General features: G+C 35.9%; 1 protein-coding gene across 1 annotated transcript; it reads right to left on the reverse strand.

The window, feature by feature from the left end:
* Nucleotides 1–31,709: 31,709 nt before the first annotated feature.
* On the reverse strand, nucleotides 31,710–50,076 carry LOC139892064 (thioredoxin O2, mitochondrial-like). The gene is made up of 6 exons (XM_071875096.1): nucleotides 49,738–50,076; nucleotides 33,108–33,173; nucleotides 32,958–33,008; nucleotides 32,745–32,824; nucleotides 32,442–32,486; nucleotides 31,710–32,050 (listed from the first exon to the last, which is right to left on the reverse strand). The coding sequence occupies exons 1-6, from the start codon at nucleotides 49,970–49,972 to the stop codon at nucleotides 31,952–31,954; spliced, it is 576 nt and encodes a 191-aa protein (XP_071731197.1). The 5' UTR covers nucleotides 49,973–50,076; the 3' UTR covers nucleotides 31,710–31,951.
* Between the last annotated feature and the right edge of the window lie 10,872 nt (nucleotides 50,077–60,948).

Below are 60,948 nucleotides of genomic sequence, written 5' to 3' on the forward strand. Positions count from 1 at the left end.
GAATTGGTCCACATATATCACCTTGAATTCTTTCAAGAAACATTGGTGATTCTTTCTCAACCTTAAGTGGTGAGGGTCTAGTTATCAATTTTCCAAGAGAGCAAGATGTACATGGAACCATTGTATCATGATGGATTTTTCTATCCTTTAGTGGATGTCCATGAGTACATTCAATAATCCTTTTCATCATTGTTGATCCTGGATGGCCTAATCTGTTATGCCATAAACTGAATACACCAGGATCAATATATTTTTCGTTAACTGCCATATGTATTTCTGGTACATTTATATGTGTATAATGTAATCCAGAACTAAGTCTTGGCAGTTTTTCAACCACATGACTCTTGTCAGTGATACTTAAATATTTCTCATTTTCTGTTGTCACTGACTGATAATCATACCCGTTAAGGTATATGTCGGAGAAACTCAATAAATTTCTGCTTGACTTGGGAGAAAATAAGGCATCATTTATTAAAAATTTTGTACCATTTGGTAGTATGAAATTTGCCTTTCCTATCCCTTTTATCAAGTTAGCAGGTCCTGATATTGTATGTATAGTTCCTTCCGTTGGTTTTAGATCAATAAAATATTTCTCGAATTTAAGTATAGTGTGTGTAGTTCCACTGTCTGCTATACAGAGATCTCCACCACTTGATTGATGTTGTATTCCAGCAAAATTCATATTGAACTTCATATATAAGAAATAAATAGTGAGTACATTAATATTACACAATATTTTAAACGCAAATAGATAGTACTGAAACATTTAGCAAACATAATGACAAAGACAGACGATATTAAATCGTTTATTTTTCAAAAGACACACAACTTAAACATTCAAGAAATCTTCATATAAATCAGATGGTTTCTCAGTGACTGTTGGATCAATATTATCCACAAAATTTACTTCCTTTTCTTTACCTTTCAGCGAATCCTGATACATCTTAACAAGATGTTTAGATGTTCGGCAAGTATTAGCCCAGTGGCCCATTCTACCACATCTGTAGCAAGATTCTTCAGAATTTTTAGAAGAATTTTCTTCAACATCTTGTTTAATGGGCTTGTTTTGTGGTTGATATTTATATTTTCGTGGATTACTATTTCTTTGACCACCACGGCCACGACCACGACCACGTCCACGCCCATTACCATTACCATAAGGATGGTTTCTACCATAGTTATGGCTTTTGGCATGATGATGGTGATGGTTATTATAACCACGACCTTGCCCGCGTCCTTGTCCCTGTTTATAATTATTTGCAGTATTTGCTTCAGGGATTGCAAGTGTACCAGTAGGACGGGATTGCTGATTTTTCATTAATAGCTCATCATTTTGCTCTGCAACTAAGAGATATGAATTAAGTTCAGGATATGTTTTGAACTTTAGCATTCTCAAATTTCTTTGCACTGTGATGTTTGCAGCATTCATTGTGGAGAAAGTTTTCTCCATCATGTCTGCATCACTAATTTCATGTCCACAGAATTTAAGTTGTGAACATGTATTATACAAAGCTGAGCTGTATTCATTTACTTTCTTAAAGTCTTGGAACCTTAATGTTCTCCATTGTTCCATTGCAGCTGGAAGTAAAATTTCTCTTTGATTATTGAATCTGCTTTTGAGACCTTCCCATAAAACATGGGGATCTTCTACAGTCACATAATTATTTTGTAAGCATTCATCAATATGTTGATGAATAAAGCAACATGCCGTAGCTTGTTCTTTTTCAGAACAAGTGTTGTTTTCATTTATGGTTTCAAGAATGCCCATTGATTTAAGATGCATTTTTACTTTTATAACCCATGGCATGTAGTTGTTTCCAGTTGATTCTAAAGGAGTAAATTTAAGCTTTTCCAGATTCGACATTTTCTATTATCAAAAATTAAAACAAACATCATGATAAATTAGAGTCAATTTATATTCATAAGTATATAAACATTAAACATAAATTTAATATAACATAAATGATAAGTAGGTGACAGTGTCGACCATGTGTAAGCAATCATAAATAAATGTTATATAACAAAAATATAAATATTAGTAAACATAAATGAAAATTTGGCGACAGTGTCGACCATATATTTTTTCAGGTGGTATAACCGACCTATATCATTCTGGTGGTATAACCGACCATATATCATTTTGGTGGTATAACCGACCATATATCATTTTGGTGGTATAACCGACCATATATCATTTTGGTGGCAGAGCCAACCATATTTAGTATTAAGATTATCGTGCTGATAACGTGTTATAATTCAGTAGGCTTATAACTACCTTTAGTGGTTTGATTCTTGATGTTATAATTCAGTAGGCTTATAACTACCTTTAGTGGTTTGATTCTTGATGTTATAATTCAGTAGGCTTATAACTACCTTTAGTGATTTGATTCTTGATTTAGAATACTAATAATGAAGTGTAAGAACAAAGATGATAATGGAGAGAAAGAAAGAAACACTTTGTAAGTGTGAGAAATGGTGCGAGTTTAATGCTTGCATTCATGAGTATTTATAGCCTAAAATCTCAATATAAAAATACATACTTTGTGTACCAAAATTGACTATATGTATACACCAAAATTGACTATCCATATCTATATTATTATTATTATTATAACAGTTTTCATGGCATTCTGCATGTGAATAAATTAACTTTATGAAAAAATTATACCAGGGGTCTGTCCCACCAATGTCACAATTGAAATAAATTCTCTTTAAATACTCTATATGTTTTCATATGATTATACACAAACTCGTGATTCTTTTTTACCCGTAAATGGTTAACCAAATTAACCGTATTATATCCAGTGGTTAAGCAGTTTAACCGAATTAACCAAAGTCTTATAACCGAACCGAACAGCTAGAGTTTTTCATCAGCCTGACTACCTGAGTAATGGTTATAGATAGTTTTGTTTGTTTTAGCCGCTTTTTGGGTACGAGCCTCATCGCTTGCTTGTTTGTTTCTTTTAGTTGAATACGTTTTCTTTTGGAAAACTTTTTCGTTTCTAAACAAGTTGTTGGAGTATGATACAAATTCAAAGCGAGCGGAAGCATTTTTAAAACTTTACAAAATCATACTCTTCCACGGATCATTGTACAAAACTTTAGCAAACAAAACAAAATTAACGAAATTAAACAAGAGAAGATTAGAATACAACCTTTGTAGCCTTTTGAAGATCGAATCTGAAAAACCCAAAGAAGAGTTCCTCTAAAAGGTAGACACCCAAAGTTCCAACCTTGTTTCAATCTATACCTTCTACTTAACAGATCTTTTCTTTTCCTTATTTCCACCAAAACCGAACCCAATTATAGATCTCAAGTATTTTGGTTACTTGAAAAAGAGAAAGAGAAATATCATTTTGTATGTGTGTTTTTGTATCTCAAGTTTCTATATCTTTTCAATACCAAGATTTGGTATTATATAGAATTAAAATTGATACAATAATACATATAATACAAATATAAAGATTTGGAAAGATTTTGAAAGATTTGCAAAATCAAATCTTTATATAAAATAAGATTTACAACTCAAATCAAATCTTATTTATATCAAATCAAATCTTATACTCCCTCCGTCCCGCAACAAGTGTCCACATTTCTATTTTGGGATGTCCCATTTCAAGTGTCCACTTTGTATTTCAACCAATGAAAAGAGGTTATTCTGGAGAGAGAAGATTTCTGATTGGTGGAGAATGAAGTTAGTGAAATTTCCTAAAACTGTGTGCAAAAAGTAAGTGGACACTTGTGGTGGGACGGAGGTAGTATATTATATAAAATATGATTATAGTACAAATCTTTATATAAAATAAGATTTATAAATCAAATCAAATCTTATTTATATCAAATCAAATCTTATATATTATATAAAATATAATTTGCAAAAATCTAATCAAATCTCTACATATTTAGATTTGTAAGTATATGTACACACATAAAAAAAACTTACTTAATTTATTAAACCATTAACTAATGATTAATAAATTAATTTTCGATTAGAAGGTATATCAAACAATTTACGATTGGCCTTTGTGTGTGACCGAATAGGATAAATGGACTTTCATTATTTAATGTCATGGGCATATCTTCGGAATATATGTACCACGGTCAAACCACGGTCGAACCATAGCCAACCCGAGAACATATTTCCAACAGACTCCCACTTGCACTGACATTAATAATATTGGCTAGTCTTAAAGACACACCATGTGTAACAACTAGTCTGCTACGTTACACTCCTATATTTTGATTTATATCAATCATCCTTTTGTTCTAGATATCTTTATGAACGTGTGACATGGTTAAGTGTCAATCATCATCGTTCAAGATTATATTTCCCGATAGAGATTTGTGGTGATCAAATAGACTGCTATTGCATCAATTCAGTCGTAGCATGGCCATGTATTTAATGCAGCACAAATCAACGAGGGGCCCAGATATATCGCTTCAACTTGCTATGAGAAGAAGGAACAAATTGCTTCAACTGTATAGACATCCACCACATCCCATATTGTACCTGATCTGCACCCTTATGACTGGCATTTACGCACAGCGTTAAATACAGGTCAAAGTAGAATATAGTTTGTGTCAGGATTCCTCATACATATCCACTCTAGGATAAATGATATTGCCATCTTAGAGCTTACTTGTGACTTAAAACCATGAAGTAGCATCTAAGTGTGGTCATTCCAGAACCTTGAATCAACTATCAAGTTCCTCATGAATGTAGTTTCATATAAGCCTATATTACTACACTTCATAGCAGCCTTAATTCAATTCTCTCTTCCTTAGAGAATGACCAACTGTGGAAGTTTATGAAATAGTATTCATTGGAAGTTAAAACATGCAAAATGAAACATGGCAATATACAATGAAATGATCGCATCGTGCGTATAATATAATCTCAATATATTAATCATCAGATCAATTGCAACATATATTATTGCCCAATGTTTAAAGTTTCAAACTTAACATAATAAATACAATCAAACTTTATCATCAATGACACGAATGCCAATAGACATGCTATGAGCATCATGCTTAGTCTGTGGCAAAGGCTTGGTGAAAGGATCAGCCAAGTTCTTAGTCGTGTCTACTCTACTTAATAATATGTCATTTTCTGCTACAAGTTGACGGATGTAATGGTACTTTCTGAGTATATGCCGTGTGCGCTTTTGTGACCTCGGTTCTTGAGCCAAGACAACCGCACTCACATTGTCGCAGAAAATCTCAACAGGATCATGGATTGTAGGAACCACTCCTAGATCCCCGATGAATTTCTTTATCCACATGGCCTCTTTAGCAGCTTCATTTACCGCTATATACTCGGCTTCTGTCGTAGAATCAGCAATAGTACTTTGCTTGCCATTTCTCCATGTGACGGCTCCACCGTTCAACATAAATACAAATCCTGATTGTGAAGAGCAATCATCTCTATCTGATTGGAAACTAGCGTCCGAGTATCCTTTGACGCTCAGCTCGTCATTCCCACCATAGACCAAGAACATCTCTTTGGTCCTCCTAAGATACTTTAGAATGTTCTTGACTGCTATCCAATGAGCTTCACCAGGATTGGCCTGATAACGACTAGTCATGCTTAGTGCATACGACACGTCAGGCCTAGTGCATATCATCGCATACATGATCGATCCTATAGCTGAAGCATATGGAGTACGACTCATGGTAGCTGACTCCAAGTCAGAATTAGGACATTGAGACTTACTCAATATCATTCCAGGGTTCATAGGAACGCACCCTTTCTTAGAGTTATGCATACCGAATTTCTTCAGTATCTTATCTATATTTGCACTTTGGTTTAGCCCAATTAATCTCCTTGACCTATCTCGATAGATCTTTATTCCCAAAATATATGATGCATCTCCTATGTCTTTCATGGAGAAACATTTCCCTAGCCAAGCTTTGACATCTTTCAGTGTCAGGATATCGTTTCCCATGAGTAATATGTCATCGACATATAGTACAAGGAAGACTACAACACTCCCACTAGACCTAACATAGACACATGGCTCATCTTCGCCTCTAATAAAACCAAATTCTTTGATCTTCTCATTAAAGCAAAGATTCCAGGTACGAGAAGCTTGTTTAAGTCCATAAATGGATCTTTGAAGCTTGCACACACTATTAGGATACTTAGGATGTATATAACCCTCAGGTTGTGTCATAAACACATCCTCTGTTAGTTTACCATTAAGGAAAGCTGTTTTTACATCCATTTGCCATATCTCATAGTCATAAAATGCAGCTATGGCAAGAAGTATTCTAATGGATTTCAACATAGCTACTGGCGAAAAAGTTTCATCATAGTCTACACCATATTATTGCGTGTAACCCTTAGCCACCAGTCTGGCTTTGCATGTGTGTACATTTCCATCCATATCGGTCTTCTTCTTGAAGACCCACTTACACCCAATAGTTTTAATACCTGGTATATGATCAATCAAGATCCAGACTTGATTATCATGCATGGATTGGATCTCGTTGTCCATAGCCTCCTTCCATTTGGCAGACTCGGGGCCTGTCATCGCTTCCTGATAGGTAATAGGTTCATCAGAATCTATGTTTTCGTCATCACCCTCAAATATGTGTAAACTATATTTCTTTGGTGTTCGATGCACTCTATCAGATCTACGTATGGGTGGTGGCTGTAGGTCAGTTTCTCTTTCAATTGCAGGCTCGTCGACCTCTTGAGGATCCAATATCGGTTTCCATGTCGGTTGATTCTTGAATTTCTTCAAGGTCAATTTTGCTCCCACTGGTTCCTTTCGATATGAGATCCTTTTCAAGGAAGACTCCCCTTCGAGACACAAAGACTTTGTTCTCAGTAGGGTTGTAAAACAAATATCCAAAAGAATCAGTCGGGTAACCAACAAATAAACACTTTTCAGATCTGGGTTCAAGTTTATCTTGAGCTTCACGACGAACGTAAGCCTCACAACCCCAGATTCTTAGATATGAGAGAGACACAGTTTTACCATGCCATATCTCATAAGGTGTTTTGGAAACTTTCTTGGTTGGGATGAGGTTAAGGATCCTTGCGGCAGTTTATAGGGCATAACCCCAAAAGCTGATTGGAAGCATTGTACGGCTCATCATGGATCGAACCATATCAAGTAATGTTCGATTCCTCCTTTTAGCTACACCATTATGTTGTGGTGTTCTAGGAGGAGCTAATTGTGAGATTATCCCACAACCCCGTAGATGATCACGAAATTCATCATTAAGATATTCACCACCTCTATCAGATCGGAGAATCTTAATTCTTTTGTTCAGTTGATTTTCTACTTCGTTTTGGTATGCCTTGAACACTCCAAAAGTTTCAGACTTTTGTTTAATTAAATAAACATAGCCATATCTACTGAAGTCATCAGTAAATGTAATGAAGTATCGTTCCTTGTGTCTAGTAGGCGATCTGAACGGACCGCACACATCAGTGTGCACCAACCCCAACAGATCCTTTGCCCGTTCACAGCTTCATGTGAAAGGTACCTTTGTCATTTTTCCTGATAAGCAAGATTCGCATTCATCATACGATATTATATCAAATGATTCTAGAATTCCATCTGACTGGAGTTTGGCTATGCGTTTCTTGTTTATGTGGCCTAAACAACAATGCCATAGATACGTTTTATCCAAAACATCTTTGGATGAATCAACATTGTAGATTGAACTATCATTTAGCTTTGCTGTGGTTTCTAAGATGCCTTTACAAGGACTAGCCTTGAAATAAAACATCCCATTTTTGTGAACAAGTATTGATCCATTATCAAAACTAAAATTAAAACCATCATTAAATAAAGCATCAAAAGATATAATGTTTCTTGCCATTTCGGCACTGTAGCAAACATTAGATAAAACAATACATAAACCAGAATCAAAAGAAAGCTTGTATTCTCCAATCATGTCAACAGAGGCAACATTCTTATTCCCCATGATTAGATTAAGCTCCCCAGTCTTCAGCTTCCTACTTCTTGTGAGTCCCTGCACATTTGTACAAATATGAGTACCACATCCCGTGTCCAATACCCAGGAATTAGAAATAGTAGTATTGTTTAGTTCAATCATGAACAAACCTGGAGGTACGGCGACTCCCTTAGCCCGTAGTTCATTAAGTTCCTTCAAGTACTTAGTACAATTGCACCTCCAATGTCCTTTATCCCCACAATGAAAGCATATTGCTTCTTCAGGAGACTTGGTTTGCGGGATCTTTGAAGTAGAAGAGTTAGCAATGCCCTTAGGTTTAGGTTTGAAGTTGGACGTGCCAACCTTACCCTTTCCCTTGTTCTTGCCCTTTGCTTTGTTTTTCTTCTTCTTAATCCCACCTTCACGAATAGCTAGAACGGTAGTTGCGGGTTTAGCTTTGGCCATGTTAGCCTCAGCGGTTTTTAACATGCCATGGAGCTCCATGATTGTTTTCTCCATATTGTTCATATTATAGTTCATAATGAATCCTTCATATGCACTAGTCAGCGAGTTCAGGATAAAATCCGTTGCAAGCTCCTGACTTATGGAAAAACCAAGGCGCTTCAACCGGTCTATGTACCCTTTCATTTGTAGTACATGGACACTACTTCCCGTTGCCATTTTGCAAGATACGAGAGCTTTTACGGTGTCAAACCTTTCTTGCTTTGCTTGTTGTTGGAACATGTCCTTGAGTTGGTTAAGCATGTCATATGACCCTAAGCTCTCCATGCCCTTTTGGAGCTCTGGAGACATGGTCGCCAACATCAAGCATGCTACCTCATTAGACTCGGAATGCCGTTTTTCAAACTCGTCCCTAGCCGCTTGAGTAGCTCTCGATCCGGGTTCTGCCGGTAAGGGTTCCTCGATAGCCCTGATCTTTCCTTCCATCCTAAGAGCAATTCTTAGGTTGCGAAGCCAGTCCATGTAGTTCAAACCCGTAAGCTTGTCCTTTTCGAGGAGCCCTTTAAGGCAGAAATTAGTGATTGATGACGGAGTAGGATTTGTGTTTGTTGCAGACATCTGTCATATTTTTATTTTTAAAGTAAGTTGTATTAGTTAGTTTGATATGTTTAAACCTTGTTAAGATAATTACCCAAGTGTGTTTAATATTCAAACAATTATAATTAACAAGGCTAAGATCCATATTTCACTTATGTTAACGACGGGTTCGCCGATGATCGCCAACCATAAGCTATTTAGGTAGGTAACTATATTACCAATTTCATCCATTATGAAATTCTTAGGTTCTGAGGGATTTAGTGATAATCAATTATTTCACTTGGCATGTTTAATCCCTTCTACACTAATCCTTCCTCGTGGCGGGTTTGCCGCAAACCACGATTTCAGATTGTAAACCGTCCGTGATAGATACACGTGAAATCCGGCCCAAGACTCTTGGGTATCGCGAAATTCACCTCACCCTTCCCAACACCCAATTAAAGTCCGGCCCAAGACTCTCGGGTATCGCGAACTCTAACAGGTAGAAGGTTCGGATGTGTGTACTACTCATGGATAGCGTAAAGTTTACATTTAAAACGGGTTTTTGTTTTCTTTTAGCAAAAGTAGTTTACACCATTTTAAAACATTTGCTAATTATGTATTGCGTGTTGCGTTTGTTAAACTAATTTTAACCAAACCGTTTTATATGATTATTGTCCCTTTTGTTTTTTTTTAAAACATTTTCTAGCTAGCATTGCATAGACAAATAATAAAACAATAATAATCATGACACGCAATTATCGGTAGTATGCCTCGAGTCCTATGCGTTTTTCCGGTGAGCCAACACACGGAAAAACATGGTCAACTAGGGACATAACCTTGTGTGAGAATTGGCTCCCACTAAAACCGCCATCTCCATTATATGCTCGGATGGGCCGCCTTGTGAACATCGTCTTCTTGATTTCAATCTTGGTTGCATTATCTTACAAAATAACTATTCTATTTTCTATACTATTACAAATACAATATAAATAGAAAGACGACATGCAAGTCGTTTAATAAATTATTACATTCATCCCGAATAAATAATAAATTAAATCATACAACCAAACATCCACACAAGGGTCTTATTGAGGCAAATACTACCGATTTCATACAACAATCACATACATAACAAATGGAGTGCCAACCGTCCATTTTCATATAACATGTTTCGATAAGGATTGATTTAAACAACACTTAATGGTACTTATAATATTCAATCCTTGTTTACATAACATATGTATGTAAACTCACTTCATATTTTGTAAGTATGGTTTTCATGCCAAAACCATCCAAATAAACATATTAAGTGAATCAAAACATGTTGGAGATTTATTCACTTTACCAAAGCATAAAGTCTAAAATTAATAATTTTAATTTTCTCATTTCATGTAAAACATGAAAAGAATTCATGTACTTTATTTTCCTAAACATTGAATCTTTAATAGTCAACATGCAAGTTACCATTAAAATTTTCGGATTTTGGCAGATTCATACATGTAACTTTAAATGGTCATATCTTACTCATTTCTAATCCGTTTTCGATGATTTTTTTTTTCAAATTTAAGTTCTTTCAGTTAGCTTTCAAATGCAATTGGTCTCATACAATAATATTGAGTTTAAAGCCCCGAAACAGTCCATCAAATACAGACCGTCCAGGCTGAAAAAAATTTCTTAAATGAAAAAAAAATGAATTTAACCCATTTTACATTTTGCCAAAATCCAAGATTCAAATTAGTATTTAGGAAACATAAAACATAAATCATGATACTTGTTTTGCATGTTTGTTATGCATGATCATCTCCAAGAATCATGCACAACGCATCCATCAAAACTAAATATCATAAGAAAAGTTTGCTAAAACTTGTACAAGATGGCTCTGATACCACTGTTGGAGTATGATACAAATTCAAAGCGAGCGGAAGCATTTTTAAAACTTTACAAAATCATACTCTTCCACGGATCATTGTACAAAACTTTAGCAAACAAAACAAAATTAACGAAATTAAACAAGAGAAGATTAGAATACAACCTTTGTAGCCTTTTGAAGATCGAATCTGAAAAACCCAAAGAAGAGTTCCTCTAAACGGTAGACACCCAAAGTTCCAACATTGTTTCAATCTATACCTTCTACTTAATGGATCTTTTCTTTTCCTTATTTTCACCAAAACCGAACCCAATTATAGATCTCAAGTATTTTGGTTACTTGAAAAAGAGAAAGAGAAATATCATTTTGTATGTGTGTTTTTGTATCTCAAGTTTCTATATCTTTTCAATACCAAGATTTGGTATTATATAGAATTAAAGTTGATACAATAATACATATAATACAAATATAAAGATTTTGAAAGATTTGCAAAATCAAATCTTTATATAAAATAAGATTTACAACTCAAATCAAATCTTATTTATATCAAATCAAATCTTATATATTATATAAAATATGATTATAGTACAAATTTTTATATAAAATAAGATTTATAAATCAAATCAAATCTTATTTATATCAAATCAAATCTTATATATTATATAAAATATGATTTGCAAAATCTAATCAAATCTCTACATATTTAGATTTGTAAGTATATGTACACATAAAAAAAACTTACTTAATTTATTAAACCATTAACTAATGATTAATAAATTAATTTCCGATTAGAAGGTATATCAAACAATTTACGATTGGCCTTTGTGTGTGACCGAATAGGATAAATGGACTTTTATTATTTGTAACGACCCGGAAATTTCCGACCAAATTTGAACCTTAACCTTTATAGGTTTCCGACACGATAAGCAAAAACCCTAATGTTGAGTCTAGAAAGTCTGAAATCTATATCTGGATAATTAGTTACCCTTTGACTGTTCTCGACGATTCACAAACCACTAAATGTAAATAGATATATATATATATATATATATATATATATATATATATATATATATATATATATATATATATATATATATATATATATATACATATTCAACTAGATATAGTAATTTAAAATATTAGTTGAAGTGATATATATAAAATTATTATAGTATTAATATTACTAGTATTATTATAATTATAATAATTATTATTATTAATATCAGTAATATTAAAAACTATTATTTGTATTTTCGATGTATATAAAGATGAAATTTGAGGTATATAATTTGTTATATTTTGTATGATCAGTAGTAATATTATTATTTTTTTTTTACTATCATTCCTATTATTATCTTTAAATGAAATTATAAATTCTTTATACATTTATATTGTTATTAGTATTATTATTTATGATTATCAATATTATTATTATTAATAAAAATTATGATTATTAATATATTTATATTACTAATTAGATTATGGTAAACAGATTAATTAAAAGAATAAAAAAAACGGGTAATATCACTATCAATCCTTTTTCACCTTTTGTCTCATACCTCTAATTTTATTAGGGGAATCGAATTTAATCACAGTTCCATCCAAAAACAGATACAAATCAACATCAACTTTTATGTATATTTTTCCTAATTTTTATTTAATCCCGTCTGATTCAAGGACTATATATTCGATCACTTGTACTATCAAGCAAATGGGAATTTTGTCACTTCAACTGAAATAGATCGATTAGTTTCTGTTTAGTACCTTGAAATGCAATTCGATGAGAAAAAGCAAAAACCAAATTTAGTTTTCTACCAAAACCTATTCGATACCCCTGTATTGGTCATTTTCAGCAATATCTCGTTTTCAAATGAATTTTAAAAATCTATTAAAGCAATTCTATGAGGAATCCTTCGATCAAACATCCTGGAAAGTTTCGAACCTCAACTCTTAATATTGAGTAAGAATTTCGCAGTCAAACTTTTATATTCGAAAGTCAAACGAATCAATTTTGGTAAAATTCGAGTGCGTGTTAAATATTCTTGATTAATTGAAGATCTCAATAGTTCCTAGGATCGATTTGCAACATATTTTGTTTTATAACTTTTGTCTAAAACCGTCAAGAAATCAAAATCATTATTTTTTTTTTTAAAAACCCACGAAGAACAGCAGATGGCTGAATTTTTATTTTTTTTATTTTATTTTTCTTTCTGTTTTATTTGATTTGATCAACCTCTAAATGTTTCTGTAACATTTATAAATCCTTAAGATTAGAATTGAAACTTGTTATTGCCTGGTCTTGAATTCTGGTCAAATCAGTTATATGGTGAAGAAAGAGAACCAGTAAGTTACGGATTATATTAAATTAACTACGATTTAAAACAGAAAAGCTGGAGTGGTTAGGTGGTTAAGAGTGTTTAATGGGAACCGAGAGGTCACGGGTTCGAGTCCCTGAAAAGGCTGTTTATTTTTTGGGGCTGATTTCTATTAAAGGTAGCTTCAATTTTCATTACTACTACTACTATTATTATTATTATTATTATTATTATTATTATTATTATTATTATTATTATTATTATTATTATTATTATTATTATTATTATTATTATTATTATTATTATTATTTTTATTATTATTATCATTATTATTATAAATAACATAAGTATTAGTATTAATGTTATCATTATTATTATTAGAATGATTTTTAGTATTGTTATCATTAAATTTATTAACATGACTATCATTTTATTAAAATTATTATTTTGATATCACTAAAGCTATCATTATTATTGTTATCAGTATTATTTATATTATTATTTTTAGTAATTATGATTATGAAAATAAGAGTTTTGATAATGCTATTAGAGTTATAAGCATAACAATAAAGATTATATATATAAATATATATTTACTACACATAACTTAACTATATTAATATTTCTATATATAAAATATATATATATATATATATATATATATATATATATATATATATATATATATATATATATATATATATATATATATATATATATATATATATATATATAATGAAAATTACTAATAATATATATATAAATATCTGTTTGATTACAACTATGTGTGTTAATAGATATATTATATATACGTGATATAGGTTCGTGAATCCGAGACCAACCCTACATTTGTTCAAAGATGTTATATGTATTTTTACTACAAAATACAGTATGGTGAGTATATAGTCCCTTTTAAACTTTAAATATTTTGGGCTGAGAATACACGCGCTGTTTTTTATAAATGATTTACGTTATGGACACAAGTGATTAAAAATGATATTCTGCGGATTGATGTGCTAGGTAATTTAGTTATATGTTATAATAGCATGTAAGCGCGAATCCTAAAGATAGATCTATCGGGTTTGACACCCCCATCCAGTAGGCTGCACTAGACATAAGAACTAGTGGGCGGATGTTTAGTACTTCGAGGATTATTTATACACTTGCGAGTGTACATATCCATCTTTGCGAAGATGACTTATTATATTATTGTTAAGGTTGGTTACTGAGGCCTCAACATAAGCAGAATGATTTTATACACTTGCGAGTGTATTATATTTTTATATATGAAATCTTGTGGTCCATAGTTATAACGCTGCTAGCATCAAACCTATATATCTCACCAACTTTATGTTGACTTTTTAAAGCATGTTATTCTCCGGTACAAATTAAGTCTTCCGCTGTGCATTTGCTCATGTTAAGGACATTACTTGGAGTCGATCAACGCAATGGAACCAAATGTTGACGACATCGTCCAGGAGGATTGGGTCGGGTCGTCTCATGTGGTATCAGAGCGTTGGTCTTAGCGAACCAGGTCTTGCATTAGTGTGTCTAACTGTTAGTCGTTTAGATGCATTAGTGAGTTTGGACTTTGACCGTGTTTACATGTCAAAACTTTTGCTTATCATTTATAGTCGGAAATCATCTGCTTATCATCCTTAGGAAATTGCCTGCTTATCATTCTTTAGACTAGACACGTCTTACTGCATTTAGTGCATCGATAGTGTATAGACAAAATTCATATCCTAGCGCATCTGTAGACTTGCCTGACATATGCCGTAAATTTCTCTGTAGTTTACGAAATCTTTGGTATTATACATAGATATTCTATATAGCTAGAATATCATCCGACATCCGAAAAATCATTTCACATCGAAGATCCTTCTCATTCACCAAATTGCCCTCTTGACAATGAACTTGAAAGCACTTACCGGCGAACCTGTTCGAGAAACCATTTACCCTCTCATTTCTAGAATATCCTGTCACGATTATATAATATTCTATATTTCGAATCTTACTCACCAGCTCGTTTCAATCGTCAATCATCCCGACATAATATAAGAAGTTAACGAACTACATGCTCGAGTAATGGCTTTGGAGAATCTGGTGCGGAGATTACAAACACCAGCAGTAGCACCAGCAACATAATCCATACTACCATCATCAACGCCGACAGTACCCGTATCACCCCTATACCACAACTGCGTCGTAAACCTCAACATCGTAACCTGTACCTCGAATATCAACATCACACATCTCAATATCTTCATTTGTACTTCGAGTATGATCTTCATCGCTTTATATCGATTATCTTCGCTTTACGTAACGTCCTACCTCATATATATTCGTTCGACATGATGACCTCTAATGTTTTAGAGATCATGTAATCAAGTACTAGTAATAAATCAAATGAGTTTAATATCTTATTGACTCATTAAATCCATGATTACAATCGATGAAATTATATATGCAAGTATATTTTCATAAAGATTGTAATTAAAAATTCCTCCGTACAAACTATTAATGATGAAAATATTTTAACGGGTGGGTAGTACCCGAGGAATATTTAGATTTCACATTAATAAGAGACACTGTACATTTTTCGATTCTGAATCAATGGTTATTTGCCATCCTACTTACAACCACCGATATTCGTATTCGTTCACCCCGGAATAACCATTCTCATTCAAATTTCATATTTGGATTTTTACCTATCCGAATCCAACAAGTGGCATAAAGAAGAAACATTGGACAAATTAAAAATTTTTAGAAACACACGAATTAACTAATTGAAAATCTATTAAGGATTCCACGCTAACTGTTCCGGCTAACTGTTCCCAGCTAACTGATTGTAGCGACCCCGACAAATCGTCAAGTGACGGCGTCGACTACGTGGGTCCCATTACCTGGTCATAAGTCTTTATGACAATGTTTGACCAAAATATGTCACCCTCATTTCAAAATAAAGATTGTTTTCAAAGTTTACAAGAATTGTTCAACCAAAAGTTAAGTTACAAGGTTATAAGTACATTTGAAATCTAGGCGACACGGTTTAAAGTAAAGTCAAAAGACGCTCCAAGTAATGCATGTATACTCGACATCCAATGCAAGTATCAAATAGTGAGCGGAAGCATGTATCACATATCGTGCAAGACCTGAGAAAAACATAGAAATCTGTCAACGAAAACGTTGGTGAAATCATAGGTTTAAGTAAGTAAGTGAGTAAAAGTAAGTAAGTCGAACCACAAGGTTTGCAAAGTTGAAATAATAGTAACACATTCTAAAAGTTAATATTCACGAGCACCCAATTATCAAAACTTAACATTCCGTCCGTTGAATACCCCATCAATTAGTGCTAGAACAACACTGTTTCCCGAAAATATATTTCATCCGTAGACGGTAGCGAACCGTCAAAGATGAGGGTTGTCAAACCCATATGGCCATATAACATAAGTTCTCGCTTACACCATCTGATGTAACTAATGATAATCGGATTGAGGATTTTTGTTCTAAACTCGTATGTAGAATGTTTGTTTTCCCGTTCTTGTGTTCACTTAGTTCAAAAGAATCGTTTATGTTTTCTCATCCCAAAAGTAAGTTCAAAAGAGTAAAAAGTGGGACTATGATCTCACCTTGAGTGCAAGAGTTAATAAAGTACTTCAACAAGTAGACGCGTGCAAAGACAAAGCTAGTCTTGACCTAAACATATAGGTTGTATCAATAACGGTAAACACAAACGGTCAAAGATGTTCAATTAGTCCTATGGCTCGTTACGACTCGATTAATATAGCATGTGAATCAATTTGTCAAGTTTCATGCACGATACAAGTAGTTAAGTATGTTAGAACGATTGTATAATCGTTTGGTTAAGTTTGACTAAAAGTCAAACTTGGTCAAAGTCAAAGTCAAAGTCAACGGGGTCGGGTCGGGTATCCGACAATTTTCCCAAGACGAGAAGTCATATAAGAGCCTAATAGTCAAGTTTCATGTTAAACGGAGTTTTAGTTAAGCGGAAACATTTTTGTGACATTTAAAAACAATAGAGAGTGGCCTGAGGCTTTTGCGCGGCGCGCACCCAAGTGCAATTTCTGGTCAGAACTCAACCAAGAAGGCAAACATCTGGGATCTCTGATTCTGCGCGGCGCGCGGGTAAATGCGCGGCGCGCAATACCTGGGAATCATGCAGTTTGCAGAAAAATGGTCCAAGTCACGAACCAAAATACAATATAACACATTTCATGCACCGAAAACACTTAAAACGCATAACCTATATCATTAGAAAGGTAATTTGACAAGGAAAACAACTAAGCACATTTCATCAAGCAATTCATCACTAACAACAACCAAAAACCGCATTAAACGATCATAATCAAAGTTTCAAGTTCTAAAACGCATTTTATGATTCGGGCAACCAATTTACATGTATGATATGCCGTTTCGAAGGTAATCATACACACATTGCAACAAAATTCTTATCTACAATATTTCATAGCATTTGGTGCATCAAAAGTTCATCTAAAGCTTATCAAACCCTAATCCAAGTTCACAAAATCACTAATCATGTTCTTGGAGTTTCCTTAATCAACCTATACATCAAAACGAAGCTAATGATACTAGTAACACTTTTAAAACATGCACTTTAACAATCTAACAACATTTGATCATTCAAAATCAAAGATTTAGCAAGCAAATTTTCATAATGAACTAGTTACACCAAAAACAACGAATCGAGCATACAAATTACATACACGACATCACGATGAGCCATAGACACTAATTAACAACTTTATAAGCCAAGAACACGAATTTAAAGAAATCTAGTGTTTTAGAAATGTTACCCAAAATCGAAGTGGTTAGCATCAAATCGAAGAGGATGGTGAGAGGATCAAGAATATGTAGTTTGTTTTGATGTTTGATTGCTTGAATTGAAATGGATGATGAATCTTCAAATTGGAGAATTGAAAGGAAAATGGAAAGTATGAAGGAAAAAGGAAAATGAAAATAGAATTAATGAATGGTGGAGAGTGGTTTGACCACTTTGACCTAGTCAAAAGTTTGGTCTTTTGGCAAGTTTAGTCCCTCAAGTTTGTAGTTGGGTGCGTGGATTATCCAAACGAATTATTTTGAAACGCCCGAGTAAACGGGTGACGTTATAATTAAATAACGAGGATATTATGAACGATAGTTAACGAAGGATACAAATTTAAATGACGAAAGATATTATATATATATATAAAAAAAGATGGTGTTAAAATAAATTTAATGGAAAAACGCGGGATGTTACATTATCCACACCTCAAAAGAAATTTCGTCCCGAAATTTAGTTGGAAGTAATAATCGATGCCTCTCACTCGAGACCGGAGATGTCAATGCTATGAATAAGTGAAGGTACGTCCTTGAGTGTTCTCATGAATTTGGATAGTTAGGGTTTCACGTTGTATTAAGGTTTGGTTTTTACGATCCCCGGTTTCAACTGGTTTTCCTATGAAGAGTAGTTTGTCATCGATAGTTGATGTATCTAGCAGGATTGCACGTTCCTGTTCCGCAGGACACGTTTCTAAGTTTGTTACACGAAATGTAGGGTAAACGGAAACTTAATTGAGTCGGAAGTTCTAAACGGTAGGAAACGGTTCCAATACGCCCCAAGGTTTCAAAAGGTTCAATATTGCGGATATAGCCTTTCTCGATTTCCCAAAATGGATTACACCCTTCCAAGGTGCGGTTTCTCAATATTACGCGGTTACACACTGGGTTTGGTGAGGTTTTCATCTAAGTTTGGTATAACTCTTCTGGCGACAATGGGTTGTCTCGAGCCCTTCTCGGACTTGAACGATCTCAATTGTTGTTTCTTGATGGAGTTCAGATTTCGGTGGTTGATGCTTTGGTTAAATGAACAGGGGTATGACATTAGCGGTCATATAGGGTTTCGGAAAGTGCGTGTGAACACACGAGTGGTATCTACTGTTGTAAGATTGATCTACTAAAGGTGACAATACGAGTTTGTGACATGTCTTTCCAAGACGTAAATCGTTCGTTTGCTCGGTTCGTCGGTTTGTGGGTGGTACGCGGTACTCATGTCTAAGCGGGTCTCCAAGGTTTCTTGCAAAACTAGAAGTGAAACGAGTATTTCGATACGTGATAATTGACAAAGATGCACCGTGTTGGAATAGAATCTCTTAATATACGTTTGAACAAGTTAGTTAGGGTTCGAAAATGTTCGTTAGAACTATTCACCCTCGTGGCGAATACTATTGTAATATGAAGAGTTTCTCTATCCATGGAGAAATGTTACAAGGAGTTTCCTTAAACGGAAATGCGAGCGATAAAGATAGGAGTGAAATGAGGACTTAGAATAGGATGAGCTTACATCTCGGGGTTGCCATAACGTGCCTCTAGTTGTCAAAAGTTGAAGTCTGAAAGAGAAACGAGGTAGTACACGTAGTTGTATAGTTCGGGGTTGAATAATAGTTGACCGATTATCAGAAACACAAGGGCGTTAAGTCAAAGAAGAGTGAAGTATCGTTGGATTGTGTGTTATCTTAAATTCCAGTAATATTAGACGGTGACGGTGAAATAACAGAGGTAGGTAGTGTGGTATGGGATGACGAGAAAATTGATCGGATCCACAATTTAGGATTTGAATTCTTCGTGCAAAATAACGAATTTTAGTTATGTTGATTTTTGAGACGAGAGAGTATGCCTTTCGGCGTTCAAGTAGAAATATTTCCATGTTTGAGTTCCATCTGTTGCTATACGATTTTAACTAGAATTGTTGGTGTGAAGAATCACGCTCAAGGTTCGAACACGGAGAGGTTTAAAGTTTTCCTTAGTGAGTTAACGAGTTTAAAAGTCGTGTAACACGAGAAAAGTCAGAAATGAATCTTCGGTAAAAATAGACGAGATCTAAGATTTTACGAATACAAGTCTGAGTTGGGAGAGTTTCCTGATTACATGTGGCTTGATTTCGAGATTGATTGTAATGCCTTGACCATTAACATCATGGTCTAGAAAATTGGACTTCGTTCAACAGAAATTCACACTCGGAGAATTTGGTATAAAGTTGCTCTTTTCTCAAAAGTTCGAGCGTAAGATGGTGATGTTGTTCGTTTTCCTTCTTTACTTAAATAAGTTAAGATGTCATCTATAAATACGATAACAGATTTGTCTAGATAAGTTGCATACGTGGTTTAGGAGGTTCATGAATACGGACGGAGTCCTAAATAAATCAAACGGTACTAAGAGAGATTTACAACTAACGTTGCGAGTTCGGAAATGGCTTAGGAGACATCGTCTCCCTTAACCCCCAATTGATGATAACCGGAACGGAGGTCGTTTTGGAATGCACACGGGATTCATGCAAGTAATCAGGTGGTCATGGATACGAGGAAGAGGGTATCGGTTTTCAACCGAAAATTATTTAGTTCACAATAATCTATACCTAGTTGTAGGGAAACAATTTCTCCTTAACGAATAGGTTCTGAGCTCCCTAGTTCTATAGGTGTCAAGTCAATATTCTTAACGTATATCCTCCGATAGAATTTATAGACACACAATATCTTTCCGTTGGTCGCTTAAATTGCCTAAGTAGTATCTAAGGGAAAAAGGTGGAATGTAATGAGTACAAGTCAAAGTCTTGGTTGTAAAACATCTAGCGGTAATTGAATCGAATAAGTATGAAACATACGGTTTGTTGTGAAGAAACGTACCCGTGACTAGTCCATCGTCGTCTAGGGCATCCTAGGCGTTGATGTTGAAAGTTCAACGGCGTGCGTTGGGGTTGATTTTCTTATTTGGGCATTCATTCCTAAAATGACCCGTTTGACCACATTCGAAGCAAGCACCCGTCCTGTGTGCGTTGGGCATCATTCGAGCGACGGGGGTGGTACTTCCACAACGTTTGGCGACGTGACCACTTCCTTGGCGCCGGTGGCGAAACCTGCCACATCCTTCAAAGTGATGCTTGTGGCATTCGTTACAAAAAGGTAGTTTTCCGGCATAGCCTTTCTTGTCGTTGGAGGTGAAAGGCTTCTTGGCGGGGTTGTTGTTATTGTTGTGGTTGCTAAATTGAGAGGCTCCCCATGTTCTTTTGTTTTTACTCGGGTGGTTCTCGACCATTGGTGCCGGTGCTTCCATTTCATTCACCGTTTCCAAAGTTTGGTGGGCCTTTGCTAAAGCCTCTTGTAGGTTAGTGGGTTGGGATGTCATTACCCCGTGTTGAATGCTCTTAGGGAGGCCATCCATGTAAAGTTCGACTCTTAGGGATTCGGGAGTCATGAGATTTGGACACATCGAGACTAGTTCAGTAAACCGTTGATTATAAGCTTCGAGGTCGTTCCCGACCGTTTTTAAATTCCTTAGACCCTGCTCGAGCCTTCGAGTCTCGTCGCGCGGGAAGTATTCGGTGATCATTCTTTCTCCTAATTCGGTCCAAGAGAGTGTGTGGGCTTCATCGCTTCCCACTAATTGTACATACGTGTTCCACCATGAGAGAGCAATACCGGTGAAAGTGAGGGTGGAAAACTTGACCTTATCTTGGTCTCGACAACCGCTTGTGTTAAAAACGGTCTCCATTTGTTCAAACCATCGGGTGAGAGTAACCGGTCCCCCGGTTCCATCGAAAGTGGGAGGATTGTACTTCATGAAGTTCTTGTAGGAGCAACCTTCGATTGAATTACCGGCTCCATGATTGTTGTTGTTAGAAAAGTGATCGGCCACGGCCGTACCCACGGCGGTGGTTATCATTCGTTGAAGAGCTTGTTCTAGAGTTTCGAGAGGAGTATTGTGTTGACCTTGGTGAGCCATTGTTCCTTCATGAGACAAGAATATCGTTGGTTAGTATTTTCAACAATACTAACCGTGGCATGGAATAAGGATAGAGAGAAAATTTTCCTTGACTCGCCTTAAATTCTCTATGTCATAATGTCGGAACGTCCATGTGAATCACCGTAATATAATCCCGGAAATTATATTACCCTGATTCTCATGTGCATTTAACATTACTTCATAAAGTCAAGGTGGCGCATCAACAAAATTTATCAACGTAAGATCAAGATCGAATACGAGTTAGATATGATAGAAGAGTTCGAGTATAAATGCACAATTAGTCAAGTAATTCCTACTTCAGTCTATATGCCGGTTGTAGTCTAGATTCACCTATGTACCCTATGACTCGGGGTGGACACAAATGAACTCTAAATCCCTACAACCAAGGCTCTGATACCACTTGTAGCGACCCCGACAAATCGTCAAGTGACGGCGTCGACTACGTGGGTCCCATTACCTGGTCATAAGTCTTTATGACAATGTTTGACCAAAATATGTCACCCTCATTTCAAAATAAAGATTGTTTTCAAAGTTTACAAGAATTGTTCAACCAAAAGTTAAGTTACAAGGTTATAAGTACATTTGAAATCTAGGCGACACGGTTTAAAGTAAAGTCAAAAGACGCTCCAAGTAATGCATGTATACTCGACATCCAATGCAAGTATCAAATAGTGAGCGGAAGCATGTATCACATATCGTGCAAGACCTGAGAAAAACATAGAAATCTGTCAACGAAAACGTTGGTGAAATCATAGGTTTAAGTAAGTAAGTGAGTAAAAGTAAGTAAGTCGAACCACAAGGTTTGCAAAGTTGAAATAATAGTAACACATTCTAAAAGTTAATATTCACGAGCACCCAATTATCAAAACTTAACATTCCGTCCGTTGAATACCCCATCAATTAGTGCTAGAACAACACTGTTTCCCGAAAATATATTTCATCCGTAGACGGTAGCGAACCGTCAAAGATGAGGGTTGTCAAACCCATATGGCCATATAACATAAGTTCTCGCTTACACCATCTGATGTAACTAATGATAATCGGATTGAGGATTTTTGTTCTAAACTCGTATGTAGAATGTTTGTTTTCCCGTTCTTGTGTTCACTTAGTTCAAAAGAATCGTTTATGTTTTCTCATCCCAAAAGTAAGTTCAAAAGAGTAAAAAGTGGGACTATGATCTCACCTTGAGTGCAAGAGTTAATAAAGTACTTCAACAAGTAGACGCGTGCAAAGACAAAGCTAGTCTTGACCTAAACATATAGGTTGTATCAATAACGGTAAACACAAACGGTCAAAGATGTTCAATTAGTCCTATGGCTCGTTACGACTCGATTAATATAGCATGTGAATCAATTTGTCAAGTTTCATGCACGATACAAGTAGTTAAGTATGTTAGAACGATTGTATAATCGTTTGGTTAAGTTTGACTAAAAGTCAAACTTGGTCAAAGTCAAAGTCAAAGTCAACGGGGTCGGGTCGGGTATCCGACAATTTTCCCAAGACGAGAAGTCATATAAGAGCCTAATAGTCAAGTTTCATGTTAAACGGAGTTTTAGTTAAGCGGAAACATTTTTGTGACATTTAAAAACAAAAGAGAGTGGCCTGGGGCTTTTGCGCGGCGCGCACTGGGTTGCGCGGCGCGCACCCAAGTGCAATTTCTGGTCAGAACTCAACCAAGAAGGCAAACATCTGGGATCTCTGATTCTGCGCGGCGCGCGGGTAAATGCGCGGCGCGCAATACCTGGGAATCATGCAGTTTGCAGAAAAATGGTCCAAGTCACGAACCAAAATACAATATAACACATTTCATGCACCGAAAACACTTAAAACGCATAACCTATATCATTAGAAAGGTAATTTGACAAGGAAAACAACTAAGCACATTTCATCAAGCAATTCATCACTAACAACAACCAAAAACCGCATTAAACGTTCATAATCAAAGTTTCAAGTTCTAAAACGCATTTTATGATTCGGGCAACCAATTTACATGTATGATATGCCGTTTCGAAGGTAATCATACACACATTGCAACAAAATTCTTATCTACAATATTTCATAGCATTTGGTGCATCAAAAGTTCATCTAAATCTTATCAAACCCTAATCCAAGTTCACAAAATCACTAATCATGTTCTTGGAGTTTCCTTAATCAACCTATACATCAAAACGAAGCTAATGATACTAGTAACACTTTTAAAACATGCACTTTAACAATCTAACAACATTTGATCATTCAAAATCAAAGATTTAGCAAGCAAATTTTCATAATGAACTAGTTACACCAAAAACAACGAATCGAGCATACAAATTACATACACGACATCACGATGAGCCATAGACACTAATTAACAACTTTATAAGTCAAGAACACGAATTTAAAGAAATCTAGTGTTTTAGAAATGTTACCCAAAATCGAAGTGGTTAGCATCAAATCGAAGAGGATGGTGAGAGGATCAAGAATATGTAGTTTGTTTTGATGTTTGATTGCTTGAATTGAAATGGATGATGAATCTTCAAATTGGAGAATTGAAAGGAAAATGGAAAGTATGAAGGAAAAAGGAAAATGAAAATAGAATTAATGAATGGTGGAGAGTGGTTTGACCACTTTGACCTAGTCAAAAGTTTGGTCTTTTGGCAAGTTTAGTCCCTCAAGTTTGTAGTCGGGTGCGTGGATTATCCAAACGAATTATTTTGAAACGCCCGAGTAAACGGGTGACGTTATAATTAAATAACGAGGATATTATGAACGATAGTTAACGAAGGATACAAATTTAAATGACGAAAGATATTATATATATATATAAAAAAAGACGGTGTTAAAATAAATTTAACGGAAAAACGCGGGATGTTACACTGATTAATATTTAATTTATCGCAATTTACATTCTCGCAATTTTATTTATCGTCATTTAATTTCTGTTATTTACTTTTATGCATTTTTAAGTCGGGACGCATGTACGCAATACGTCGGATTAATTCTGAGACAACACGGTGCATGGGTCATGATATATATTTATTTATTTTACGCACTTTAAATAACGGGACACGTATGCAAGGTTTCGACTTATCATATTGACCCATCTATATATATATTTCGGAACAACCGTAGACACTCTATATTTGAAGGTGGGAGTTGGCTATACAGGGTCGGAGTTGATTCCAAAATATATATATACTTTGAGTTGTGATCGACACCGAGACCGGTACACGGGTCACGATACGTATTAGGTAATTCGAATATTATATGTTTAATTTATATATATGAATTTATTAGACCATTGGACAATCGGACTATTGGACTGCTAACTTTGGACAATCAAAATGAATTAAAATGTTGATTATAACATATGAAACTAAACAATTCTTCAAGTTTGCCACTTGATTTCATCTTAAACCTCCTTTGTACCTCGACAATTACAATTCGCATTCACAACTTTTCATGATTCTTGAAAACGTCTCGATCGAGAAGTTGAATCAGCCGCACCTCGTCTACGGAAGAAAGATTTATGCATACGGTTATGCACCTGAAAAATTTCGAAATCGAAGTTATAGTTAAATCGTAACCGCGTCGAATTCCTTATCATTCATTAAGCAAAAACAATCATACGATTCCTTTTCAAGTACCCAATTTTGTCACAGCTCCACTTCAACCTCTCAACAAGAATACTCTCATTACAACCTCGATATATACACGTTGTTCTTCCGCCATCGTTACCAGAGAACCTTTTATATTCCACGACATCATCAGCAGATATACCAGCAGCTCGTTATCTCTTCAGCGGAATTCGCAATTAATATTTTGAAAATCTCGTAGAACTTCTCCAGTTATACCTACAACGTTTATCCTAAGAAATTTATACTCTGAATGTAAAGTTTCAGAAAAACACCCTGAACTATGAAGTAGTTCTTAAAATGCTGATGAAGCAGCAAAAACTGTAAACGAATTTAGCAGTCAAAATTTGACAATAAAGTATAATGTGTTGGTAAAGCTCAGAAAAAGAGGAGGTTTGGAACTGGAAAACGGATTGAGCAAAGTATGAAGGAAGGTGTGGATAAACCACAAGAACTGAATCTGCTTTCAAAGAATTCCAACGAGTCAGTACCTGCTGAAACCGTTAGTAAGAACCCTACTCGATATTCTAAACCTTATCGGATGATATTCTTCATCATCATCTTATCTTAGATATTATAATATATCTCCATATCTTCCGTTATACATATTCTCCCTATTTCTGAAGATATTTTCACAACTATTCTTATCTCAGATCATTTATCTCTCCGTAACATCTGCGTTACAACATAAAAGAATCTGTGTTAGTTTCTAAATTCTGAAACCTTCGAAATTAAAATATGAATGTTTTGAAGTAGTGTTGGGAACTGATGCATGAATTAGTATAATATAATGAAACTTGATCAACTTCATTATATTACAGTAAGTCATGTTAAGTTTCTAATGAGATGTGATGATTCACAGTACCGTCATCATGTGCCATGTTACACGGCTCTTACATTCTATCAAATTCCGAAACGTATTAGGAACATATCATCTTGATAGTTCTATTTTCCTGGATATTCTGGTAATTTGACAAATCAAAATCGTGTCATTACCATTTCTTTCTAAGAACATTAGCTTTATCCATTTTGAATTTCATACCTACAAATTCCGAACCATTACTCGCTTGACTCGAAGTCGGGAAGAGAAAACAAAAGCATGAGGCTCCGAAAAATAAGGGAAGATATAAAACCAAACAACCACCCAGAAACTACAAACCGTGTATATTAATATGTATTGTAACGTAAAGACACGAGAGAATTAGAAACATTATAATTCCAAAGAAATCATAAAAGTGAATAGATTCTTCTGGCGGCAGATGAAAGAGAAGAATGAAATATATGAAAGTTAGAAGTATAATAAGAATCAGGATTGGATGGAGCATATTAAGGAATGAGTAGAGGAAGAAAGAATATAAGGGGTAGAGAATGAGAAAAACGAAGGAGGTGGATTTATAGTGAAATATCCGACAGAGCAATCGAAACAGAATGACGCATTAAATCAAAGAAGATCATAATTTCCTCATTCGCCGAAGAATCAAATCTTTTAGATTATCGAGATTTTCTTTTAAATCCCTTAAATTCCGGAAATTCACTGTGACTACGTCAAAAGTTAAATCTTTATCTCAATCTTTTGTGACAGCTTCACTCGTACGCTTCACATAATCGAATTGTTTTACCACTATTACTAAATGGTGATAAAACTTTAATTATCAATTCATACTCATCATAAAAATAATTTATTGTTAGTTATGACGATCTCGATCAAATTTCGGGGACGAAATTTCTTTAACGGGTGGGTACTGTAACGACCCGGAAATTTCCGACCAAATTTGAACCTTAACCTTTATAGGTTTCCGACACGATAAGCAAAAACCCTAATGTTGAGTCTAGAAAGTCTGAAATCTATATCTGGATAATTAGTTACCCTTTGACTGTTCTCGACGATTCACGAACCACTAAATGTAAATAGATATATATATATATATATATATATATATATATATATATATACATACATATTCAACTAGATATAGTAATTTAAAATATTAGTTGAAGTGATATATATAAAATTATTATAGTATTAATATTACTAGTATTATTATAATTATAATTATTATTATTATTAATATCAGTAATATTAAAAACTATTATTTGTATTTTCGATGTATATAAAGATGAAATTTGAGGTATATAATTTGTTATATTTTGTATGATCAGTAGTAATATTATTATTTTTTTTTACTATCATTCCTATTATTATCTTTAAATGAAATTATAAATTCTTTATACATTTATATTGTTATTAGTATTATTATTTATGATTATCAATATTATTATTATTAATAAAAATTATGATTATTAATATATTTATATTACTAATTAGATTATGGTAAACAGATTAATTAAAAGAATAAAAAAAAACGGGTAATATCACTATCAATCCTTTTTCACCTTTTGTCTCATACCTTTAATTTTATTAGGGGAATCGAATTTAATCACAGTTCCATCCAAAAACAGATACAAATCAACATCAACTTTTATGTATATTTTTCCTAATTTTTATTTAATCCCGTCTGATTTAAGGACTATATATTCGATCACTTGTACTATCAAGCAAATGGGAATTTTGTCACTTCAACTGAAATAGATCGATTAGTTTCTGTTTAGTACCTTGAAATGCAATTCGATGAGAAAAAGCAAAAACCAAATTTAGTTTTCTACCAAAACCTATTCGATACCCCTGTATTGGTCATTTTCAGCAATATCTCGTTTTCAAATGAATTTTAAAAATCTATTAAAGCAATTCTATGAGGAATCCTTCGATCAAACATCCTGGAAAGTTTCGAACCTCAACTCTTAATATTGAGTAAGAATTTCACAGTCAAACTTTTATATTCGAAAGTCAAACGAATCAATTTTGGTAAAATTCGAGTGCGTGTTAAATATTCTTGATTAATTGAAGATCTCAATAGTTCCTAGGATCGATTTTCAACATATTTTGTTTTATAACTTTTGTCTAAAACCGTCAAGAAATCAAAATCATTATTTTTTTTTTAAAAAAACCCACGAAGAACAGCAGATGGCTGAATTTTTATTTTTTTATTTTATTTTTCTTTCTGTTTTATTTGATTTGATCAACCTCTAAATGTTTCTGTAACATTTATAAATCCTTAAGATTAGAATTGAAACTTGTTATTGCCTGGTCTTGAATTCTGGTCAAATCAGTTATATGGTGAAGAAAGAGAACCAGTAAGTTACGGATTATATTAAATTAACTACGATTTAAAACAGAAAAGCTGGAGTGGTCGGGTGGTTAAGAGTGTTTAATGGGAACCGAGAGGTCACGGGTTCGAGTCCCTGAAAAGGCTGTTTATTTTTTGGGGCTGATTTCTATTAAAGGTAGCTTCAATTTTCATTACTACTACTACTACTACTACTACTATTATTATTATTATTATTATTATTATTATTATTATTATTATTATTATTATTATTATCATTATTATTATAAATAACATAAGTATTAGTATTAATGTTATCATTATTATTATTAGAATGATTTTTAGTATTGTTATCATTAAATTTATTAACATGACTATCATTTTATTAAAATTATTATTTTGATATCACTAAAGCTATCATTATTATTGTTATCAGTATTATTTATATTATTATTTTTAGTAATTATGATTATGAAAATAAGAGTTTTGATAATGCTATTAGAGTTATAAGCATAACAATAAAGATTATATATATAAATATATATTTACTACACATAACTTAACTATATTAATATTTCTATATATAAAATTAAATATATATATATATATATATATATATATATATATATATATATATATATATATATATATATATATATATATATATATAATGAAAATTACTAATAATATATATATAAATATCTGTTTGATTACAACTATGTGTGTTAATAGATATATTATATATACGTGATATAGGTTCGTGAATCCGAGACCAACCCTACATTTGTTCAAAGATGTTATATGTATTTTTACTACAAAATACAGTATGGTGAGTATATAGTCCCTTTTAAACTTTAAATATTTTGGGCTGAGAATACATGCGCTGTTTTTTATAAATGATTTACGTTATGGACACAAGTGATTAAAAATGATATTCTGCGGATTGATGTGCTAGGTAATTTAGTTATATGTTATAATAGCATGTAAGCGCGAATCCTAAAGATAGATCTATCGGGTTTGACACCCCCATCCAGTAGGCTGCACTAGACATAAGAACTAGTGGGCGGATGTTTAGTACTTCGAGGATTATTTATACACTTGCGAGTGTACATATCCATCTTTGCGAAGATGACTTATTATATTATTGTTAAGGTTGGTTACTAAGGCCTCAACATAAGCAGAATGATTTTATACACTTGCGAGTGTATTATATTTTTATATATGAAATCTTGTGGTCCATAGTTATAACGCTGCTAGCATCAAACCTATATATCTCACCAACTTTATGTTGACTTTTTAAAGCATGTTATTCTCAGGTACAAATTAAGTCTTCCGTTGTGCATTTGCTCATGTTAAGGACATTACTTGGAGTCGATCAACGCAATAGAACCAAATGTTGACGACATCGTCCAGGAGGATTGGGTCGGGTCGTCTCATTATTTAATGTCATGGGCATATCTTCGGAATATATGTACCACGGTCAAACCACGGTCGAACCATAGCCAACCCGAGAACATATTTCCAACACAAGTATGCATTTATTTTGCCAAATAATAATAATAATAATAATAATAAATAAATAAATAAAAAAAATACTCCGAGCCAACACTAAAACCCACACCACCATAACTCATATTTTCTACTCACACCGCCACATCATTAAAAAAAAGCTCACACCTATCAACCCAAACCACACACTGTAACATATAGTCTTAATAGAAAATTAAGAGCAACTTAGTAAAGCTGTAAGTGTTATACCAAAGGTATTTTTTCACTACTAAAAGGCTATATCCGTTTGAGTTTGTAACACAATCATTCTGTACAGACTTTCATGATTTTAGAAGAAACTGTAAATAGTTAGATACTTAGATCATGACATGAAAGGTAGTCTACCCAATTCAAGTGTTCAGTAGGTAGGTTTTGTTCAATTCAAGGTAGGTAAGTAGGTTTTGTTCAAATAATCAAATCACGTTCACAAATCAGATGTTGATCTTATTTTTAATTGACCTTGTTTAATTGGTTAATTGTTAACCTAATGTTGACCTTGTATAATTGGTTAATTGGTCGAAACATATGTTTTCTTCTAAATAACATTGTTTAATTGTTATCGTGAAAGTGAAAGCCTTTGAGGGTTTGTTTAATTAAAATACTAGATACTAGATGCACTGATAGATACATTGATGTGAAAATGTGTCCCAATATTCTTTATATGTTGCTTTCTATAGCTAACAATTGGTACCCTTCTACAGATTTTAATGGAAAAATATTTTAAAAGAAAAATATCATCGGTTGATAGAGAATCTTCAAGTCAATATAATTCGCAACCTAGCTAGGAGGCTACTCATTATCTTTTGTACTGAAACACTATCGGTATTATTGTTATTTTGATCCTTTCTACTCGTTTTGCGATCTGTATTTATAATTCACCCTCCGCATCTATTTTGTGGTACTAAGCTTTGTAAATTTCCTTAGTTATATTGTTAATATAATTATAGTTTCTTGTCCAGTGTTCTTGTATTATAACTCTGATGAACATTTGTTTTGTAGTATTATATACTTTGAAAATAACCTTTTAGTTCTATTGTGATTGTAAATAAAATTATAATTTCTTGCTTAAAAAAAAAAATTTACAACAAAAAATTATTATTTTGTGCAACCAGTGGGTATGAATTCTAGATCCGCCCCTGAAGGTAGATCGTTATTAATCGACTCTTAAGCAAATTTGTTCGAAAGTATTTGAAAAAGAAAAAAAAAAACTAGTGACAAACGGCCAAAGCAAACCCACCTTACACAAACATCAGTAAAGCCTTTTTGTATATTCATCAGCAATCGAATATAAACGTTTAACACGGCCAATAATATCTGCATCATTCATCATTTAACTCTTATTGTTTACAACTAAACAAAAACCTAACACATTTTCTTTGTGAAACTTACCTGTAAATGGAAACTTAAGCAAACAATAATCTGAAAGGAATCAACATATCTAATTACTACAAACGGAAAAATGTCCATGCATTGTTAACGTAAACAGAATACGTTATTTTTACACACAGTTGTAGAGAATACTGAAACTTTATTTTCTTTTTTAACTTGTATGGTTTAAAGCTACACCAATCAATAGAAAAGAGAGTACGGAAAATGAAATACAAAGTTGTGCACCACTAGACGAAAGTCCAACAAACCCCGGTGAGTTTATGGAAGCAAGGCTCACTTGTAGAGGTTTTCCATGGTGGTTTTGAGTTTTTGAATATCAGCCCCCACTATTTCCGATACCTTTTTTCCCTCTTGAAAGAAATGAAGAGTTGGCTGCACAAACATACAAACACCAATCCTTACCTTTATCAAAAAAAACACCAATCCTTACAACTAGATGTGGAAACATTGCTAGTTAAGTAGCAGGTTAAAGTGGATAATCTTCTAATATGGGTCCAGACGGATCAGGTCTAGCTGACCTTTAAAACATGTCCAATGCTTTTAAGCTTACGTGAATAAGATTATCAAAAACTGTATTAATATACGAGTCTACTTTAATAAAACAAATTAAGAGAAATCAAGGACGTGAAAACAATTTAAGGGGTTCTACATATTGTTAATTCTGACTTACACAAAGTAGCCGAGTTTCATACTATCCCGCTTGACCCGTTAGAAATATAAAATTTACGTATATGGGAAAAAACATGCAAGCATAAGTAGTTACCACAGCAGCAATATCTAACTTCTCCAATGCACCCCTCAGATCTTCCTGCAATTCATATATGGAAAGAAAAAAAAAACATGTATAAAACTAGATTAAGACCCAAACACCCAATGTTGAAAGAAGAAAAAAGTGAACTATATATAGCGTGCCACAATATGTCTAGATTCAAAAGTATCACCAAGAATCAAAATTTCATAAATCATGAGCAATCAATATTAATATATTGCATATGATTAGATAGGCTAGTATGCTATGGGTATATCTAAACGAATATCTTTAAATATAAGAATGAAAAGCACTTACTTGATCGATATCAATCTTATAAGTAGTGACATTAGTGTATTTCTCGCTCAACTCCCCAATTAGCGGAGATATAAACCTACCTGTGCATAAGAAAAGACGTATTAGGTATCAGAAACAAACATATGTAACTGTAAAAAATTGTTTAGGAATTCAAAATGTACAGTAAAAAATCCTATTAGAAAACCTAGATAACCAGGCAAAAAGAATACTTACATGGCCCACACCAAACGGCAGTAAAGTAGAAGACAGCTGGCAAGGACTCATCTGGATGACGTTGTGAGCATACACGAAGATGAATGAGTTGTACAAAATATAAGCAAATAGAACAGGTTGCAAAAGTAATATGCATGGGTATGTACTTACCCTGAACCTTGCGTAGTAAAGTATTAAATTGATCTTCTGACTCGACATTCACTACTCTTGATTCACCTGTTATAATCAAAAAGGAACATATAAATGTTTTAGTAACATATTGCCTTTTAAAAGTTGATCAGAGCATTCATTAGTGCAAAAAAGGTTTCAAACTATCAGATCGAAAAACCATCATGCGCAGAAATTTGTTAGGTTCGTTTAAGGTAACAGCAGATACTTCCATTTGCTGCTTTTACTTTTAACTTTGTATGATATTCACAAAATAGGTATATACCACAGGTGTCAAAATGGTGATGGGTCAAACAAATTTGGTATAAATCGTGTATTATTGAAATGAGTAGGTTGAGTATGTTTAATCCAATATGATGGCTCATCGGTTAGATTTTCCAATGTTCCTATCCATCTACGACTTGCACATTCTAAGCCCATTTAACTAAAAAAACACAACTGTATCAAACCATACACCATTGCACTTTATTTGATCCCTTTATAATTGTTGGACCAATCTTGACATAAAGTAATAGTTAAAGGTTTATTTTGTGAAATTATATCTCAAATGGATTTGAGGAGGTGGAACGTGTGAACGGAGAACAAGTGGGCTAGCCGTCATAGTTTTCAATTTTGCTTCTTCCTTGATTATTCTAATAGATTCTAGACTTGACTATTCTAATACATTCTAGACTTATTTATCCTAGATTATTCTAGACTAGACTTGATTAACTTAATTGATAAGGTTAATCAACTATAAATAGGGATGTAATAGGAAGATTGTAATAAGAGTTTTTCAATAATTGGAGAAGGATTTCCAATAAGTTCTTGTTCTTATATTTTACTATTCTGTTGTCTTCATAATCTGGTACCAAATTTCTTCAATTGGTATAAGAGCTAAGTTACAAAAGAGATCGTGTTGTTGATCAAAAAGACTAGATCAATCACCAGATTCTAAGACAGAAAAATACGAGCGTCGATCGAAGACCAGATTCATTCATGGGGGATATTATCAATACCTCGGATGCAATCAAGGATACCAAGCATCTTACTTTCTAGTGCCCTATCCTAACTGCGACCAATTATCCCATCTGGTCGCTTAGGATCAAAGCGATTTTAAGGCACATGGAATCTGGGAATCAATTGAACCTGGAACTGATGTCGATCAGCAAAAGGATAATGCTGCAATCGCTTATCTGTATCAGTCTTTACCTGAAGACTTGATTCTTCAAGTTGCAGGTTGCACCCATGCAAAGGAAATCTGGGATGCAATCAAGACCCGTCACCTTGGAGTTGAACGAGTAATGGAGGCTAGGCTTCAAACTCTTAAAGCTGAATTTGAAGCAGCAAGGATGAAAGATAACGAAAAAATTGATGATTTTGCCGCAAAACTTTCTGGAATTGCCTCAAAATCAGCTGCACTTGGAACCGTCGTTGAGGAAACCACGTTGGTGAGAAAAATATTAACTGTCATACCAGAAAAATTCTTAAATATGGCAGCCACTATCGAACAACTGGTTGATCTCAAAACGGTGAAATTTCAGGAAGTTGTAGGTAGGCTAAAAGCTTACGAAGAACGAACCAGTCTAAAGACTACAAATAACAGTCATGACCAACTTCTGTTGTCCTAGGAGGGATGAGACTCAAGAAAGAAAAGGGAAAACAGCTTTGGTCGAGGTCGAGGGAATGGCCAAGACACTCGGGGTAGGGGCCGAGGTCGTGGACAGTTTGGTGGTCGAGGAAGGGGTTCAGGCCGCGGACAAAACTTTTTTGTTGGTAGACAAACAACCGAAAACATAACTAAAGATCGATCCAAGCTGCAGTGTTTTCGATGTGATGCATTTGGACACTTCTCATCGGATTGTCCAACACGAAAGAAAAGAGAACAAGCAAATTTGACTCAAGCTAGATCAACCGAACTACCAGTGGCTAATGATGACAGACCTGCACTATTGATATCTGTAGCCAATCAAAGAAGCGAGAAGGAAGTAATTCATCTAAATGAAAAGAAGGTTTTTCCAGCAAAGTATGAGTCACATGATGGTGGAGAAAACATGTGGTACTTAGATAGTGGAGCAACAAACTACATGACAGGAAACAAAGGACTGTTTTCAAAACTTGATACGGATATTGGTGGTACAGTGAGATTTGGGGATAACTCGTGTGTAGATATAGAAGGAAGAGGATCTATTCTTTTAACATGTAAGAATGGTGAACAACGTTTGTTGACCGACATACTTTATATCCCATACTTAAAAACTAACATATTTAGTCTTGGGCAAGCTGAAGAAGGGGGTTGTGTAATGTAAGACCCGAATAATTGAAGTGTACACATGTGTATATAAGTGTATTGTGCGGTACTCGAATCGGGGTTTGGTTGTATATATTTAAAAAGGCAAAAGGAGCTGGACTGGGAGAGTTGCGCGCCGCGCGGCCTGGTGGCGCGCCGCGCCATCTGTCTGTGACAGATTCTCTCTTTCTTTTAAATTAGATATTTTGAGGGTATTTTGGTAAAATCACTTGGAGGCCGGATTTAATGCCTTAGATCAGTTTTGGGGAGTTCATTTACTCCTTCCACAACTACCAACACTTATCCAAATCAATTCTAGAGAGAGAGTGGCTTTTAGTGAGGGAAACCCCATTTTGGAGAAGAAGAAGAAGGTTTCTTGCTTAAGTCCAAGCATTAAAGTTGTTCGCCTTCCCTCTAGCTTCGTTGTGATAGTTGTGGTATGCTCTAATCTTAATTTCTTTGTTTAATTTGATTTAGGGCTAGGGTTTGGGGTGAAGATGAACATAAAACCCATTTTGTTAGTGTTTTGGGTGTTCTAGGGTAATTTGAGTCATGTAGACTCAATATTGGGTTAACTAGGGTTTGGAAGAGTTAATTGTTGTTAGAGAACCCTAATTAGCTAGTAAAATTGCTAGAACACCATGATTTATGTAAATGGGTGTAAATGGGTTAGTGGTTGACCCAAAATGGGTAGGTTGACTTTGAAAGTGTCAAATGGGTCAAAATGAACCTAAGCTAATTAATATGTGTGGTTGAAGCCTAAAACTAGTGTTAAAATGTGTAATGAACCTACTTTGGTTAATGATAGGGTTTTGTGATGAGTTAACCCGATTTTAGGGTTAAGGGTGCAAATGGGTCGGATTTGCACCATGGGTCAAATTAACACTAGGAGTGAGCTTTAGAGTGTTGACCAACTCGAGTTGTGATTTTGATATTGTGATAAATGTAATAGGTGCGTTACATTGAAGTGTTCAAGCTCGGTTATCTTTCACCAAGAGATTTGGAGGTGAGTGGAATAATTATGCATTCGTGTATATGGCGTGTTTATTTGTGGGTGTTATGGTATGAACCATCGAGCCGGTAGTACCATAGCATGTGTGTAAATCGAGTGTGAACCACGAGCCGGTAGCACTATAAAATAATTGATGTGAACCACGAGCCGGTAGCATCGAGTGTGAACCACGAGCCGGTAGCACTATAAAATAATTGATGTGAACCACGAGCCGGTAGCATCGAGTGTGAACCACGAGCCGGTAGCACTATAAACAAAGTGTGAACCACGAGCCGGTAGCACTATAAACGAGTGAGACTCAATGCGTATGGTGTGAACCACGAGCCGGTAGCACCATAGCGTCATGGTTAACCATATTAAGATTTGTTGATATTTAGCATGCTAAATTATTTATGGTTGTGTTGAGTATATGCTAACTCGGTTATGTTAATGTATGACTTGTTAAGTGTTTGAGGTTGATGACATGCTTTTGTGTTACACGTTTCGTACGAGGTATCTTGTGTTGTGATTGCAAATAGATGGGCGATATATATGTATGTGTAATTATTGCATTCACTAAGCTTTGCTTACCCTCTCGTTGTTTACCACTTTTATAGGTTCGGTGTTGGACAAGGGTAAAGGTATCGTTTTGGACTAGGGATCCCGCTTGTTGCTAAGGGACGCTTTTGGTTTTAGTAGCTCTCGGAGTTTGACCGATAGTTGGGTAGTTTAATCCCAAACGCCATGCTCATTGTGTAGTTTGGAACTTAAACTTTTTGGCGGTCGAAACTCCTAAATTGTACTAAACTTGTAATTTGGGTCGTGTGGGCCCCGCTTGTAAAACTTTAATTTTATGTTTGAAACATGTTAGTTTTACATATTTGGTTGTATGGTAAAAAGCGTTTTGTCTAAAAGTGCCGGGAACTAGTCAATCTTTTCGCGGTTAAAAGTCCCGAGGACAGCCAGATATGGCGCGGCGCGCGGGCAATATGGCGCGGCGCGCCGATGGTCTGCAACAGAAAAAAAATTTTATTTCGTATTTTCACAAGGCTTTGTCGGGTGTTGGTTTGGGTTGTTACAAGTGGTATCAGAGCATGGTCTAAGGGATTTAGGTGACTTGAGATAGGCGCCTAGACTTAGACTTTTGTGTGCGTGATTATGCGGGACTTGTAGGACTTTGGGTCGGATCGGAAGGATTAGTGCATAGGTTTATGTGAACTAATCATGCGCTATTTGTTTGTGTTGTGTTTAGCAATCATCAAGCGAGATGGACGTTGTACTAGCGAGTTAGCGCGACGTGCTCGCGTAGTAATGACTAGCTACCATTACTACGGGTGCAAATCGGGTCAAACAAGCAATGTACGACGATTGTTGAGCGAGATGGGGTAGTGAGGCGTATATGTATGTAATTGTGTATATTTGCCCTTTCATTTCGTGGTTTAACCTAATTAGTTTTATAGAATGAAGACGAGAAACGGTCCCGATCACGATAACGGAAGTACAAGTGAAGACGCCGAGTTCTCGACCAAGGTCGAGGCCGTCTTTAAGAAGTTGAAATCGGATTTTCTTGCGGACGTTCGAAAGGTCTTCCAAGAGTCGGTCGATGGGCAAGTGACCGAAATGATAAACGAACGAATGAAGGCCACTATTGAAGAGGCCCTTGATGCTAGAAACGTTTATCCTCGAGGTGAAGGGGGTGATGGAAAGAGAGACTTCCATTACAAAAATTTTAAGGATACTCAACCTCCGACGTTTAATGGGGTGAGGGATCCGTTGAAAAGTACTTGTTGGATTTCGGACATCGAGGGGGCCTTCCGTACCGCGGAGTGTCCTCCCGAGAAGAAGACGAGGTTTGGGTCTAGCATGTTACGTGAAGAGGGCAAGTTGTGGTGGGATGATAAAATCAATTTGTATGGCGAAGAGCAATGCATGGACTTGACATGGGAGGAGTTCAAGAAAGAGTTTTTCAAGGAATACCGAACTTCATCCGATCTTGATCGAATCCGGGACGAGTTGCATCATTTGCAACAAGGTTCCATGGATTTAGTTACCCTCAAGTCTACATTCTTGGCAAAGACTCGTTTTTGCCCGGAGTATGTGGGTGATGATCATAAGCTTATGAAAGATTTTTATCGTACCTTGAATGCCGACTACAAGAGCAAGATTAGCCGGGGTATGGCTAAGACTTTTGATGAATTGTTTGAGTTGGCTCGGGGTTTTGAGCCGGAGGTGCCTAGGAAGAGTGATTTTACTTTTTCGAAAAGGAAGTTTGAAGGATCGAGCCATTCGAATTTTTCAAACAAGAAGTCCAAAAGAGGCGCCGAGAGCGTTAATAGTGCGAAGAAGGGTGGTTCCGGGAGTTTTGGACCCACTTGCTTTAATTGTAATCAAAGAGGGCACATGGCTCGCGAATGTCCTAAGGCGTCGACCAAGGTTACTTGCTTTAATTGCGGCAAAGAGGGGCATAAGAAGCCGGAGTGTCCCGACTTGCGAAATGATAATGTGAAAAGGTTGGAGAGGGCGGCGGGTATGGCTAGGGGTCGCAACTATTTGATGACTAATGATGAAGCCAAACAATCGAACGAAGTTGTCTCAGGTACTTTTATGGTTAATTCTAATCCGGCGAGAATTCTTTTTGATAGCGGTGCAAATTTGTCGTTTGTTTCTCCTAAATTTGTGCCTAAACTTGATAGACCGTTAGCTAAGTTAAGTCGTCCGGTAGAAGTCGAAATAGCGGACGGCAAGACGGTGCTAGTGGTTGATGTGTGTAGGAATTGTGATGTTGTTTTTGGTGCCGAAACTTTTAAAATTAATCTCATTCCAATGACCTTGGGCGATTTTGATATTGTCGTTGGTATGGATTGGCTCGATCATTACAGAGCCGATATTGCATGCCATGACAAGTTTATTCGTGTTAAGGCCCCAAGTGGGGGAGAAATGATTATTCACGGTGATAAGAGAAGAAGAACGGTGCCGATATGCACTTTTGCACGGGCGCGTCGTTCCGTTGTTACCGGTGGCATGGCTTTCCTTGCTCATGTGGTTGATACTCGTAATGAGCCACCACCTATTCGTGAAATTCCGGTAGTTAATGAGTTTGAAGACGTTTTTCCGGATGAGTTACCGGGTGTTCCGGCGGAAAGACAAGTCGAGTTTCGCATTGAGTTGGTTCCGGGGGCTACCCCCATCGCTAAAACTCCTTATCGTTTAGCACCAACGGAAATGCAAGAGTTGTTGAATCAAATTCAAGAGTTGCTTGAGAAAGGTTTTATCCGACCGAGTGCTTCGCCGTGGGGCGCTCCGGTCTTATTCGTGAAGAAGAAAGATGGTAGTATGCGTATGTGCATCGATTACCGTGAGTTAAATAAAGTGACGATCAAGAATCGTTATCCGTTACCTAGGATTGACGATTTGTTTGATCAACTTCAAGGCGCGACGTATTTCTCTAAGATCGACCTACGGTCCGGCTATCATCAAATGCGGGTCCGTGAGGAAGACATTGAGAAAACGGCTTTCCGAACGCGTTATGGGCATTATGAGTTTGTGGTTATGCCTTTTGGTCTTACGAATGCACCGGCGGCATTCATGGATCTTATGAACCGGGTGTGCCAACCTATGTTGGACAAGTCGGTCATTGTGTTCATTGACGACATACTAGTCTACTCGAAAAGTATGCACGAACATGAACGTCACTTGCGTGAAGTTTTGAAGACATTAAGAAAGGAGAAGTTGTATGCAAAATTCTCTAAATGTGAATTTTGGCTAAGAGAGGTCCAATTTCTTGGCCATATTGTGAACGAAGGCGGTATCCAAGTGGATCCGGGGAAGATTGAGACGGTGAAGAGTTGGGGACGACCGACTACGCCTACGGAAATCCGGAGTTTTCTCGGGTTGGCCGGTTATTATCGTCGGTTTATCCAAGATTTTTCTAAGATCGCTTCTTCGTTGACGAAATTGACAAGGAAGAATGCGAAGTTTGTTTGGGAGAACGAGCAAGAAATTGCTTTTCAATTGTTAAAAGAGAAGTTATGTCAGGCTCCGGTGTTAGTGTTGCCGGAAGGTGTCGAAGATATGGTAGTTTATTGTGATGCTTCCTTAAATGGGCTCGGGTGTGTTCTTATGCAAAGGGGTAAAGTCATTGCTTATGCCTCTCGACAATTAAAGGAGCACGAGACGAGGTACCCGACTCACGATTTAGAGATGGCGGCGGTTGTGCATGCGTTGAAAATTTGGCGCCATTACTTGTATGGTGTCAAGTGTACGATATATTCGGATCATAAAAATTTGAAACATCTTTTCACTCAAAGAGATTTGAATTATCGTCAACGTAGGTGGATGGATGTGGTGAAGGACTATGATTGTGAGATACTTTATCATCCGGGTAAGGCGAATGTGGTCGCGGATGCGTTAAGTCGAAAGACTCAACATCCGGCGATACGTGTAGCATCGTTACGTTTGGTTATCACTAACGACTTTCTTGAAAAGATGGGTGAAGATCAAATAGAGGCTTATGTTCACAATAAGCATGCGGAGCGAATTGTGGGCCAATCGGAATTCATTACTATGGGCCCGCGGGGTTTATTGTCGTTTCAAGGAAGGGTGTGGGTGCCTAAGATGGGTGATTACCGACGGGTGCTACTTGACGAGGCACATAAGTCAAAATATTCTATTCATCCGGGCGCGACAAAAATGTATCACGACTTGAAGAAAGACTATTGGTGGCCGGGCATGAAACGCGATGTTGTGAAATATGTTGAACGATGTGTTACTTGCTTGCAAGTTAAAGCCGAGCACCAAAAGCCGTATGGTAAGTTGCAACCGTTAGAGATCCCGAAGTGGAAATGGGAGCACATTACCATGGATTTCATCACTAAGTTACCTAAGACGGCGAGGACTCAATATGATTCGATTTGGGTTATAGTTGATCGGTTGACGAAAAGCGCTTTGTTTCTTCCCATTAAAGAAGCAATATCGTCGGAGACCTTGGCTAAGTTGTTTATCAAGGAAGTGGTCGCTCGTCATGGGGTTCCTATATCTATTATCTCGGATCGAGATACCCGTTTTACATCTCGATTTTGGGAAAAGTTTCATGAAGATATGGGTACGCAATTGAAGTTGAGCACGGCGTATCATCCTCAAACGGACGGTCAAACCGAACGTACGAACCAAACTCTAGAAGATATGTTACGGGCGTGCATTATTGATTTTGGTGGTAGTTGGGACGAGCATGTGCCTTTGGTGGAATTCTCGTACAATAATAGTTATCATACTAGTATCGGGATGCCACCGTATGAGATACTCTATGGGCGTAGATGTCGAACTCCCGTTTGTTGGGGAGAAGTGGGTCAACGAGAGATCGGGAGTACCGATTTGGTTTTGGAGACGAACAACAAGATTGATATTATTCGGGAACATTTGAAGAAGGCTCAAGATAGGCAAAAGTCGTATGCCGACAAACGTAGGCGAACGATCGAATTTCAAGAAGGCGACATGGTGATGCTTAAAGTTTCGCCATGGAAGGGTATTATTCGATTTCGAAAACGGGGAAAGTTAGCTCCTCGGTTTATTGGGCCATTCAAGGTTTTAGCTCGTGTTGGCGAAGTTGCATATCGATTGGAATTACCCGAAGAGCTTGCGGGGATCCATAATACATTCCATGTTTCCCACCTCCGTAAGTGTCTTGCGGATGATTCCTTATGGATGCCTTTAGACGAGATCGAGCTAAACAACAAGTTGGAATATGTCGAAAAACCGGTCGCCATACTCGATGAGAAAGTTAAGAGGTTGAGACATAAAGAAGTGAGGACTTTTAAAGTCCAATGGCGGCGTAGCAAGGGTTCCGAGTTCACTTGGGAACCCGAAGAGTTCGTGTTAGTGTATCTTCCCTCTTGTCATGCGGCTTGGATTGCGAGGGCGCAATCCGAATAAGTGGGGGAGAGTTGTAAAACCCGAATAATTGAAGTGTACACATGTGTATATAAGTGTATTGTGCGGTACTCGAATCGGGGTTTGGACTGGGAGAGTTGCGCGCCGCGCGGCCTGGTGGCGCGCCGCGCCATCTGTCTGTGACAGATTCTCTCTTTCTTTTAAATTAGATATTTTGAGGGTATTTTGGTAAAATCACTTGGAGGCCGGATTTAATGCCTTAGATCAGTTTTGGGGAGTTCATTTACTCCTTCCACAACTACCAACACTTATCCAAATCAATTCTAGAGAGAGAGTGGCTTTTAGTGAGGGAAACCCCATTTTGGAGAAGAAGAAGAAGGTTTCTTGCTTAAGTCCAAGCATTAAAGTTGTTCGCCTTCCCTCTAGTTTCGTTGTGATAGTTGTGGTATGCTCTAATCTTAATTTCTTTGTTTAATTTGATTTAGGGCTAGGGTATGGGGTGAAGATGAACATAAAACCCATTTTGTTAGTGTTTTGGGTGTTCTAGGGTAATTTGAGTCATGTAGACTCAATATTGGGTTAACTAGGGTTTGGAAGAGTTAATTGTTGTTAGAGAACCCTAATTAGCTAGTAAAATTGCTAGAACACCATGATTTATGTAAATGGGTGTAAATGGGTTAGTGGTTGACCCAAAATGGGTAGGTTGACTTTGAAAGTGTCAAATGGGTCAAAATGAACCTAAGCTAATTAATATGTGTGGTTGAAGCCTAAAACTAGTGTTAAAATGTGTAATGAACCTACTTTGGTTAATGATAGGGTTTTGTGATGAGTTAACCCGATTTTAGGGTTAAGGGTGCAAATGGGTCGGATTTGCACCATGGGTCAAATTAACACTAGGAGTGAGCTTTAGAGTGTTGACCAACTCGAGTTGTGATTTTGATATTGTGATAAATGTAATAGGTGCGTTACATTGAAGTGTTCAAGCTCGGTTATCTTTCACTAAGAGATTTGGAGGTGAGTGGAATAATTATGCATTCGTGTATATGGCGTGTTTATTTGTGGGTGTTATGGTATGAACCATCGAGCCGGTAGTACCATAGCATGTGTGTAAATCGAGTGTGAACCACGAGCCGGTAGCACTATAAAATAATTGATGTGAACCACGAGCCGGTAGCATCGAGTGTGAACCACGAGCCGGTAGCACTATAAAATAATTGATGTGAACCACGAGCCGGTAGCATCGAGTGTGAACCACGAGCCGGTAGCACTATAAACAAAGTGTGAACCACGAGCCGGTAGCACTATAAACGAGTGAGACTCAATGCGTATGGTGTGAACCACGAGCCGGTAGCACCATAGCGTCATGGTTAACCATATTAAGATTTGTTGATATTTAGCATGCTAAATTATTTATGGTTGTGTTGAGTATATGCTAACTCGGTTATGTTATTGTATGACTTGTTAAGTGTTTGAGGTTGATGACATGCTTTTGTGTTACACGTTTCGTACGAGGTATCTTGTGTTGTGATTGCAAATAGATGGGCGATATATATGTATGTGTAATTATTGCATTCACTAAGCTTTGCTTACCCTCTCGTTGTTTACCACTTTTATAGGTTCGGTGTTGGACAAGGGTAAGGGCATCGTTTTGGACTAGAGATCCCGCTTGTTGCTAAGGGACGCTTTTGGTTTTAGTAGCTCTCGGAGTTTGACCGATAGTTGGGTAGTTTAATCCCAAACGCCATGCTCATTGTGTAGTTTGGAACTTAAACTTTTTGGTGGTCGAAACTCCTAAATTGTACTAAACTTGTAATTTGGGTCGTGTGGGCCCCGCTTGTAAAACTTTAATTTTATGTTTGAAACATGTTAGTTTTACATATTTGGTTGTATGGTAAAAAGCGTTTTGTCTAAAAGTGCCGGGAACTAGTCAATCTTTTCGCGGTTAAAAGTCCCGAGGACAGCCAGATATGGCGCGGCGCGCGGGCAATATGGCGCGGCGCGCCGATGGTCTGCAACAGAAAAATTTTTTTATTTCGTATTTTCACAAGGCTTTGTCGGGTGTTGGTTTGGGTTGTTACATGTAATCTTGATCAAACATGGTTTCTTGTATATGTTTGAGGTAGATGGATTGCTGCTAATGAAGGTTCAAAGGTCTCCTAATCGGCTGTATAAAATTAATCTCGAGGTTGGGACACCAATCTGTTTACATGCCAAGATTGATGATCCAGCATGGTTATGGTATGCCCGTCTCGGTCATGTGAACTTTGATACAATAAAGCGGCTAAGAACCAACAATCTAGTTGATGGAGTGCCGGTTATTGATCACCCTACACAGATGTGCGAAGCATGTTTAGCAGGGAAACATTCAAGACAAAGTTTTCCTGTTCAGACAACTTTTAGAGCCCAAAATCCACTGGAACAGGTTTATGCAGATCTGTGCGGACCCATATCCCCTGCCAGCCAAGCGGGAAACAAGTATATTCTGCTGATTGTTGATGATCACAGCAGGTTTATGTGGTCTTTCATGTTAAAAACCAAAGGAGAGGCGTTTGAGCAATTCAAGAAATTCAAGGCGATTGCTGAAAATCAATATGGAAGGAAAATAAAGGTCCTTAGAACTGATCGGGGAGGAGAATTTACATCCAACGAGTTCAATCAGTACTGTGATTATGCTGGAACCACAAGACAGTTGACTGCACCTTGCACACCACAGCAGAATGGTATCGTTGAAAGGCGAAATCGAACAGTGATGAGCAAAACAAGGAGTATTCTTAAAGCAATGGATATGCCACAAAGTTTCTTGGTTAAAGCAGTACGTCACTCGGTTTATGTTCTAAACAGGTTGCCCACAAAGATTCTGAAAAATCAAACACCATATGAGGCTTTAAAAGGAAGAAGACCAAATCTTGATCATTTACGGGTATTTGGATGTGTTGGATATGTGAAAGTACCTTCAGATCAAGTAAAAAAACTTGATGACAGAAGTATTCCTATGGTTTATTTAGGAACTGAACCAGGAACTAAGGCACATCGTATGTATGATCCCGAGAAGATGAAAATAGTAATCAGTCGAGATGTGGAATTTGATGAAGCACGCAAATGGGATTGGCATTCCGGAGTAGAATACAATCAAGAACCTAATCACAAAGGAGAATTCGTGATACGTATAAACCCCGGTGAAGTTGTCTCGGCTGATCAAAATTCCGAAAATGGGCCTACTGAACCAGGCAGCCCAAGTAGCTCATATAGCCCACAAAGCAGCAACTCCTCAAGTCAAGGAAGATCGACCAATGAGGAAAGCATAACCCATTCTGATGTTAGCAGTCCTGAAACAACAGTAAAACAACGAGGACCTATACTGTCTCGTCTCCCGACAGATACAGTCAATGAGTCAGATCCATCTATGGCAGAAGAGGAGACATATGATGATACACCACCTCGAGGTTGGAAAAATCAAAGTGATATATATGATCTTCTTCTTACCGAAGGAGAACCAACAAACTTCAAGGAAGCTACAAGACATAAAGAATGGAAGCAAGCTATGGAAAGTGAAATAGCTTCCATTGAAAGGAATAATACTTGGGAGTTAATGGATCTACCCCAAGGACACCGACCTATTGGACTAAAATGGGTATACAAAATTAAAAGGGATGCAAAAGGAAATGTCACACGACATAAAGCACGGCTAGTTGCCAAAGGCTACATCCAAACACATGGTGTAGACTTTGACGAGGTATTCGCACCCGTAGCTAGACTTGAGACTGTTAGACTTATTCTAGCTTTGGCAGCCCAAAGAGGGTGGGATGTTCATCACCTAGATGTTAAAACAGCATTTCTACACGGTGACCTCAAGGAAGAAGTCTTCGTATCTCAACCGGAAGGTTTTGTGATAAAGGGGAAGGAACAAAAGGTGTACAGACTGTCAAAGGCTCTCTATGGCTTGAAGGAAGCCCCACGTGCTTGGAATACAAAATTAGATGGAGTTCTAAAGGAATATGGATTTCAAAGGTGTAAGCTTGAACAAGCTGTATACACAAAAAGAACACAAGAAGGATCACTTTTGGTAGGAATTTATGTTGATGATTTGATTGTAACGGGTAATAACCCGGAGAAAATTAAACAATTCAAAAGGCAAATGGAAGATAAATTCGAGATGAGTGATCTGGGCTTACTTTCTTATTATCTCGGACTCGAAGTAATACAAGGCATAGATGGAATAAAAATTCATCAATCAAGATATGCTAAAAGAATCTTAGAGGAAGCAGGAATGGGGGAGTGCAATTCCACCAAATATCCAATGGGACCAGGTCTGAAGTTGATGAAAGATGATGGCAGCAAATGTGTTGATGCAACTGAATACCGAAAAACAATTGGATGCCTTCGGTATTTAACTCATACACGGCCAGATCTTGCATACTCGGTGGGATATGCAAGTAGGTATATGCAAACTCCTAAAATTACTCATCTTCAAGTTGTTAAGCAAATTCTCAGGTACTTGAAAGGTACAGTAGACCTGGGTATTCACTATCGAAGGAATGGTAGCAATAACCTACTTGGATTTAGCGACAGCAGCCATAGTTTAAAAAAACGTACGCCTCATACGCCTCGAGGCGCGCCTCACTACGAAATTGCAATTCACCGTTTCGAAACGAACGCCTCATTGCTGAATAAAAACGGACGCCTCACACTTGCGCCTCACACTGAAAATCGTACGCCTCAATTTTTTAGAAAAAACGTACGCCCCTTAGAAAAAATAGCGGGAAAATTGTGGCGGCTAAATTAGGTGAAGAGGTAGGTGAAGGCTTAGTTTGTTGAATCCGTGAATGAGAAGAAGAGGTAGATGAAGGCTTAGATCTGGTAAAACGTAATGTTTGTTTAGACCTGGTAATCTTGATGATTCATTAGAAGAGAAGCGGCAGTGGTCACGATGTATATGAATATTTAAATAATTGAAAAGAAGCACAGATCTGATCTAATCTTATCTATACAGCGTATATCTTTATATATTTAAATATTTTAATTTATTTTTCTTTTATCAAATTTCAATTACAGCCCCTAAAGTTTTACTAAACTTTAATAATAAGAAAAAACTATATATACACCCTTGAAACTTTAATAAAATGATGATAACAGTCCCTGTTAATTATATATTATCGATTATATATATCTAATAATTTTTTATGTATTTTTTTAACTCCGCCTCGAACGTACGCCTCGGTTTGCCTCGAGGCATACACCTCGCCTCACAAAGGGAAAACGCCTCGAGGCACGTATCCGTTTTTTTAAACCTTGACAGCAGCTTCTCGGTGGACCCAGATGATGGAAAGGGTACTACTGGATTAGTGTTCTACTTTGATGATGGACCTATTGCTTGGAATTCACAAAAACAACAAACAGTGGCCTTATCATCCTGCGAAGCAGAATTTATGGCTGCTACTGCAGCAGCTTGTCAAGCAATATGGTTAAGAGGACTCTTAGCTGAAATAACTGGAAGAAAAGAAGAACAAGTTGTAATCAAAGTTGATAATAAGTCAGCAATATCATTGATGAAAAATCCGGTATTTCAGGGAAGAAGTAAGCATATCGACACACGGTATCATTTCATACGAGAGTGCGTTGAAAACGAGAAGATTAAAGTTGAACACATCAGTGGAGATCAACAACGGGCTGATATTCTTACAAAAGCATTGCCGAAGTTAAAGTTTGCTGAAATGAGAGAGATTCTTGGGGTTCAAAGGATTGAAGACTCAAAGAAATAAATGATGACTCAAGGTCAAGATTGGGGGGGGATTGTTGGACCAATCTTGACATAAAATAATAGTTAAAGGTTTATTTTGTGAAATTATATCTCAAATGGATTTGAGGAGGTGGAACGTGTGAACGGAGAACAAGTGGGCTAGCCGTCATAGTTTTCAATTTTGCTTCTTCCTTGATTATTCTAATAGATTCTAGACTTGACTATTCTAATACATTCTAGACTTATTTATCCTAGATTATTCTAGACTAGACTTGATTAACTTAATGGACAAGGTTAATCAACTATAAGGGATGTAATAGGAAGATTGTAATAAGAGTTTTTCAATAATTGGAGAAGGATTTCCAATAAGTTCTTGTTCTTATATTTTACTATTCTGTCTTCATAATCTGGTACCAAATTTCTTCAATGATATCGATCATTAATCATTAAATAAGCCAACGACTTATTTAGAACCTCAGTAGCATACATAGCATTAATTAAACGATTACAAAGTTCATAGAAGTCATACTATTATTTAATATAGTTTATCTTCAAATCCACTATTCAGTTATAAACCACTTTTATAAAGTGATTCATCATACAAACCCCTTCAAAACAGTTTTGGCACCAATTCAAAAACATACGTATGTACATCAACAAAACTTCTAAAATCAAAACTATAAGGTTCTGCTTATATGAAACTACAAATGAAGCAACGTTAAATCTGGTTGGCCAAACATTTTATACCAATTTCTAAATGCTTGGACCTCTCATATAAATATTAAGTTACTAACTATATCACATAAGTAGGTAGTTATGTGCATTATATGCAAAAATCGAAATCATATTACATCATTTCAACTAACATATCATCTAATCTGTACAGTGAGGACGCCAATTACACGAAACCATAGGCAGTGTAAGAAAAAAAATATGAGGAAAAAAAGCTCAAGTAGGTGACTGATTAGTCTTTAATATATATAACATAAGATTATTAATGAAATTAGGTGACTAATCTGTTTGCCTAACAACAAACATTTTAAATCTGATTATTCAGTTCCAATGCACATCTAAACACCCTAACGTTAATGTAAAGTTACCAAACAGCACGAAAACAGATAATTTATTATTATTATTATTATTATTATTAACAGCACGAAAACAGATAATTTATTATTATTATTATTATTATTATTATTATTATTATTATTATTATTATTATTTTTTTTTTTTTTTTTTTTTTTGTGAAAGGCAAGTTGTCGGCATCACCTGGAGGGGAATTAACCACCTTCGTGATCATTTGCCATGCACACACACACTTTCGGGAGGAAATCAGAATCGCATTGCAGGAACCCGATCCTTAAACCATCCCAAGGGGCAGGCGGACCGGGGTTGAATCCTAAATGGATCCGGGAGAAAACCCCCTCAGGGTCATTCTAGAACTCCATAAATCAGGCAAATTAATTAAAAGGGTGAGCTTGGCGAGGCTTGAACTCACGCCCTCAACCCAGGCCCGAACTCACGACCTAACCCTAGCCCCAAACACATGCAATGGGGATAACACTCGGCTAGAATCGCGGTGGTGCGCTAAAACAGATATTAGATATACACATCCAACAGAGCACAAATAAAACCCTAATTTATAAATAAACCCCAATATTACAATTACAATTACAAATAACTATAAATTGATAACAAATAAACAACATAATAAAACAAGGAACCGTACCTGATGATGACGATGATGATGAGTAGTGTTTCAGATTGGATGGCTGTTGGCTGAATTGAAACTTAGCAATTGGTATTGACCATGAAGGTTTGGTGAAGGAGGAGATTGAATATGAATAAGGGATTGTAGCTGGATTTGAAGAAGAAGCTGCTGCAATTTCCCGAATTGAAGAGCACAATGAGCCACAATAAACTCCATTACGTAACATACGACGAACACCGAAGATTGCCCTCATTTTTCTTTCTGTGTGTTACTGAAAAAACAAAAACAGAGCTCAGTTTTAGGGGTTTTTCAGATTGGATTATATCAGTGGGTCCCCAAATTATTTCAGTTCTAGTGGCGGCAGCAAATTGGTCTAACAAATGAATTAGCTTCGGAGTTCATAAGTTCGAAAAAAAAAAAAACGACTCCTTCTAACAAATAATTTCATTTTTAGTCCACTCGCAAAGAAAATCCGATATCTAGGTAAATAATAGACAATATTACTAAAATCGTCCTGTGGTTTGACCCTGATTTCTGAAACCGCGATTTTTTTATGTGTTTCATCGTTATAGTTTTCAAACGTTTCTGAAATCGTCCCTAGTTTAAACGTTTGTCTATTTAGTCCGTTAGATTATACCAAGTGAGTATCACGTGACGGGTACAATCGTCTCTTTCGCCAGTCCCTCTCTCCTATGTATATTTGATGATAACCCTGTACCTTATTCCCAATTGTATCAATATCTACAATACACAAACCCTAATTTTTTGAAATACGACTATCGATTAAGTCCAGTTTTTTATCAATTCACCATGGTTTATTGTGTTTGTGGTAGGCGTGTTGCGATTCGTGTCTCGACGACAACACGTAACCATGGTCGTCGATTCTACACTTGTGGTAAGCATTTGTAACTAATTACATGTAATTTGGTCTATTTCGGTATTAAGGTAAGCAGATGGAACTAATTACATGTAATTTCGTTAATTTGACATCGTAGTTGTTAATTTGTAATTGGGTTTTGTTCGCGGTTTAGGTATTTGTGTTCAAGTGATGTATGGTACTCAAAACTGAATGTTTTTTTCATCAATTTTTGATAACACCACATTTATACATATTTTTAGACGTGTTAACAGTTCTCGCTATCATTATTTTTAACACTTTCTGAAGACTTTGAGTTCGCATGTGATTAAAATGAAGAATTATAGTCAACGAAGTGTTGATGGTACTTTGTTATGAATTTATAAGGATTTAATGCAAAACCGACATCGAGAGGATGACAAACGACAAGCGAGCAAAAAGGAAAAAATGATATCGAGTTTCAGTCAGAGGCGATTTTAGGATCAAAACCCAATGGGGTCCCAAAAAATTATTCGATAACTTTCTTGCATAAAATATTGAATGTGTCGGGTCAAATCGAGTCGGGTAGGGTCGCGCCCAAAACACAAACTTAAAATTGAATAATACTCAAAGTATAAGGTTGCTCATATGCAGTATCAATTAATGACGTATACAGTAGCCATTTCACATTATCAATATCAAATTAGCAACTGTCTATACAGTAGCAATTTTGCAATAGTATTTTTGCTCATGCCCAATAGTTAAGTAGTTATGAGTGATGAGATTAGAGATTTATATATAATAACTATTATAAATATATTTGTCATTACACATAGATCTTAATTTCAACCATATAATGAATTCAATATGAGTACTCACCATAAAACATGTATATCTCAACATATTAATGACACATAATTTTCATAATATATGTTTGGTAGTATATTTAACAAATTATGTTGATTATTAGACAAACATTGGTACATTACACATTTTGGTGGAAGAATTTTAAATTACGTCATGTCATATTACGTTTATGTTTTCATTATATATTTGAAAATATTATAGGATTTCTTAAATATCAAATGGATATCCATTAACCAGCTTAATCTACTAGATATGGATATAGAATGATGAAATAAATTTAAATGGATATGAATATGGATATGGATAAAAAAAACTAAATGGATATGGATATGACCTTACGCCCTCACTCGATCCATTGACATTCTTAGGATGAAGGATTGGAGAGAGAACCATAAGAAATTGTGATGGAGGAGGAAGTAAAAAAAGAATTAGAATAGGAATTTGACAAGAGTTTGTTTATTTTTATATCTAATATATTCAATAGACCATACTATAAACTTATAAGTGGGTTTTCAAATACTTTAGTTGTCCAAACTATTAAATTATAATCTCTAAAAATTTATGGGGTCCCACTATATATTTAGTGGTGTCCTATAAAAAAATAAAAATTTTGTGATAACTTTTGAAAGGGATTATAGCCAAAATGCCCATTCCCAAACAAATTCTTGCGCTGGAGCCCAAAAAAAAAATTGCCAGGTTGCCCTCGCAAGACGCAAGAAGACTTGCGTCTTGCCCTCGCAAGGCGCAAGCTTGCGTCCTTGCGTCTTGCGAGCTTGCTGTAGTGACCCGAACTTTTCCATGTTTATATATATTAATTGAGATTGATATTTACATGATTAAATGTTTCCAACATGTTAAGCAATCAAACTTGTTAAGACTTGATTAATTGAAATATGTTTCATATAGACAATTGACCACCCAAGTTGACCGGTGATTCACGAACGTTAAAACTTGTAAAAACTATATGATGACATATATATGGTTATATATATAGTTAACATGATATTATGATAAGTAAACATATCATTAAGTATATTAACAATGAACTACATATGTAAAAACAAGACTACTAACTTAATGATTTTTAAACGAGACATATATGTAACGATTATCGTTATAAAGACATTTAATGTATATATATCATATTAAGATATATTCATACATGATAATATCATGATAATATAATAATTTAAAATCTCATTTGATATTATAAACATTGGGTTAACAACATTTAACAAGATCGTTAACCTAAAAGTTTCAAAACAACACTTACATGTAACGACTAACGATGACTTAACGACTCAGTTAAAATGTATATACATGTAGTGTTTTAATATGTATTTATACACTTTTGAAAGACTTCAATACACTTATCAAAATACTTCTACTTAACAAAAATGCTTACAATTACATCCTCGTTCAGTTTCATCAACAATTCTACTCGTATGCACCCGTATTCGTACTCGTACAATACACAGCTTTTAGTTGTATGTACTATTGGTATATACACTCCAATGATCAGCTCTTAGCAGCCCATGTGAGTCACCTAACACATGTGGGAACCATCATTTGGCAACTAGCATGAAATATCTCATAAAATTACAAAAATATGAGTAATCATTCATGACTTATTTACATGAAAACAAAATTACATATCCTTTATATCTAATCCATACACCAACGACCAAAAACACCTACAAACACTTTCATTCTTCAATTTTATTCATCTAATTGATCTCTCTCAAGTTCTATCTTCAAGTTCTAAGTGTTCTTCATAAATTCCAAAAGTTCTAGTTTCATAAAATCAAGAATACTTTCAAGTTTGCTAGCTCACTTCCAATCTTGTAAGGTGATCATCCAACCTCAAGAAATATTTGTTTCTTACAGTAGGTTATCATTCTAATACAAGGTAATAATCATATTCAAACTTTGGTTCAATTTCTATAACTATAACAATCTTATTTCAAGTGATGATCTTACTTGAACTTGTTTTCGTGTCATGATTCTGCTTCAAGAACTTCGAGCCATCCAAGGATCCATTGAAGCTAGATCCATTTTTCTCTTTTCCAGTAGGTTTATCCAAGGAACTTAAGGTAGTAATGATGTTCATAACATCATTCGATTCATACATATAAAGCTATCTTATTCGAAGGTTTAAACTTGTAATCACTAGAACATAGTTTAGTTAATTCTAAACTTGTTCGCAAACAAAAGTTAATCCTTCTAACTTGACTTTTAAAATAAACTAAACACATGTTCTATATCTATATGATATGCTAACTTAATGATTTAAAACCTGGAAACACGAAAAACACCGTAAAACCGGATTTACACCGTCGTAGTAACACCGCGGGCTGTTTTGGGTTAGTTAATTAAAAACTATGATAAACTTTGATTTAAAAGTTGTTATTCTGAGAAAATAATTTTTATTATGAACATGAAACTATATCCAAAAATTATGGTTAAACTCAAAGTGGAAGTATGTTTTCTAAAATGGTCATCTAGACGTCGTTCTTTCGACTGAAATGACTACCTTTACAAAAACGACTTGTAACTTATTTTTCTGACTATAAACCTATACTTTTCTGTTTAGATTCATAAAATAGAGTTCAATATGAAACCATAGCAATTTGATTCACTCAAAACGGATTTAAAATGAAGAAGTTATGGGTAAAACAAGATTGGATAATTTTTCTCATTTTAGCTACGTGAAAATTGGTAACAAATCTATTCCAACCATAACTTAATCAACTTGTATTGTATATTATGTAATCTTGAGATACCATAGACGCGTATACAATGTTTCGACCTATCATGTCGACACATCTATATATATTTCGGAACAACCATAGACACTCTATATGTGAATGTTGGAGTTAGCTATACAGGGTTGAGGTTGATTCCAAAATATATATAGTTTGAGTTGTGATCAATACTGAGATACGTATACACTGGGTCGTGGATTGATTCAAGATAATATTTATCGATTTATTTCTGTATATCTAACTGTGGACAACTAGTTGTAGGTTACTAACGAGGACAGCTGACTTAATAAACTTAAAACATCAAAATATATTAAAAGTGTTGTAAATATATTTTGAACATACTTTGATATATATGTATATATTGTTATAGGTTCGTGAATCAACCAGTGGCCAAGTCTTACTTCCCGACGAAGTAAAAATCTGTGAAAGTGAGTTATAGTCCCACTTTTAAAATCTAATATTTTTGGGATGAGAATACATGCAGGTTTTATAAATGATTTACAAAATAGACACAAGTACGTGAAACTACATTCTATGGTTGAATTATCGAAATCGAATATGCCCCTTTTTATTAAGTCTGGTAATCTAAGAATTAGGGAACAGACACTCTAATTGACGCGAATCCTAAAGATAGATCTATTGGGCCTAACAAACCCCATCCAAAGTACCGGATGCTTTAGTACTTCGAAATTTATATCATATCCGAAGGGTGTCCCGGAATGATGGGGATATTCTTATATATGCATCTTGTTATTGTCGGTTACCAGGTGTTCACCATATGAATGATTTTTATCTCTATGTATGGGATGTGTATTGAAATATGAAATCTTGTGGTCTATTATTATGATTTGATATATATAGGTTAAACCTATAACTCACCAACATGTTTGTTGACGTTTTAAGCATGTTTATTCTCAGGTGAATATTAAGAGCTTCCGCTGTTGCATACTAAAATAAGGACAAGATTTGGAGTCCATGTTTGTATGATATTGTGTAAAAACTGCATTCAAGAAACTGATTTCGATGTAACATATTTGTATTGTAAACCATTATGTAATGGTCGTGTGTAAACAGGATATTTTAGATTATCATTATTTGATAATCTACGTAAAGTTTTTTTAAACCTTTATTTATGAAATAAAGGTTATGGTTTGTTTTAAAAATGAATGCAGTCTTTGAAAAACGTCTCATATAGAGGTCAAAACCTCGCAACGAAATCAATTAATATGGAACGTTTTTAATCAATAAGAACGGGACATTTCAGTTGGTATCCGAGCGTTGGTCTTAGAGAACCAGAATTTTTCATTAGTGTGTCTTATCGAGTTTGTTAGGATGCATTAGTGAGTCTGGACTTCGACCGTGTTTACTTGAAAAATGATTGCTTAACAAATTTTGTTGGAAACTATATATTTTTAACATGTGAATATTATGTGATATATTAATCTCTTAACGCGTTTGATATTATGTGATAGATGTCTACCTCTAGAACAAGTCCCATTGACTCACCTAATAATAATGAAGAGTCAAATGTAAATTGGAATGATTCGTGGACTGATTCACAAGTTCGCGAAGAGGAACCGGAAGAAGAGTCGGAACCGGAAGAAGAATCGGAACCGGAAGAAGAATCGGAACCGGATGAAGAAATAGAACCGGTGGGGGAAATAATAAAACGGTTAAGTAAAAGAAAATCCTCAACCAACCGACCAAGGTTAATTATGGTCAATGGTGTTTCTGCCAAGGAAGCAAAATATTGGGAGGATTACCAATTCTCCGATGAATCGGATTCCGACGAGAATTCCGATGATGTTATAGAAATTACCCCAACTGAATTTAAAAAGGCAAAAGAAAATAATAAGGGAAAGGGCATAAAAATAGAGAAATCTAATTCCAACCCCGATGAACATTATATGTATCGTCAACCCCCGAAGTTCTTAAGTTGTAACAATGACCCGGGAGCCTCTAAACCACCAGGTTTTTCTAAACCAATGTGGACAACGACGGCTCGTATTAGGGGAACATCATATATCCCTAGAAACTTGGCAAAACGAACCAAAACTGAAGAAGAAGAAACGAGCGAGTCAGAATAAGATAGTTGTATTCGTGTGGTGTAATATATGTAATATAGTGTTCTTATGCTTTATGATATATGTAAAAATTGCTTGTATTAATAAGTATTTTTTTTATGAATCTAACTCTTGTCTATTTTACAGTTTAAAAACACAAAATGGATAGACAACCCAATATTTTAAGAGACCTACCCGGAGACATGATTGATGAAATCTTGTCTAGAGTCGGCCAGAATTCCTCGGCACAACTATTTAAGGCGAGATCAGTTTGTAAGACATTCGAAGAACGTTCCAAGAATGTCTTGGTTTATAAGAGACTTTCGTTTGAAAGATGGGGGATATCACATTGGGAAACCCATAAGTTACGATGTGTTTACTTTGACGCATATATTGCGGGGAACCCAAATGCTATTTTACGCAATGGGTTAAGAAATTATTTTGACTCAATATATCCGAATATTGGACTTCGTGATTTAGAAAAAGCGGCTAACATGCAACATAAAGAAGCATGTTATGCTTACGGATTAGTAATGTTCGCTTCTCACCAAAGTGAGAACAAGAACATCGGGCTACAACTATTAAACAAAACGTTTCCACAAGTGACGGAGTCGGTAATTGGGGTAAGAAATGAGGTTTTTAGATTATTACGGGACTGTTGGACATTACGTAACCCTCGTCCCTTTGATGACGTTACAACACGCTGTCTTATCAACGGCCATAACGGTTATGTTGCACAAGACCAAGGATGGGAAGTAGTCCTAGTAAAACCAGAATGCATGACTTGTTTCTGGACGTATGAATTACGTGTCTTTATTGCCTTTGCTGAACGACTTGTGTACTAGCTAGAATTGTCTTCACAACTATCTTGTATCAAAGTTATTGTGTGCTATATTTCATGCTTTATGTAAAATAAGCGGTATTGTAAGTTTGTAAAATATTGTATAAAAGTTTGAACGCGAAATATTATTATAATCAGTTTTTCATATAGAATTGTAGTAGTTGAACTGTATATTAGCTACTAAGTATGAACTTAACGGGTAGGTACTACCCGAATTTAAACTTATAAAACGCTAATATGAAGAAAAAGCTTTTATAAATGAGTTCATATTATGCTACGAAATACTATTAACTACTCTTAATATTCTGTATGATTAACTTGTTCCATTTAACTATTTTGAAGGAAATGGCACCGACTACTCGACACACCGTGAATATGAATGAAGAGGAATTCCGTACTTTTCTAGCTTCAAACATAGCCGCAGTACAGGCTGCGCTACATACCAACAATAATCTTGGATCTAGCAGTACAGGAAATCGTGTAGGATGCACCTACAAAGAATTCACTGCCTGCAAACCTTTGGAATTTGATGGAACCGAAGGACCGATCGGATTGAAACGGTGGACCGAGAAGGTCGAATCGGTGTTTGCCATAAGTAAGTGTACTGAAGAGGACAAAGTAAAGTACGCTACGCATACCTTCACAGGTTCTGCGTTAACATGGTGGAATACCTATCTAGAGCAAGTGGGACAAGACGATGCGTACGCACTACCGTGGTCAGCATTCAAGCACTTGATGAACGAGAAGTACCGTCCCAGAACCGAGGTCAATAAGCTCAAGACAGAACTTAGAGGGTTACGAACCCAAGGATTTGATATTACCACGTACGAAAGAAGATTCACAGAATTGTGCCTATTGTGTCCGGGAGCATTCGAAGATGAGGAAGAGAAGATCGACGCGTTTGTGAAAGGATTACCGGAAAGAATCCAAGAAGATATAAGTTCACATGAGCCCGCCTCCATACAACAGGCATGTAGAATGGCTCACAAACTAGTGAACCAGATTGAAGAAAGAATTAAAGAACAGACTGCTGAAGAGGCCAATGTGAAGCAAGTCAAAAGAAAGTGGGAGGAAAACGGTGATAAGAATCACCAATACAACAACAACAGCAATTACAACAATAATCGCAACAATTATCCCAACAATCGCAACATCAATCGCAACTACAACAAACGGCCCAACAACAACAACAACAACAACAACAGCAACTACAACAATCATCCCAACAACAATAATAACCGCAACAACAACAACAATCAGAAGCAGCTATGCCAAAGGTGTGAAAAGAATCACTCGGGGTTCTGCACCAAATTTTGCAACAAGTGTAAAAGAAATGGTCATAGCGCGGCGAAGTGTGAGGTCTACGGACCAGGGGTTAATAGAACGAAAGGAACAAATGGTGTCGGAACGAGTAATGGCGGAGCAAGTAGTGTCGGAGCAAGTTATGCCAATGTAGTTTGTTATAAATGTGGAAAACCGGGCCACATTATTAGAAATTGCCCGAACCAGGAGAACACGAATGGACAAGGCCGCAGAAGAGTTTTCAATATTAATGCGGCAGAGGCACAGAAAGACCCGGAGCTTGTTACGGGTACGTTTCTTATTGACCATAAATCTACTTACATTTTATTTGATTCGGGTGCGGATAGAAGCTATATGAGTAGAGATTTTTGTGCTAAATTAAGTTGCCCATTGACGCCTTTGGATAGTAAATTTTTACTCGAATTAGCAAATGGTAAATTAATTTCAGCAGATAATATATGTCGGAATCGAGAAATTAAACTGGTTAGCGAAACATTTAAGATTGATTTGATACCAGTAGAGTTAGGGAGTTTTGATGTGATAATCGGTATGGACTGGTTGAAAGAAGTGAAAGCAGAGATCGTTTGTTACAAAAATGCAATTCGCATTATACGAGAAAAAGGAAAACCCTTAATGGTGTACGGAGAAAAGGGCAACACGAAGCTACATCTTATTAGTAATTTGAAGGCACAAAAACTAATAAGAAAAGGTTGCTATGCTGTTCTAGCACACGTCGAGAAAGTACAAACTGAAGAAAAGAGCATCAATGATGTTCCCATTGCAAAAGAATTTCCCGATGTATTTCCAAAAGAATTACCGGGATTACCCCCACATCGATCCGTTGAATATCAAATAGATCTTGTACCAGGAGCTGCACCAATAGCTCGTGCTCCTTACAGACTCGCACCCAGCGAGATGAAAGAACTGCAAAGCCAATTACAAGAACTTTTAGAGCGTGGTTTCATTCGACCAAGCACATCACCGTGGGGAGCTCCTGTTTTGTTTGTCAAGAAGAAAGATGGTACATTCAGGTTGTGTATCGACTACCGAGAGTTGAACAAACTTACCATCAAGAACCGCTACAGACTACCGAGAATCGACGACTTATTTGATCAACTACAAGGCTCGTCTGTTTATTCAAAGATTGACTTACGTTCCGGGTATCATCAAATGCGGGTGAAAGAAGATGATATTCCAAAGACTGCTTTCAGAACACGTTACGGTCATTACGAGTTTATGGTCATGCCGTTTGGTTTAACTAATGCACCAGCTGTGTTCATGGACCTTATGAACCGAGTGTGTGGACCATACCTTGACAAGTTTGTCATTGTTTTCATTGATGACATACTTATTTACTCAAAGAATGACCAAGAACACGGTGAACATTTGAGAAAGTTGTTAGAAGTGTTGAGGAAGGAAGAATTGTACGCTAAGTTTTCAAAGTGTGCATTTTGGTTGGAAGAAGTTCAATTCCTCGGTCACATAGTCAACAAAGAAGGTATTAAGGTGGATCCGGCAAAGATAGAAACTGTTGAAAAGTGGGAAACCCCGAAAACTCTGAAACACATACGCCAGTTTTTAGGACTAGCTGGTTACTACAGAAGGTTCATCCAAGACTTTTCCAGAATAGCAAAACCCTTGACTGCATTAACGCATAAAGGGAAGAAATTTGAATGGAATGATGAACAAGAGAAAGCGTTTCAGTTATTGAAGAAAAAGCTAACTACGGCACCTATATTGTCATTGCCTGAAGGGAATGATGATTTTGTGATTTATTGTGACGCATCAAAGCAAGGTCTCGGTTATGTATTAATGCAACGAACGAAGGTGATTGCTTATGCGTCTAGACAATTAAAGATTCACGAACAAAATTATACGACGCATGATTTGGAATTAGGCGCGGTTGTTTTTGCATTAAAGACTTGGAGGCACTACTTATATGGGGTCAAAAGTATTATATATACCGACCACAAAAGTCTTCAACACATATTTAATCAGAAACAACTGAATATGGGGCAGCGTAGGTGGATTGAATTATTGAATGATTACGACTTTGAGATTCGTTACCACCCGGGGAAGGCAAATGTGGTAGCCGATGCCTTGAGCAGGAAGGACAGAGAACCCATTCGAGTAAAATCTATGAATATAATGATTCATAATAACCTTACTACTCAAATAAAGGAGGCACAACAAGGAGTTTTAAAAGAGGGAAATTTAAAGGATGAAATACCCAAAGGATCGGAGAAACATCTTAATATTCGGGAAGACGGAACCCGGTATAGGGCTGAAAGGATTTGGGTACCAAAATTTGGAAATATGAGAGAAATGGTACTTAGAGAAGCTCATAAAATCAGATACTCAATACATCCTGGAACGGGGAAGATGTACAAGGATCTCAAGAAACATTTTTGGTGGCCGGGTATGAAAGCCGATGTTGCTAAATACGTAGGAGAATGTTTGACGTGTTCTAAGGTCAAAGCTGAACATCAGAAACCATCAGGTCTACTTCAACAACCCGAAATCCCGGAATGGAAATGGGAAAACATTTCCATGGAT

The sequence above is a fragment of the Rutidosis leptorrhynchoides genome, chromosome 2 (genome assembly GCF_046630445.1).
Source record: "Rutidosis leptorrhynchoides isolate AG116_Rl617_1_P2 chromosome 2, CSIRO_AGI_Rlap_v1, whole genome shotgun sequence".
NCBI lineage: Eukaryota > Viridiplantae > Streptophyta > Magnoliopsida > Asterales > Asteraceae > Rutidosis > Rutidosis leptorrhynchoides.

Coding starts and splice junctions, on each gene's coding strand:
- LOC139892064 (XM_071875096.1), bottom strand. CDS start 49,972: ATGAGGGCAATCTTCGGTGTTCGTCGTATGTTACGTAATGGAGTTTAT. Junction 33,174..49,737: donor ATCATCATCGTCATCATCAG/GTACGGTTCCTT, acceptor TGATTATAACAG/GTGAATCAAGAGTAGTGAAT. Junction 32,487..32,744: donor ATAAGATTGATATCGATCAA/GTAAGTGCTTTT, acceptor TATGAATTGCAG/GAAGATCTGAGGGGTGCATT.